Here is a 71936-nt window from a genome sequence, read left to right on the forward strand (position 1 = left end):
ACCACCCTGTCCCATCACGAGATTTACATGGAGAAGAAAATGAGTGGGAAGTTTGGCATCTCCCCATGTCTGTCTTCTCTAATTACTCTATTTGCCATTTACAGCATCCAGTACCTCTTTCAAAACCAGCTGCCTCAAGCTGACATCAGGAATAAATGAAACTGCATTGGCAAAATTCCGTCTGCTCCCTAAACCTGCTGTGGCACCATCAGCACCCCATTGCTCTGTCCCCTCTCCAAGCCACTCATGCTCATCGGGGTGGCCATTTCCACCTTTGCCCAGGCCACTTTGGCTCAGCTGTAGTAGCCATTGCCCAAAATCAGAATTTTGGGTGTGGTGATGCTTGCTGGTGCCCAGAGTGCCACAGGCAGCTGCAGTTCCACGGGGATGAGCACAAGGCAGATCCCCCAGCCCTGTGCAGAGCCCTCACCCCTGTGTGGAATTGGCATCTGTCACACCCCTGTGTCCACGGGATGGACAGAGGGATGGAGAGAGCCCTGAAGGATGAGCAGGAACCCCCTGAGGTTTCTCCTTTGTCAGCTGAAACACAAAAGCACAGGACTGTCATCATGATATTTTCTGAAAAATCCCTTCGCCAGGATTTTTTCTCCTGAGAAGTTGAGAAGGCTCAGAAAAGAAATGTAAACAATATTATCTCATTGCTTCTCCCTGTGTTTTGCTGCTTTGGAATGTGGCTGGTGCATCTTTGATTGATTCCATGTGAATTGTTTTTACTTAATGACCAATCCCAGTCCACCTGTGTCGGGCTCTCTGGTCAGTCACGGAATTTTATTATTCATTCTTGTTTATGCTTCTGATGTATTCCTTCTCTTTCTTTAGTAGAGTTTTAGAATATGATATGATATGATATGATATGATATGATATGATATGATATGATATGATATGATATGATATGATATGATATGATATGATATAATATAATATAATATAATATAATATAATATAATATAATATAATATAATATAATATAATATAATATAATATAATATAATATAATATAATATAATATAATATAATATAATATAATATATGATGTGATGTGATAGAATAGAATAGAATAGAATAGAATACATCAGCCTTCTGAGAACTTGGAGTCAGATTCTCATCTCTCACCTCGTCCTGGAGACCCTCACAACACCACAACACAGGGCAGCTGAAATCATGCAGGATCAGCAGGAGAACCAGGCTGTCCCCAAGGACAGGACCCTGAGCAGCCAGGGTCACTCTTGGCAGGTTTCACAGGCTGGGTCTAGCCACACCAAAATCCGTCTGGTGACTTTTCCACCTCACCTGTGCTTGCAGCCCTCAGGATGGGCCTCCTGCAGCAGCACCAGCTGGAGCATCCCTCCCACAGCCATCACACCCTGCCCATCCTGCTCCCTGCTGGCATTCCTCTCCAGGGGTTTCCACTGCTCCCAGTGCTGAACTCAGACCTGCTGCTCTGGTTTGTCCTTATTCTGGTGTCTGTCATACACAGAAGCTGACAGATGAGGCCAAACCATCCCTTCTGGCTCTTTTCTTTTCTTTTTTTCTTTTCTTTTCTTTTCTTTTCTTTTCTTTTCTTTTCTTTTCTTTTCTTTTCTTTTCTTTTTCTTTTTTTCTTTTTCTTCTTTTTTCTTTTTTTCTTTTCTCTTTTCTTTCTTTTCCTTTTTTTTCCTTTCCTTTTCCTTTCCTTTCCTTTCCTTTTTCCTTTTCCTTTCCTTTTTTTTTTTTTTTTTTTTTTTTTTTTTTTTTTTTTTTTTTTTTTTTTTTTTTTTTTTTTTTTTTCCTTTTCCTTTCCTTTCTCTTTCCTTTCCTTTCCTTTCCTTTCCTTTCCTTTCCTTTCCTTTTCCTCTTCCTTTCCTTCCTTTCTTTCCTTTCCTTTCCTTTCCTTTTCCTTTCCTTTCCTTTCCCTTTCCTTTCCTTTCCTTTCCCTTCCCTTTCCCTTTTTCCTTTCCCTTCCTTTTCCCTTCCTTTCCCTTCCTTCCTTCCTTTCCCTTCCTTCCCTTCCTTTCCTTTCCTTTCCTTTCCTTTCCTTTCCCTTCCCTTCCCTTTCCCTTTCCTTTCCTTTCCTTTCCTTTCCTTTCCCTTCCTTTTCCTTTCCTTTCCTCTCCTTTCCTTCCCCTTTCCTTCCCTTTCCCTTTCCTTTCCCTTCCTTTCCCTTCTCCTCTCCCTTCCTCCTCTCCTTCCCTTCCCTCTCCTCTCCTCTCCTCTCCTCTCCTCCTCCCTCTCCTCTCCTCTCTCCCTTCCCTTCCTCTTCCCTTCCCTTCCCTTCCCTTCCCTTCCTTCCTTTTTTCTTTTTTTTTTTTTTTTTCTTTTTTTTTTTTTTTTCTTGGCTTTCCTTTGCCCTGTAGAGATCTCTTGCAGGGATATGATGGGTTTACATGGCATGCCGGCCATGGGGAGCAGCCATGGCGTTCCCCTATCTCAGGCTCCTGCTGTGATGTTGAACCCCTGCTGTCACTGCTCACAGTCAACACTTAAAGAGCTTCTGATGGAGCCAGGGCAAAAAGTGTTTGCTGAGCTCCCTGTGCTGGGAGGGATGTGTGTGAAACCCTGTGCTACAAGGAAAGGAAGAGATCAAGACAAAGGCCAGCTGCCTGGGGAGACTCCAAATTGATCAGCTTTTAGCAGAGGACAATGAAGTGTCAGGGCCCCAGAGGCCTCTGTGTCACATCATCTCACTCCTGCTGCTTGTGGCACAAACAGCTCAGGGAGCAGCAGCTGCTGCTTGGGAGTGCTGAAAATGTAAGGGCTGCTCACTTAAAGGTCGTGATGATGATGATGGTGGTGAGGGGAGATCTCCCCAGGGTCTGCAGCTTCCCCCTGAGGGGCAGTGGAGGGAGAGCCCCAATCTCTGTGACAGTGACAGGGCATGGCTGGAGCTGTGCCAGGGAGGGTCAGGCTGGATACCAGGGAAAGGCTCTTCCCCAGAGGTGCTGGCACTGCCCAGGCTCCCCAGGGAATGGGCACGGCCCCGAGGCTGCCAGAGCTCCAGGAGCTGCCAGGGATGCCCAGGGTGGGGCTGTTGGGGTGTCTGGGCAGGGCTGGGGCTGCCCTGGGTGATCCTGGGGGTCCACCCAGCTCAGGGAGGGATATTCTTTAATTCTATGATATTCTCACTCACTGGTGCACAAACAGGCACTGGGGGCTTTGGGAGCTGTTGGGGAAGATGAAACAGGAAAGCCTTATAAATATGATTGCCTGGCAAAAGATTTTGAGAATATGGAAACTCTAAGTGAGATTGAAATGAAAGCAAGCTTTGAGATCCCTCAGTTACTGAACAACAGGAAAACAATGGCGTGGCCACTGAAGGTGATCCCCTTTTGATGGAACAACACCCTCTGCTTGCAGACAGCTCCAAGGGTCAGAGCAGACCCTACAGCTTGGCAGAAGGGGCCCAAAGAGGAGTTTTTAGGGTTTGAAATGGAACACAGTATGGTAATATAATTATTCGTATAGGCTGTATGGAAATGCTGTAGGATTTGTATCTTGTACTAGATTGGTTAGTGAGAATGAGAATGAGAATATTCAGCACAGAAGAAGATTTATGGTATTGGAACGGGAACCTCGCTCTCTTGCCCCTTTACGCTCTTTCCCTCTCATCCTCTCTGCCCCTCTCTTCTCTCAGCCTGCTCTGAGCTGTGGCTGGCAGCTCCCAGCAGGGCCCTGCACCCAGGCCCTTTGCAATAAACCCCAAGTTCCAGCCCTGGCTGCAGAAATCTCTTGTGTCCGTCTGTCCCCACTGTCCTACCCCCTGACACTCCTACAGGGAGCCCTCAGCACAAGAGCAAAATTTAAACCTGTCCACAGTTGCCTTTCTGCTGTTTACCCAGACATTGGAACTGTGAAATTGAGCAGAAAAGGAACATTCCTCAGTGCCCCAGAATGGGGAGCTCATCCCAAACCCTCCTCTCTGGACCCCCTCTTTGGCCACAGGGAGCCCTGGGTCAGTGCCCTGAGCAGTGGGTGCAGAGGTTATCACAGCCTTTCCCCGCCTCAGCCATGCTTGTCTGTGCTCCATGAGGGAAAAATCCTGTCCTGGGGCTCTTCATGTGTCACTAAACCCAAACACAACCTCAGTGTGAGCAGGATTTGCTGGGTGAGGACTCAGAAGAAGTGAGGCTGATAACCACAGGAACCCCAAGCTTTAGGGTCAGGGTGTGCATCACCAGAGTCTCCAGTGCCCATGATGGAAATGCTGGTTAAAGAAAGTAGAAACTGTGCAAAATTATTGTTAGCCCATTACAGCAGCCCCTGAGAAGCTGTGTCACTTGCTTTTGTGCATGGATTAAATATATTGTTAATTTAAAAAGGCAATTATCCTGAAAATACCAACTTGGAGCCATGCTCTGCTCTCCTCCACTTGGAATCCTGCACTTGCAGGGGAGGACTGGGCTAAGACACTCTCCAGAAATATTTAGCTCCAGAATCTGTTTTTGCAGCCACTTAAGATTCCATGAATTGTTAATGAGCATTTAAATGCAATAATAAAGGATGTATCTACACCATTACAGAGAAAAAAAAAAAGTGATTGGGCTCTGCAAAACTGGTGCCAGGAAATAGTTCAGGGCCTGGTTATTTTGTGGGCAAGTAAATGATAGTCAAGATGAGCTGGAAAGAGCAATTTCAAAGCAAATAAGAGAAATATACAGCAGCTCATGTACAGTAACTGTGGCATCAAAATTACAGCCATAAATAAGAGACAAAAGGAATAGCTGGGAGAGGCAGATGGATGGAACTGGGGAGAAAGCTCTGCAAATGGCATTTTCTGCTGCATGCAGAAAGCACTAAAGCTCCTGATGAGCTCCCCTCCTCCACAGGCTGGCACAGCTTTCTGAGGATCCCATTAAATATGGGAATAGGTTTTGGATAGATACCCTATCAATTAGAAAATATCAGGTGTGTCCTTTGTCCTGGCTGAGGCGTGGGGTGATAAATCCCTGCCAGGGTGGGTGGGGGAATGACACAGAGCTCCAGCTTTTACTGATGAGCTGCAGCCTTGCTCTGGCTCTGCCGAGGGACTTTTGTCTCCATGGGATCTTTGCTTCCCCAGGCAGCTCCAGGGCTTGGGGGTTAACAGCCCAATAAACTGGTTTTTAATCAGTGTAAAGTAAACAGGGTGTCAACTGGTGTTTTTATGTGCCCTCAGACAGCAGGTTGTGTGGGGAGGGGTGCAGTGAGGGATAATCCCAGCTGGAAGCAGAGAGCAGGGAATTCAGGGAATTCAGGCTGCTGGGGGGAGTGGGAGCTGGGCAGGGCAGAGGGGCATCACTGAAACCTCTGGAAACTCAGGGGGTCTTTGCACATGTCCCATCCCAGGGTCTCACCCCTCTCCTGGCATCCAAGTGGCATGGGAAGAGCTGGTATCTCAGTATTCTCCTCCTTACGGAGAGTGGAGACCAGTTAACATGGATACCAATCAAAGGGGTAAAAACAGAAAATAACTGAAAAAAAACCCCTGAAAATAACTGAAAAAAAAAAGCTCAAGTTGAGGGGGTTTCCACATAGATTATATAGAGGGATCTTTAAAAAATAAATAACCCAAAGTACCAAAAGCCTTTTGTCTCCCCTCCTTCCCCAAGTGCAGAGCAGGCTGTGACACTGCACCAGGATTTCCAGTTTTAGGAGCCCCTGGCAGCCCAGCTCAGTTCTGGTTTGAACAATCCCCACACACCACAGGCAGCCACAGCTCAGATTTTCAGGAACAGCTCCAGGAGCCTCTCTGCCATCCACCAGCAAACCAGATCACAGAACTACCAAATTTCAGGGAATTCTGCCCTTGTTTACCCGACCAGGTTTTTTCTAAACAGAAGCTTGGACATTTATTTTTGCATCAGCCTCTTTTCCTTCTGGAGACTTGGATAATGCTTCAGCTTCCCAGGTGTTGGCAGGTGTCATCAGCCAGGGGACATCAGCCAGGGGACACAAAGTGATGGGAGCTGATTGCTGCACCCTCCTCCCACCTGGGACATTTCCAGCTGGGAACTGGCAGCTCTCTTCAAAGGAAAGCAGCACTTGATACCTCCCCCAGAATAAACCCCTCTCCCCCTGGGAATAGCAGCTATTAACCCTTCCCTTCCCTTCCCTTCCCTTCCCTTCCCTTCCCTTCCCTTCCCTTCCCTTCCCTTCCCTTCCCTTCCCTTCCCTTCCCTTCCCTTCCCTTCCCTTCCCTTCCCTTCCCTCCCTTCCTTCCCTTCCCTTCCCCTCCCACCACACCTGGGGAGGGCCAGGCACACCAGAACAATCTGGATTTTCCAAATTGCCACATTCTGTGTAAACTGCTGATCATTTCAAAAAGCTGAAGTGCCTGAGTGCAGGTAGCCAGTGCAACAGGGATGGTTTCCAGAACAATTTCAACAAACCAAGGGCATTGTAGAAGAAACATAGTGAGGATGTTTTGCAAGCCTTTCAATGTTATCAGTCCTCAGGTGTTATCAGCAGAGTTCAGCTCTTGAAAGCTTTGCTGTGAGTCCACCATGGCCCAAGACACTGACAGAAAACACAGCCTAAATAGGTCATAAAAATAAAATTAAGGACTTTCTTAGGGAGCAAGGAGTAGTACTTTAATTAAAACTTTTTATGGCACATAAAGCCCTGGCACAGGGTGCCCAGAGCAGCTGTGGCTGCCGCTGGATCCCTGGCAGCGCCCAAGGCCAGGCTGGACAGGGCTGGGAGCACCTTGGGACAGTGGGAGGTGTCCCTGCCCATGGCAGGGATGGAATGAGGTGATCTTTAAGGTCCCTCCAACCCAAATCATTCTGTGATTCCATTATGTGAAAAACGCCAATCACTTGTTTTTAAAATGTTAGAAGTTTAATAGTAATAAAATGGTTATAAAAATAGTAATATAATTAGAGTAGAAAAAAAAATGGACAATTACGATTTAGGACAATATGAGACAATAGAAACAAAGAGTTATGGACAGTCCAAGTACCTTTTCTGGGCAGCACAAGCCCGAAAAAGGACCCACGTTAACAAAGGATTAACCTTTAAAAGCAACAGCCTGTTGCATATTCATACAGCTCATACATGATGCATAAATTCCATTCAAACACAGGATTCTGTCTGGTCAGTGTCAGCTTCTTCCTCTGAATCCTGACCGTGTCTTCAGGGCTGAGTGAGGTGGGAAGAACTCGATAAAAGAGCAAGAAATTCCTTTTCTCTGAAAGATTTAAGTGTCCTGTGGATGCTATCTGTGAGTCCTCTCTTAAAAAAAGTATCTTACATAGCATAGTTTCTATTTTAACCTTAAGTTATAACCTAAAACTATATTTAACACACTACTTAAGAGAATTAATACAGCATAACTTTCTAACATAACACATATAATATTCATTTTAATATTTGTGAAAAGCCAAACATAAAATATGCATTTTTCACGATTATACATTGAATTTCAGTTTGGGAGGTGCAGAAGTGACAATGAGGAAACATTTGTAGAAGTTTGGACCCCATGTTCTTGGAGGTCTTTTCCAACCTTGGTGAATTCTGTGACTCAGTTTCCACCAGGAGGGTCAGTGTGGTTTCAGAGCAGATCAGCCCAGAAGGAATATCCATCCTGGGAGGGCTGCAAGGTTTAGCTAAATAAAATCAGAGCCAATCTAACGCCGGTCAGGTCGGATGCCACAGGAGGTCGTGCTTAAAATGTGGCCGGAACATTTTCTTTTGTGTGTTTTCGGAAGTGCAGAAGGTCTCTCCCTCTGTGGTGGCTGAATTGCAGAGTTGAGCCCCTGCACAGGATTCACTCCAGCTTTATTCTTCCCATTTGTCAGCCACTTCTCACTTTGGTTCTTTCAGCTGGAGAGCTGGGGACTGCACAGCATAATCAGTGATCTTTAGCCTGTCAGCAGCAAACAAGGGCTCTGAAATCCTCGGGAAGCCTCTTTTGAAAGCCATGATTATGCACTGACCTCCTCATTTACTGCATGTGCCCTAATTCTCGGCAGTTTCTCCAAGTTTGTCAGGAAATCGATGATCATTTGCATTGAGAAACTCTTTCTCACAGCAAAGCTCGCCGTGGCTGCTGCCTGAGCTGTGGTTAGGGCTGACCTCGGGGTGTTTGCTGCTCAGAGCTCACAATGCTGCACCATCCTGGCATGTTCAGGGGGAATCTTCACTGATGTGGCAATTTCTAGTGCAGGTTCATTCTACAGGGTAGGAACCCATTGAGTGCCACCCCCTCCTGCCTCCAATTTCTCTGTAAGCTGGAGATGCTCCACTAATTCAGCCACATGTGGGGAAAGAGCTTTTCCTTTCCCCCCTTTTTTCCCTATTCCCCTTTTCCCCAATTTTTTCCTTTTTTTTCCATTTTTTCCTCTTTCTTTCCTTTTTCCCCCTTTTTTTTTCTTCTTTTTCATTCTGTGGGCTGATCAAAACCTCTGCACCCACTCAGGCACTGCTTGTTCTGCAGCATATTCAGATTCCATGCAAACATTGAGCCTTGTTGCTTTAATGGTGCTGTTAAACAGCACAGTGGGTTGTACTCCCCACTCCCCACCAGAATAAGGAAAAATGCCCTATTTTTATCCCTGTCCATTCCACCATTGGAACATGTTCTAATTTCCCTGTGCTGGTGGCCAGATTATTAGCATGTTATTAAACAGCCCATATTTGCCCCAGATTTCTGCAATATTCTGAAAGGGGGAAAAGAGAAGGTGCTGCATGGGACTGAGAGGAATGGTGGATTTGTCTTTCCAAACAAGCTGTGGGGCTGCTGGTAGATAAAACCAGCACTGGGAGATGAAAGAAACAATGGGAATGATTCCACTGATTGATGAATGGAAAAAGAGATTTGCCTTTACAAATAAACTGTGGGTTTGCTGATAAATGAAATTGGATATTGAAAAAGGAAAGAAACAATGGGGTAAAACCCTAAATTCCATAAGAATTAAAAATTAAAAGGGAGGGTTATACATGAGAGGGAAATCTCTGGTATCGGGCATCCTGGGAATTCTGAACCTCCCAAGTACCTCAGCCAAGGGGGAAAGAGAGAAGGGAATGTGGCTGGAAAATTGGGATAAAAAGGAGGCTGAGTCCTCCAAAAATTGGAGAGATCCCAGGGAAATGCCCCATGGCCTTTGCCTTGATTTGAACAAAGTAAAAGGACTCCTCTGTCTCCTTTTTGGACATAAACCTCTGATGTTTGTGGATTAATTTTCCTAACAGGACTGTGCTACAGAGGACCAGAGAATCATTGAGGCTGGAAAAGGAATCCAGTCATTAACTCAGCATTCCCCCTCTCAATTCCTGCCCCTCCCAGTGGCTTTGGAGCTCGCTGGCTCTGCACAGGGAAATTAGAGGAGGATGAGTGTGGGCTGGGAGGAGGCAGCACTGCAAAGACAGCAATCCTTAGGAGAACTGCTCCTTTTCCTGGCTGGGCTCCTGCTGGAAGCTCCCCCAGCCCCAGCAGCTTCCCCAGGGGTTCCTGCTGGTTTGGGCTCTGTTGGAAGAAGAAACATGACTTGCTAGAGAAGGTCCTTCCTCCTCATCCTCCTCCTCACCTGGCAGCCACCACAAACTCCTGATTATCCACAACCCAGAGAGCCTGCATCTCCATGGAGTTCCTCCACCTGCTTTATACTTCCAAGAAGCTCCTGCACTCCCTAAATGCCACCATCCATCCTGCTCCTTCTGAGATCACCAAGTTATCTTCCAGAAAAGTTTCATAACCACGTCCAAACAGAGCAAAAAACTCCTGGCATGACAACCTACCACCAAAAAAACCCTCAGGTTTTCCTGGGATCCTTCTCTTGTTCTTCTCCTGTCTGGTAGGAGAGGCACTGACAGCACACACAGCTGGGAATAAAGTTGTATTTTTATGAAGCAAAGTGCCTTTGAGTTTCTTTAAGCATCACAGGTGTTCCACAGGTTGCCAGTGAGCCCCTGGCTGTTGATTTCATGACTGGAATGATGTCTGGAACCACACATGAGCCTCCAAATGGAGCTTGCTGGCATTCTGTGCGTTGTTCCATGATGTTGGCTGGCAAGGCAATAGCTGTGGCTAGTGGAGTTTTTGCTGGAATGACAAGACTGAGGGTGTTTGGTGATTTTGGAAGCAAATGATTGCTCATATTCTGTTCTTTCACCCATTCTCTGTTTTGCACTCCCAGGCCTTTTCCAGCCTACAAAGAAGTTGCCAAGGTACCCTTGGGGAGTCAAGTCCATGGTCTCAAGCCATCAGTTTGCTCTGCCATCATTGATATTCTTCTCACCTGAATTTGGGATCAGCTTCATGAATTTGTTATCACACACCTACAGGATTAGGGAGACCTCTGGTCTCCTTTTGAATTCCCCACTCCACTTGCCTGTGTCTGTTGGATTAATGAAATGGACAGCGTTTTATGGATGAATTATCAGATCCAGCAATCTGGGAGCAAAGAGGGAGTGAAAAAAGAACAGATTAGTCAGTGAGCGATATTGGGCAAGGCAAATATTGAACCAATTTCCCCTTTATTACAGATACAGGGTAACAAGTTAATAAGAGAAGCAGCAGGATGTGGGTAATGGCCATCACACTGCTGGGATGAATTATATGGCAGTATAAAATCTTATAGGCACTGCATACATTTTTTAAAGTTACGATGAGCTGGACTGGAAAACATGGGGAAATGCCTGGTGGAATTTAAATATTAGGAGTCACTTTTGTCTTGTCTCTGCAGCTACCAGAACTGCTCTGCTCATTGGCTGGTGCAGGACAGTCCCTCTCTCCCCTAAAGGTGAAGCTCCCACCTCCAGGAGTCACAGCCCAAAACACAAGATGGGTTTTGGGAGCCCTTAGTGAATTTTGAGGGATAACCACCTGGAGCACCTGCACATCCCTCCTGCCATCTAGGGCCAGAATCAGAGAGCTCAGACCCCAGATGTGAAACACATGTGAGGATTTCTGCAAAAACATCTGGGTTTTCACCTCAAGGAGGGCAAAAACCAAAAATATTTTTACTGCACAGTACTGGAGAACACAGACTGATGCATTTTCATTACAGTCCTTGCTCTGAATTTAAGGCAGGGAGAAAGATGGGTTTGGTATCATTTGAATTCTCCTCTGTTTCTAAGTACTCCAGGCACTGATGAGACTTAATTATCTCCTGAACAATTTTAGTAAAAAAAAAAATTAAGACAACTAAAACTAATAAAATATTAATAACAGGTTTTTGCTCATAGGCTGGGTCTGACCTTTTGCTGACATCAGTTAATGTCTCACTGCTATTGAAATACCAGGTGAGTCTCATCCCTTTGAAGCTGGAGCTGCCTCGTGGGCAGTGCCAGCCTCAGTGGAGCAGCGAGCAGAGACTCTTGCTAACCCTCAATTATAAGATCTCCCATTGGCAAAAAACTGTCTGAATCGTTGGTGACAGGTTATAAAACACACTCCAGCTTCATGAGACACGCTGCAACTTTGATCTGCTTGCAGGTGGGCATTTGCATCTGAAATGTCCGTGGTGAATTTCACTCCCTTCTCCTCTCGCCCCTTGCCTGGCTGAGAGCAGCACTGACAACTCCAACCACTTGAAAATCAGGGTTCGGGTCTCAAAAGCACAAGCAGAGTGGCCGGGAAATCACGGTGCTTCTAAAAATAGGGCAGGTGGGGCTTGCTGGGTTTGCTGTGTGAGGCCCAGCAGGACGGAGGTGACTGATGGGCGCTCATTTGCATGGAGAGGCTCAAAGTTTGGCTTTAATCACATCAGTGATCACCTCCCCGGCTGCAGTCTGCTTTTCTGAGCAGCTCTGCACCCTGCCAGGGTGTGAAAACCACCAATCACTTGTTTTTAAAATGTCAGAAGTAATAAAATTGTTATAAAAATAGCAATATAATTAGAGTAATAATAATTTGGACAATTAGGATTTAGGACAATATGAGACAATAGAAACAAAGAGTTACGGACAGTCCAGGTACCTTTTTCTGGGCAAAATAAGCCTGAAAAAGGACCCATGTTACAGAGGATTAACCCTTAAAAACATCAGCCTGTTGCATATTCCTACACCTCATACATGATGCATAAATTCCATTCAAACACAGGATTCTGTCTGGTCAGTGTCAGCTTCTTCCTCTGAATCCTGACAGCATCTCCAGGACTGAGTGAGGCAGGAAGAAGTTCGTTTCTTCTGATAATGGGGCAATAAATTCTCTTTCTCTGAAAGATTTAGGTGTCCTGTGGCTGCTATCTCACTGTGAGTCCTTTCTGAAAGGGTGCTCAGGCACTGGCAGGGGCTGCCCAGGCAGGTCTGGAGTGCCCATCCCTGGACGTGTCCCAGGAAGGGCTGGAGGTGGCACTGAGTGCTCTGGGCTGGGGACACAGTGGGGATCAGGCACAGGTTGAACTCGATGGCCCTGGAGGTGCATCTGAGGGCTCTGTGCCATGTGAAGCTCTCAGTGAGCTCTCATGGCTCAGCCTGGTAGGCCTCGTCCTGGAGATACCCCAGGGGAGATGGGCAGTGGCCCCAGAGCTGCTGGGAAAACAAAGGGCACAGCCTTGACCAGATGAGCACAGGAAGACCCAGGGGTGGACGTGGCCAGGTTCTGTCTGGCCCTCAGAGCAGGACCCAAATCTCTGCCAGAGTCAGAGAAATGCCCTCAGTGGTTCTTTTACCAAGTGCAGAGAATTGCAGGACAGAAAAAACAAAAACATTGCACAAATTGTCCACAAACAACTCCAAAACCTCCAGCAGTGGCTGAGAGCAAATCCTTGATGCTCTCAGGGGCAAGACATTAAACACAGAGGTCAGGGGTGAGTGGCAGCAGTGCTGCTGTGGCTTTTCTCTCATCTCTGCCACCAGAGCCAGCCCAGGCAGCAGCCAGCTGTCCCCAGGGTCCCCACCAGCTGTCAGGGCTGAGGGAACACAGCACACTGTGTCCTGGTTTGGAAAGCCAGGTGTCTGCTAAGGAAGGCAGGAGCCTCACCTGAAATGGAAAATGCAAACCCCCTCCCTCTGAATTGCTATAAATTATAAATTAAGGGGCTCTCAGGCAAAAATATGGGAGCAGGAATAACAGTTCTTTACTAGGGAAGAAAATAAAAGGATAAAATAATCAATGCAGCAAACTAAACCAACACTGCCGGAGTCAGAACCCAACCTGACACCCTGTGGGTCAGGGTGCTGGCAGCAGTCCCATTGGAATTGTGGCTCAGCCCTCCTGCAGTGTCAGGGGTGGTTCTGCTGGAGCAGGGATCCTGGAGAAAGGTGCAGTCTCTGCCTCTGGAGATCCAGTGGCAGAGGCAGCTGCTGTTCCTCTGGGAAATCCAGTGGAGAAGCTGTGCTGGTGTTCCAGAATCTCCAGATTCTATCCAGGTAGGAATGCTTGGCTCCTCCCTCTGGGCTCACATCTCCCAATGGGATGCTGTAGTTCTTATCAGCCATGCAGGGACATTCAATAGCTGTTATCAGCAGGTGTCCCCCTGAGGGAGGAGTGGGTGTGGTCACTCAGAGAGAGATAAGGGAAGCTGCCCACTTGGCAAAAGCCCACTGCCATACAGATGGTAATGGAATACATCTTGCCTTGCAATCTGGAACACACTGACACACGTGCTACAAGAATTTTGCAAGCTCAGTCAGCTCCTGGCTGCACAGGACTCCTGGAAGACTTTGAGGAGGTTTTTCCAGGTCAGGTGCACAAGTGTGAAAGGCACTGCTGGTACAACCCCAGCACTTTGCAGCTCCCAAGGGGCTCAGGTGTGGATTCCTGCTGCCCATGGCTGTTGTACAGCTGGGAGCCAGGTCTCCTCCACCATCTCCAACACCTGGGACAGTGCAAATAGCTGAGACAGTGCTTTTGGGGTGTCCTGAGCAAGACTGAGATTCACCTTATGTTACATTGAATTAAATCCCATGTTCGTGCCTGGGATTGCTCCTCCTTAGGTACAGGACTTGGCACTTCTCACTGAGCTCCACAATGTTCCTGCCAGCCTCTTCCCAGCCTGCCCAGCTCCCTCTGGGTGGCAGCATGACCCTCTAAGGTAGCTGCCACTCCTCCCTGCCTATGTGATCTGCAAATTTGCTTTAATGAAGGTGTTAAAGAGGGCTGGACCCCGCATTGAGCCCTGGAGCCTCCTTCAGAGCCCATCCCACCTCACACCCTGCCTGTGACTGCTCCCAGCCCATCTCCTGTCTCCCTCTGAAAGGTGGGATGGATCCCCTGACAGCCCAAACACTCCATTCTGTCACTCTCAGGAACCTGGAGACAGCACTAATCTAAACAGTGGGTAGGTAACAAGCGCTGAAAGAGCAAACAAGCAAGAAAAAAAAAATCAAAAAGAAGTGAATTCAAACAAATATTGTCTGTGCTGCTTCAGGAGAGCACTGTCTGGAGTGTAATTCTGTCAGCATGCATCCAAATGAGGGAGGTGAATCATGGTCACAAAGAGACATTTAAGCCTGGCACAAAATCTCTGAGCCTGGCTTTCCACCTCCAGTAAAAGTGGCCTCACATGGGTTTTTTGTGTAGGTTTTCATTTCTCTGAAGCTTTTAAGGAGTGCAAAACAGACCCTTTGTTTTGTGCCATCAGCTTTGATCTTCTCAAGGCTCGTTCATGGGGCAGGGCTGGGGCCCTCCCCTGGGTATCTGCCCTGGGGGCTCTGGAGAACAGAATGACCAAGAGCAACAGCAGGGGCTCAGCCCTCTCTGCCTAAACGAGCCTGGGAAAACAATCCCTGTCCCCTTCTGCCCCCGGGGCAGCCCTGGGGATGAACAGGTTCAAGCTGTGGGATGTCTCTGCCCTGTTCTGCCTCTGCCATGCTGGGCTCTGCCTTTTGTAGTTTACAGAGAAACTTGGGTTAAAATGAACCTTTGGAGATCTCTGACCCCAAACTGAGCTGAAAAGGGATGAGGTAAGATCAGGTTGATGAAGGTCTTATTTTTGTCTCTCCATACTGAGGCCCTGCTCTAATATTTGACTGATCTCACAGGAGAACAGTTCTGGTGTTCAAAACCTTGTGCCTGTGGTTTAAACGTTGCTGAAGAACAACAAGTGATGAGCAGCGCATGGAATCAGAGCCAGGCTGTGCCTGATGTGTTGCAGAGGTGTCTGGAGGGGTCTGGCAGGGTTCAATGGTCACCTTTAATCCTGCCTGGCTGCAATCCCTGAGCACATTGTGCAGAAGGAGCTGCTGGCAGCAGCAGGAGGCAGATTCTTCCTGCCCAGTGAACAAATAACTCCCAGCAGGTCAAACTCTGAGCCTGAGCTGGGCCAGCTCTGTGTGCAGAGGAGGAGCTGCAGCATCCTGAGCTCCTGCCCCCATGGGACAGCAGGGACAGCAGCTCAGGCAGACATTTCCAGCCACCCCTGCTCTGCATTTCTACTCTGCAGGCACAGAGTGTCACCCCAGCCTGGCTCAGCTGCTTGTCCCTTCTTCACCTTTCCCCCACCCTGATCTGTTCCTCTGTGTGTGGGACACCTGGTCTGGCCTGGCCATGGCAGGGCACACCTGAGACAGGTGGGAGAGCCTGCAGGGAAAATCCCAGGTGCTGGGGAGGTGTTGGAGCCTTCAGCCCTGCCCACTCAGCCTTCCTCACTGCCACAGCACCTGCACTCACAGCCTGCCCTCTCCATCCTCCCCTGCAAACCAACCCCAGCCAAGGCCTCCTTCCCAGCATGCAGCCAGCTCCCAACCCTGCCTGGTCACTCTGCTGGAGTACCACTCTTGTATTTGCTGGGAATGAGCTGATGAAGGCAGGAATGATGAATCTGAATCCATGTTCTCAGAAGGCTCATTTATTACTTTATGATACTATATTATATTAAAGAACACTATACTATACTAAAGAATACAGAAAGGATACTTACTGAATGCTAAAAAAGATAATAATGAAAACTGGTGACTCTCTCCAGAGTCCTGACACAGCTTGGCCCTGATTGGCCAAAGAGTGAAAACAACTCACAGCAGAATGCAATGGAACAATCACCTGTGGGTAAACAATCTCCAAACACATTGCGCATGTGAGCACAACACAGGAGAAGCAAATGAGATAAGGATTGTTTCCCTTTTCTCTGAGGCTCCTCAGCTTCCCAGGAGAAAAATCCTGGGCAAAGGCATTTTTTCAGAGAATGTGAATGCGACATACCACAGCCTGGGAACAATTCCTGAGCTGTTTTTTTCTGATGGGCTCCTCAGGGTGAGGGGTGGGACTGCCAGCTGCCTGCCCCAGGGCTGGGTGTGCTGTGTAGCACAGGAACAGACCCCCTGAGCTGGCTCAGAACTGTCCCTCTGTGCCCTGCAGAACTTATCCAGAACTGCAGAGCCTAAAGAAACACGAGGAATGGATGTCTGATCGAATTAAATATCTGCCAGGTACCTTCCTACAACTTCCACTTTGCATTATCTGTAATGCAAGGTTCTGTTCCCTGAGATCCCAAGAGCAGCACGTCCATCCTTCATCATTACCCTGCCCACATTGTCCTGATGGGCTGAGAAGTGAATTATGGAGGAGACATTACCCTGGGAAGAGCTGACCTTGTCCTTAACCTCAGCACATTCTTCAATTAATGTCCCACAAGACAAATTAATTCTATTAATCCGTAGAGGCCTCTAAGCAGATGAATTGGGATTTCTGCCTTTCTCCCTAAACCCACTTCTTCCTTCCCCTCCCTAATGAACCTGTGCTTGCAATCAATAGTTAAAGGTTTGGCACTGTTTGAAAGCAAAAATAAGCAGAGCTGTGCTTACAGCCTGGCTGCCTCCTAAACCCTGCTGTGAAGGAGAAAGGATTCTGAAAGCTGATATATATTTCATTTTCCTGTCCCCAACAGGCTCAGCAGCTTTTCCTCACACGGTTCGTGCTGCAAAAGCCAACCTTAGCAGGAGGAAGAGTCATTTCCAGATCAGCTCAAATTTGCTCACTCTGCCTGCACTGCAAGCAACAGGCTCTGCTGAACATGAGGGTGTGAAAAACGCCAATCACTTGTTTTTAAAATGTTAGAAGTTTAATAGTAATAAAATTGTTATAAATTAGTAACATAAATAGAGAAATAATAATTTTGACAATTAGGATTAGGACAATATGAGACAATAGAAACAAAGAGTTATGGACAGTCCGAGTACCTTTTCTGGGCAGCACAAGCCCGAAAAAGGACCCACGTTAACAGAGGATTAACCCTTAAAAGCAACAGCCTGTTGCATATTCATACAGCTCATATATGATGCATAAATTCCATTCAAACACAGGATTCTGTCTGGTCAGTGTCAGCTTCTTCCTCTGAATCCTGACAGAATTTTCAGGGCTGAGAGAGGTGGGAAGAACTCGATAAGAGAGCAAGAAATTCTCTTTCTCTGAAAGATTTAGGTGTCCTGTGGCTGCTATCTTGGTGTGAGTCCTCTCTTAAAAAAAGTACCTTACATAGCATAGTTTCTATTTTAACCTTATGTTATAACCTAAAACCATATTTAATACATTACTCAAGAAAATTAACACAGCATAACTTTCTAACACAACACATATAATATTCATTTTACTATTTGTGAAAAGACAATCATAAAATACACATTTTTCACAAGGGAAAATGGAAAGGATGGTTCTGTTAAGATTTTGGGGCGGAAAAGGCCAAGATCCACGTTTTGGGGATTTCCCAGTGAGATTCTCCAGAGAAATTCCCTATAATCTCCATTCAGTGCAGGAGAACATCTGGGCACAGCTGTGTCTGTGTCTCTCTGGAGCATGTGGAGATAGCTTGGGATCTTGTCCTTGTTAGGAAAATTAATCCACGAAACATCAGAGGTTTATGTCCAAAAAGGAGACAGAGGAGTCCTTTTACTTTGCTCAAATCAAGGCAAAGGCCATGGGGCGTTCCCCTGGGGTCTCTCCAATTTTTGGAGAGGACCCAGCCTCCTTTTTATCCCAATTTCTCAGCCACATTCCCTTCTCTCTTTCCCCATTGGCTGAGGCACTTGAGAGGTTCAGACTTCCCTGAACACCTGATACCAGAGATTTCCCTGTAATGTACAACCCTCCCTTTTAATTTTTAATTCTTACGGAATTTAGGGTTTTTTCTTCCCCATTGTTTCTTTCATCTTTTAATGTCTAATTAAATTTATCAGCAAACCTAAAGCTTATTTGTAAAGGCAAATATCTTTTTCCATTCATCAATCAGTGGAATCCTTCCCATTGTTTCTTTTATCTCCCAGTGCTGGTTTTATCTACCAGCAGCCCCACAGCTTGTTTGGAAAGACAAATCCCTCATTCCTCTCATCCTAAAGATCCCAAATTACCAGGATGGTTGTGCTGGAGGGTCCTGGAGAGCCTGAGGGGGCCAAGCTGGAGGTGAAGAACTTCCAGTGCTCAAGGGAAAGGTTTAAGGGGTGAGAAAAGGGCTACAGGAGCTCCTCATGGTGCCAACAGCAGACAGCCCCATGCTGCCCCCTGACTCCTTCCTGGCTCCCAAACCTTCTGAAGCCCTCCTGGGCTCTTCCCAGAGCATTCCTGCAGGTACAGCCCATGCTGGGAATGCTGCTTCCCTCTGGCTGGCTGCTGGCACCCGAGCAGGGTCAGCAGGGCACTCACACAGGCAACAGGAACACCCAGCTTTGGGAGCAGCTTTGGGTGCTTCCTCAGACTGAGCCTGACCTCAAAACACACCAGAGGGAACCCAAACATCACCTGGAACCCTCTGAGCCCTGGTTTGTAGCCAAGCAAGTCCCTGCATTGTGCCTTGGTTCCTAAACCATCCTTTAGACAGTTGGCCCTTGGGAAAAGAGGGGTGTTTGGACATGGGGTGTCCAGCTGAGACCTCCTGGGCTGCACTTCCCAGTCCAGGGGCAGCATTCAAGGGACTGGTTTAAGGATCTTTTCAAAAGCTTTGCCTGACTGGCATAACCAGTAACACTCTGAGCACTTATCCACTTTGCAACCTCAGTATTTATTTTAATATTTTATTTTATTTTATTTTATTTTATTTTATTTTATTTTATTTTATTTTATTTTATTTTATTTTGTTAGACAGCTGTGAGTACTGTCAGTACCTAAGACATGCCCGTGGTAATGAGGGTGACCATTTCTTATGGCATTAATAACCATAATTAAGGATGGGATTTTTCAAAAGCAATCAGGGAAGTCAATAAGAGTCTGTAAGAAGTGGGTGCCTCATTTCCTTGAGGTACTTTTGCAAATCCTGCCCTAAAACATTGATATTTCATGCGGGCACATCTAAGTCTGTGTGGGAGCAGCCTCAAATCCTTTTTGAAAAGTGCTATGCATATTGTAATTGGAACAGATTAAAATGAATCTCTGTGGCTGCTTAACCTTTTATTCTCCTTATTTCAAAAATCACTGAGTATTTCAGTCACAAGCAACTCTATCCTGCAGTTAATGAGGGACCAGATCCAGCAGTGTCACTGCCCTGACTGCAGCAGAACAATCCTGATCCACCCCAGCCAGGGATCAGGGGCTAAGAAGCAACCAGAGTCATGTTATCAAGCTGCAAATATATGCAGAGAAGTGAGTGTTATCCAGTGCTCAGCATACTTAATGTCTCTGCAGGCAGCCAGCATCCAGCCTGGAAATGGGGCACACACTGACAGCCAGCCGGGGTAATTCCTGCTGGGGTAATTCCTGCTGGGGTAGTTCCAGCTGGGGTAATTCCTGCTGGGGCAGCTTCACCTGGGCGGGATCTTCTCCTCAGGGTGGAATTCCCAGGCAGGGCTGGAGATCCATTGGAAAGAGATGCTCCAGGGCACACAAACTGATGAGGTCTCTGGTGTGAGATGACCCTGAGGTGTTAGAAAGTCTCTTTTTCCCAGCAAAGAGACCGAAGAAGAAGGAGAAGAAGGGATTCCTTGGCTCTCATTCTCAAGGTTATTTATTTTTTATTATTTATAACATTCTTTCTCTGACCCACCGAGATCTGTCCAGCAGGTCATGTTGAGGCACACTGACCACCCTCAGGGTGGTGTGATCTTTTTATACTAAAAACTAGGTGTACTTTATTTACTATATGATTTTCCAATACCTATCACCTATGTGAGACAGCTTGTCTCAACTCTAAACCAATCCAGAAGTGCCACCATCAGAGCAGAAGATGGAGGACAAGAAGAAGAAGGAGAAGGACAGGACACACCCAGATTCCTCCATCTTACCTCTTGAACCCCCATTCTAAAAACCCCACAATTCTATATTTACACCCAGTGATAAATTCAGTGTCATTCTACTCAAACTCTCGTGGCTTGTACATCTTCGCACAAAGTTGGTAATTGTTTCCATGGGTTAAAATTGAAGGCACAGGTGTCTTTGACTCCATGCCAAGGTCTCTGAGCCCCTGCCAGGGTCTTGAGTCACCCAGGGCAGCCAGAGGAATGTCTTGGGTTCCAGCAACAAACAGGGTGCTGAGTGCAGGGATCACAAGGGGAAGCTGGGTTTGAGTAAAACAGGAGTTTGGAGCTGATTATCAAGGCAGGCTCACCATGGGAGCTGGATGTACCTGTTGGGTGTAAATGCTGCTGTTGCCCCCAGCAGCCCAACTGCCCGGGACTCTAAAGGACATTCCCTCTCCTCTGCAGGCACTCATCACATGCCTCACTTCATCTGATGCCTTTGAGCAAACTCTGAGTCCCAAAAAGCCCTGTTGCAGAAGGGCCACAGCTCACCTGGTGTCACACCAGGGCTGGGACACCATGCCCTGTTCATCTGCTCCCTGTTTAAGCTCATGGAATGGCTTGGGAGGGTTCACAACTGCCTCTCTCTACCCACATCATCAGTGAACCCCGGCTTGCACCAGAACCTCAGCCCAAATCCCTTTCCTATCAATGTTTGGGGGTATTTGACTCTTTCCCACCTCCAAAAGCAAAAACCCCTAACAAGCAAGTGCATCAGTAAAGAGGAGGAGGTGGGAAAGCACAGAGAAGAAGGGGGTGTTTGGGCTGATTAACGAACGCTGGGTGGTAATTAATTTCCATTTGAATGCTGACAGACAAGGATAACCTCTGCATTCCAGAGGGCAGCACCTCATCAGATGCTCCTCAGGTACTCCGGGCTGGATTTATGCAGCAGGCAGTAATCCAGCTCGAAATGGAAGTGAAACAGGGTGGAAAGTAAATCACCGACTTGCCCTGAGTAAATAGAAACTCTGTGTTATGGCTGGCACGTAAAAATGGGGAGGGCAGGGTGTGCAAGGGGTTGGCTGATCCCTGGGGCTGGGGGGCTGGAGCAGAGCAGGGTCACCCTGTGGAGTGAGAGGGAGAGGAGGCAGCAGGAATGTTCAGGTATTGTCAGGCACAGCTCCCTGAGGGGTTCCAGCCCCTCTCATGGGTGGTGGGACATGGCCAAGTGTTGTCCTCTGGGGCACTGTGTGGGCTGGGTCACCCCGAGCCACAGTCCTGTCCCTGCTGGTGGCCCCTGTCCCACTGGGCAGCTCCCAGAGCTGGGCAGGCACTGGGTGATGCTGCACCAAACAATTCTGGGGCTCACTCTGCAGCAGGGCCGGTCTCTCCAGGCTGTCACTCCTTCCCAGGCCCCAGGAAAAGCAAAGTGTTCCCCCTTCATCACCCTGTGCTCAGCTGAGCTCCTCCTGAGGCACTGAACACTGATCCACCTTGGAGCTGCACCCGCTGGTGGTCCTGCTGGGAGAAATGATACTCACTTAAAAATTTAAAAGGTTTAGTAAAACCTTATCAAAAAGAAGATTGAATACAGAAAATATTACCACACTGGGTACATTTTCCCCACCATGTGCTCACCCACACTATGGAGGTTTCACATTTTAACCCTTTAGCCCCTCCCAAAGCTCTGTCCATCAGCTCCTCCTCTGCTGTCCAGGGCTGGAGTTCACTGCCTTAATCTTGATTGGAGATCAGGTGCTGCCATAGTGACAAATTGACCCTCCCAAATGTCCCAAACCCAGACCAGCCCTGAAAACAACACAAGGGGGTAAAACATAACTATAAATCTATAAAACTCCTATATATGTATAAAATCTATAAAACTCGTACACATATATATATACATAGACACACACACACATATATATAATATATATATATGATATTTACCTTTTAATTGTGAGAGCCAACCATCTCATTACTCGTTTATAACACTGGTGTGGCTCAGCTTTGCTCCTTTCCTTGCCTGGGCCTCCCTGCACAGCCAAGCTCCCCCAAGCCCCACTGTGCCCAAAGACCCTCAGGATCAAACCTGCCAGCTGCAGCTTCCCTCTGTGCCAAACCTTCCTCCTCCCCACACCTCTGAGCCAGCTGCCTGGCCCTGGATCCCTCATGAGAGGAATGGTGGATTTGTCTTTCCAAATCAGCTGTGGGGCTGCTGGTAGATAAAACCAGCACTGGGAGATAAAAGAAACAATGGGAAGGATTCCGCTGATTGATGAATGGAAAAGATATTTGCCTTTACAAATAAACTGTAAGTTTGCTGATAAATTTAATTAGACATTAAAAGATGAAAGAAATGGTGAGGAAGAAAAACTCCTAAATTCCGTAAGAATTAAAAATTAAAAGGGAGGGTTATACATTAGAGGGGAATCTCTGGGATCAGGTGTTCTGGGAAGTCTGAACCTCTCAAGTGCCTCAGCCAATGGGGAAAGAGAGAAGGGAATGTGGCTGGGAAATTGGGATAAAAAGGAGGCTGAGTCCTCCAAAAATTGGAGAGACCCCAGGGCAATGTCCCATGGCCTCTCCCTTTATTGGAATAAAGTAAAAGCACCCCTCTGTCTCCTTCTTGGACATAAACCTCTGATGTTTGTGGCTTAATTTTCCTGACACCCACAGGGTCCGTCCCTCTCCTTCTCCCTCTTCCAGGTGTGTTTTTCTACACATCCCAAACATTCTGAGCTGGGCTACACCTCCTGACCAGGCTCCTGCTGCCACCAGCCCCAGGTTAGAGCCACCAGGACTCTGGGGACAGACAGGTCCAGTGGAACACCATCCATGGATTCCATTCCTCTGCAGCACAGCACAGACCTGGATGGGAAACTGCTGGAGCAAAAGCTTTGACATCTACTGAGAAGGAAAAAATGAGTTAAAAAACATGTCCTGGACTGTACAGGGCCAGAAATGGAATGTGTTGGTGACCCACCCTCTGCAAGCACCATGAGAGACAGCAGAGAGTCAGGTGTCACCTGAGTTAAGTCTCAGCAATCTTGCAGGAAAAAATAAGACTGATCTTTCTTCTGCTTTTGGATCAGGCTGAGCTCTGGGTCATGATTTGCTCCAGCGTGAGGGAGAACAGAGCTGGGCCAAGAGCTTCGTGTCTTCTGGTTTTGTCTCCCTGTCGTCTCCTGGCTTTGTCATCCTTTGAAATATTTGGGGGCTGTGAGAACAGCTCCCATTAAGTGTATCACTGGCTTTTCCTCTTGGTATTTATGATTTAATAATTCCTCAATCTGTCACAATCAGTATTGAAGAGCGTGGCTGGGTATAATGGAATAATTTGAAAGGGAATGCTGGAGTGCAGGAACAGCCTGAGCTCTTTTCAGCAGATGCAAAAGTGAATAATATTTAGGGAGGTGTTTATAAATCAGCACACCCTTTAATTAAGCAAAACATTTTGCTAAGGAAGAATCAATTAGCAATTCATGGCACTAGGCCTGGCCTATTATCAAAGAGCTTGTACATGATAAAGCACAACTGCTTGTGTGTCTTTCCAGCTAATTATCAGTAACTTGTTTCAGTTGTCTTTCAAAGCTCCGTGTTAAGAGACAAGATAAAGATCTACATGGGCAGGGGGGGCTGGTGCTTTGCCTTTCCCTCCAATCTCTGTGTTTGTATTAATTGCCAGGAGTGGAAAGGAGCAGTGGATGATGAGGAGTCCTGGGTTGGAAGGGTAGGGTGTGGAATGTCACTCTAGTCCAGCAACGGGAAAGATGGGATCAGGTTCATCCCTGATCCCCTCCCATTAATTTGAATGTCTCATTTTCTCATCTTTACAGCCTCAGGGGTTTGCTGAGGGGGAACAGGTGAGATTGGAGGAGGGACAGGACCATGGGATGGTCCCTGCTATGGATCAGTAGGTGGGAGACAGTAAGAAGAGTCTGGGGGTTCTCAGTGTGGCTCCCCAGCCTGCAGAGCATAAAGCACAGGAGGGGCTCACTCTGGGCTTGTTCCTTCAGAAATCCATGGAAATGGCAAAGAGGGCTCAGATCCTGTCTGGGATTGGGGAACATTGCGGCAAAACCTACACATTTCTGTGTCTCTTGGGCACGTGCCAACTCAAGAGTTTAAACACACCATGCTGGCACAAGTGACAGGATTATGAGCAGTTTCAATCTGATGCAGATGGTCTTCCCATTTGCTTCCTTGTTTAAACAGCAATTTGGCAAGTTTGTCATTCATAAAGCTTTTATAGCGCTCCATCCGCTCCTCCCCGGGGCACAGGGATGTTTGTGGCTGCCTGCAGCACATGTTCCTCTGTGAGGAGGGTGTGTTGGTACACCCTTGCCTCTCCTTCAGTCACAGGAGCCTTGGGAATTCCACTCTTGTCCAAATGTGAAAAGCCAGGTGTCTGCTAAGGAAGGCAGGAGCCTCCATTGAAATGGAAAATGCAAACCCCCTCCCTCTGAATTGTTATAATTTTGAAATTAAGGGGCTCTCAGGCAAAGATATGGGAGCAGGAATAACAGTTCTTTATTGGGAAAATTAAAAATACAAATGCAATAGTACAAACCAACCGTGCCAGAGTGAGAGCAGGCCCTGCCCCCTGTGTGTCAGGGGGTGGCACAGCCCCATCCCATGGGGGCTCAGCCCTCCTGCAGTGCCAGCTGTGCTGCTGCTGGAGCAGGGATCCTGCACAAGGGGGGAGTTTTCCTCTGCAGCTCCAGGGCTGCTGCAGATGGGCCTGGGCTCCCTCTGGCAATGCAGGGCAGCAGAAAGCTGCTCCTCTGGCAATGCAGTGGGCAAAGGCTGCTGTGCTGCTCCAGGCTCAGATGGGATCCAGGTAGGAATGCTTGGCTCCTCCCCTGGGCGCAGCATCTCCCCATGGGATGCTGGAATTGGATCAGCCCTGCAGGGACACTCAGTGGCCATGGAGAGCAGAGATCTCCTGGAGGGAGGATTGGCTGTGGCAGAGATAAAGAACACTGCCCCATGAACAGCAGAGAGCTGCCCCAGCTCTGACAGATGGGGACAGAACACACAGCCCCATTTCTAACCTACGACAAAACTCTATAGAACAAATTTCCACTTAAAAACTCCCTCAGCCAAGCCAGGTGTCATAACCACCCCACAGGAGGAAGGAGTGCCCTGAGCTGGGCCAGGGGCTGAGGAAAAGCCACAGGTTGCTGCTCAGATCCAAGTGGGAGGTGGGCAGGGGCAGGGCCAGGAGGCTGGTCTGCGATGAGCCTGCAGGGAAGGAGAGGTTGGAAAGTGTCACCTTTCGAGGTGATCAGGGATCTGGGTCATCTCTCGAGGGTGCTGGGAGAGCTGGGGGCGTCCAGCCAGGAGAAGAGAAGGGTCCAGGGAGACCTTAGAGCCCCTTCCAGTACCTAAAGGGGCTCCAAAAGAGCTGGAGAGGTACTTTGGACAAAGGATAGAAGGACAGACCAAGGGAAATGGCTTCAAACTGCTAGAGGGCAGGGTTAGATGGGATATTGGGAAAGAATTGTTCCTTGTGAGGGTGGGCAGGCCCTGGCACAGGGTGCCCAGAGCAGCTGTGGCTGCCCCTGGATCCCTGGCAGTGTCGGCCAGGCTGGACAGGGCTTGGAGCAGCCTGGGACAGTTTAAGGTGTCCCTGCCATGGCAGGGGTGGCACTGGACAGGCTTTTAAGTCCCTTCCAACCTAAACCATTCTGGGATTCTGTGATTTGAGGAGGGGTTGAGAAGCCACATCTGGGCATCATGTGGTCCAGCTTCTCAAACCTTGGATAAAACACCCTGTAGTGAACCAGGCAGATGGACTGTAGGAGTAGAAAGGGCTTTGTTTGCCCACAAGTATCCAAGCAAAGCACAATGAAAGTTTAATCAATTAACAGCTTCCATGTGGTTTTGTTGAGTCTAAAACAAGGAGGCATCATGGCTTGCATTGGCATGAGCTGCTCACATCTTAAGACAAGTAAATATTTAGCCAATAATTCTGATATTTTTTTGGCAACACAAGGCATCTTTGTTCTTCATCTGTTTACTTGTGGTTTATTTGTGGTTTTATTGTGGCTAATAACAGCAGGGTATTGGATTTTAACTCAATCTCCTCTCTAATGGGATATCCAGACTCTTTGGAGGAGCTGAGGAGAGAGTTTGGGGTGCTCTCAGGTTCCTGGGCAGTGATTAATTAGTGTGTAATTATCACCCCTAGAGCTACCTGGGCTCATACACACTCATGGTCCTTATTGCTGTGAGCAGCACCTGCTGCCACAGGCAGGTTTATGGACAAGGACTCCTCATTTCTTCTTCAGCCCCCTCAGAGGAAGCCCACCCTGTTCCACTCTAGTTCAGGGCTATCTCCAGGCTTCACTCCATGATAAACATGGAAATTTTAACCCTTTTCTTATCTGAATGCTCTTATTTAAAAAGATTATTTCATGGGGCTTGCAAGAAGTGTGAAATGAAAGAAGCAGTGTGGGGAGGCAGCTGAGGACAGGACAGACTGAACTGGCTGTGGGACCTCAGACAGCTCATTTAACCCTTCTGACTCTGCCAGTGTGCAGTGAGACAACAAAACAGCCCAGCCAGGAGCGGGGTAGGAGGCCTGAGAGCACTTAGCTGATGACACCCAGGGGATGAGGTGCACTGAGTGAGGATGGTGGCATTAACCCGGGTTCAGGACAGGGGGACTTGAGCCAAGCTTTGCCTCTGGACTCTGTTTGGGAAGGAAGCACCAGGCAGGCCATGGGGAGGCTCTGCAAGGAGATGAGAAGTGCTGTGAGTGGCCAAAGATTCCTCTGGTGTCCTGGTGACTGTCAGGACCCAGGACATCCCTCTGGCTGTCCTGAGCAGCCAGGACCCCTGCCAGGGGGCTCAGAGACCCTGGCACACAGCCCAGAACACCTGTGGGTTTGATTATGACCCATGGAGCAAATTACCAACCTTAGATGAAGATCAGCAAGCCACAACAATTTAGGTAGAATAATAGTGAAGTTATCACGGGGTGGAAAAGTAGATTTTGGGGTTTTTAGAATGGGGGTTCAAGGGGCAAGATGGAGGGATCTGGGTGTGTCCAGCCTTTCTCCTTCTTCTTCTTGGCCTCCATCTTCTGCTGTGATGGTGGCACTTTTGGATTGGTTTAGAGTAGAAGTTCACTGTCTAACATAGGTGATAGGTATTGGGAAGTCATTGTAAATATTGTACACGTTGTTTTAAGCATAAAGACATAACACAGCCCTGGGGGTAGGCAGAGTGCTTGGACTGTCTTGCTGAGCTGACCTCGGCAGGGCAGGAGAAAATTTTTTATAGATAAGATACAATAAACAACTTCAGATCGAGAAATGAAGAGTCCTGACTGCTTCTTCAAGCACCGGGCTGGGAAAAGAGACTTTCCAACTTTTCTCAGGGTCACTCTGAGCAGCGAGAGATCCCGACAGGTGACCAGAGGAAGGACATGGGGACAAGGGTGGGACACTGTACTCCCAAGCAGTTTCAGGCCAGGGTCTGCCTGAGCTGGGGCTGGGGAAGCTCCTGGGCCCGCTGAGCACGAGGCAGAGGTAATTCCATTGTGCCCAGCCTGAGAGCTGGGACAAGCAGAGTGTGGTGTCCTGGTGTGGGGGCAGGTGCCCAGGACAGGGGTGCAGCCCCGAGGGATGGGCAGAGCCTGGCAGAGGCACTGCTTGTACTCAGGAGCAGCAGCTCTGCCCTGAGTGGTTTCTGCAATGAGAGGATATAAATAATTGGGAAAGAAACTTTTTCCCCCTGGCATACACAGCTCCTCCTGAATTCCTGTTGAGGCTCTGGGTGCTGCTGCCATACAAATGCCTCTCTTTCTCTGCTCTTTGTGCAGCTCCCGGGGAATGCATTATCAGGAGGATGAATTGTGACATTTCTGCAATCCTGTCCTCTGTACCCTATTCCAGGAGCATGTCCCTGACAATGGATTTCCCTCACGTGCAGCTCCTGTTATTAGTGCCTTTCCCAGGGAGATGTTCTCAGGAGTGATGGCTTTGAAAAGCAGTGACAACATTTGGGTTATAAAAGGGGACAAGGGGTTATGCAGGAGTCCTAATGGATTTCAGTGGAGACAGGGTTGAAAGCACCACACGTCTCCATTATTGGGAAAGCACAGCCTCAGAATTCAGACTTGGTCTGGGCACTTTCAGGTTATTTATTTATTTTTTAACATGCTGTTTCTTCTCTGCCTTTTACTCTGAAAGCAGATTTAGTTACAAGGTAGAATTGGTCAGGATCTTTCTGTTTGTCTCTATTTCATGTTTGATTTTCTCCTAAATAAAAGGAATCAATTTCATTTCTGAAAAGTATCATAGGAAAGTCATACACACACCAACTCTGCAAGGAAAGCTGCTACAAATGCCTTGATTGTACTCCTTGATTGCAAGTACAAATAGAGATGGAAAATATCTTTACTTTCATGCAATTCTGATCAAATTTCCCATTAGAACTTGGCTTGGGACATTGCCTTGTGTTGCTGGGCATCAGGATGTGTTTTTACAAGTGCTTTAAGGCACAAAGAAAAAATCATCTTAAACATGCGTGGAAAATTGGATTATTGAGCCTAGTGTGGCTCAGAAAATGCAGCTCCCTTTGGCTGGAGCTCACCCACAAGGCAGGAGCTGATTTGGTTCTTTGTGTTGACTGCAGCACCCTGGCTCCTGGTTTGGAGGGTAAAAGGATTGAATGGTGCCTGTATTTACCATCCACCCCTGCAAGGGTTCTTAAAAATGCTGGGCTCCAGCTTTTCAGGTGGTTGGCTGTACCTGCAGAGGTGTTTGAGCTGGGCAGGTGAAGACTTCCCAAAACTGAAGGCTAAAAAATAGTAGTTCCAAAAGTTTAGGGCTGCTGGAAAACCATGATGTTCAAGTGGTTTGGCATTTGAATTTCTTAATTATTAATTTCAAAGGTGATTGTGGAAAAGCAATGATCAATGACTGAGGCAAGGGAGGAGACAGGAAAGAGCTCCTTGGGATCATTTAGAGGGACGAGGGCCCAGACTGCTGAGTGGGAGCAGAGGGAACACAGGACAAAGGCTGGACACTATTCCAGCCTTGCTGCATTTTCTCTACAACCACCACAGCCACAAGCTCCTTATTGCTAATTGAAATATAAGATGCAAGCAGGGAGAAAATTTAAAAAATAATGGGAAAAAAGGCAGATAAAAGCAAAGCCAAGAGCTGAGGATTCTGAAAATCACCCAGTAATGAGAGACAAAGCAAATACATCCAGGATGAGGGAGGGAAAGCATCTGCAGCACTGCTCAGGAGAGCCAGGCTCCCTGCCCTGCCCCATTCAGTGCTGAACACCTGGTTTTTGTCAGGGCTGCCTGTTTGTCCCACCTTGGGGACAATGGCTGGGTGAAGAGAGGAGGGATTTTGTCATATTGGAATTCAGTTTCCTTTGCATTGCCATGGCAATGCAGGCAAGATTTTGATCACTGGCTGAGACACTTCAGTAGATATTAATACAGCTTTTGCCAAGGAGGGAGCTGAATGACAGCTCTGTTTGTAAGGCTGATTTGAACCTTCTGCTTTTTAGGCTGGATCAAAAACCATGCACCCAGAGAAAGTGGAAAGGGGGGGTAAAAAGTGATCTTACTTAGGGCAACTTATGAAAAACGCCTGAAGTTGAGAGAATACATTTAATTCCTACTAAATTGGCATCAACATCTTTGGCTGACTGCAAGGCAAGAAAGTGCAAACTCCCTTGAGGCAGCAAGTTCTAAAATAACCTTCTACTGCAGCACTCTGCTGTCAGAAGTTCTAACTCGTGTTTCCACTCCTCTGTCTCCTGAACGTCTCCTTGCTCACAGAGCTGCTATTTTATCCCTTATTTGTATAAGGTGTGACATAATAAGAACACCAGACTCATGTCTGAGACCCCTCAGGTCAGGAGAAGCACTCACAGCCCCAATTTGTGCTTCTGAAGGAATTAATTTTCCCTATTCCTACTCTTTCATAACTATGAGAATGTTAATTATGTCCCTAATGAATGTTTGAAGCCCGAGCAGAGGATGCCCAGCAGCAGCCAGGGGAGGGTGGCAGGAAATCAGGTGAGGTGGCTCCTCTGAGCACTAGACTCAGAAATAAAGGGGCAAAACCCACTCCCTGCATGGGCAAACTCAGTTTCCAGCTGCCTCCTACAAGCACTGGTGACCACCACGAGCAGCCAAGGGGCTCCAGGTGCCTCCCAATCCCAGCTGGAGCTGAGGAAAGCTCCCACCACAACACAGGGGTTTGTTGCTCTGGTTGTTTTTCTGGAATAATTAAAGCTGGCTCAATCACTGGAGGCAAACCTCCTCTGAGGGTGAAATAATGGCTCCTGAAAGGTTTGGAAAGCTCCAGAGCAGGCTGAGCCCAGCCATGCAGGCTGACAGCAGTGTGGGATACAAGGTCCATCCCCGTGGAGCTTTCCCTTTGGTAGGAGAGCCCCGGCTGACACGGCAGCTGTGACAGAGCTTCTGCCAAAAGTCTCTAAATGCTGGGAATTGGAGCCTTTTGAAGGAGCTCCTGCCATGGAAATGTGCTCCCTGTTCCCTGTCAGATCCCATTGCTCACCACCCCACCTCTGCTGACACTTTGGGCTCTCAAGGCAGGGCTCCTCACGAGGAACACGCCTGGTCTGCAGCCTGGATCTCTCAGCTGGAACAAAGCCACAGCCTGTCCAGCCCATGGCTCAGAGCTGTGACAGAGCCTGAGAGCCAGAGTGACATCCCTCCCACTCAGATACACATCCCTGTCAGCTCGGGGAACCTCGGCATGCTGGGGATCTTTGCACCGCTGATCTGCTGCCTGCAGACTGCCCAGCATTTCTGCACAAGCGCATTTTGTTCTCCAAATCATTCTTTTTCCCCCACTTAGCACTTTATCCCAACAGGAAATGTTCTGTAAGGCCACCAGCCTAATTAAAAAGTTCTCATGTCGAGGCTGTTCTGAAATGTGCACATTTAGAGCTCGCTGCACATGCAGAACAGGAACGTATGCATATGGATATCTGCAACCATCTTCCTATTTTTGGCTGAGTGAGCATATTTTCTGGGATCACATTCTGATCTCTGACTAATTAGTGTGCAGGATTAATATTTTTCAAGGGTGTTTAGCTGTGAAAAAACACGTGTTTGGCTGCATGTTCAGTTTGCAAGCGTGCTCCCTGCACTGCCACAGACTGATCAGGAATTGTGTGGGGAAAAACAAAGTCTTTGTCCATTTGCATCAGTGGTTTTTGCTTTACCAGCACAAGGAGACAGGTGGTTGAATTTAGATTTTTGTGAATGCTTGTGCATAGCCAAATCCCTTGGAAAATCTAGGTCAAACCCTGCAGACAACATTTGGGCTGACTTCTGTTTCCACACATTCTTTGCTCTGCAAGGAATCGATTCTAAGCACATCACAGAAGTGACAGCAGAAAGTTCTGCTCAAGCCACACAGATTTGAATCACCCAGTCTCCCCCAAACACAGGTATTGAGACTTCCTCAGATCTTCCCATTTTGTTCCAATCCGTTGAAATGGAATCCAGCAGTGCCACCACTGTGCTCACTAACACAGCCCTGCAATCTGACCACGTCCTGCTGCTTCCCTTGGAGTTTAGACTGGGTACTGAGCTTCCCTGGGGGTTCAGCCAATCCCTGGGTACCAATTCCTTCAATTCCAGCTTGCTCCTACCCTTCATTCTCTAGAAAGCCCCTTAGATTTACCTGGTGGGAAAACAAACAGACTTGGTGGAGCTGATGCATCACCTTGTGATCTCAACCTGAGCCATCCCCAAAACCTTCTTTTTTTTTTTTTTTTTTTTTTTTTTTTTTTTTTTTTTTTTTTTTTTTTTTTTTTTTTTTTTTTTTTTTTTTTTTTTTTTTTTTTTTTTTTTTTTTTTTTTTTTTTTTTTTTTTTTTTTTTTTTTTTTTTTTCCTCTCCTCTCCTCTCCTCTCCTTTTTTCTCCTCTCCTCTCCTCTCTCCTCTCCCTCTCCTCTCCTCTCCTCTCCTCTCCTCTCCTCTCCTCTCCTCTCCTCTCCTCTCTCTCCTCTCCTCTCCTCTCCTCTCCTCTCCTCTCCTCCCCTCTCCCCTCCCCTCCCCTCCCTCCCTCCCTCCCCTCCCCTCCCTCCCTCCCCTCCCTCCTCCCCTCTCCCTCCCCCCTCCCCTCCCCTCCCCCTCCCTCTCCCCTCCCTCCCCTCCCCCCTCCCTCCCCTCCCTCCCCTCCCCCCCCCTCCCTCCCCTCCCCTCCTCCCCTGCCTGTCACAGTTTGGGGCCTGATAAAATGACACCTCCAAACATTTCATTTTGCTGAGCCCATCACACACCTCAGCATCATCCCAGCAATTTGCGAGGCAATTTGATGAACATACAGGCAGAAGTTGTTTGAAACAGGGAGATGGTTCACAGACAGCTCTGGCTTAGGGTAAGTGGGTGATGTCTAGAAGAGAAACAATGTTCTCCAGCCTTCATGTTCGTGTGACAGTGATCACTGTCAATCACAGTTAAAATGACTTCAGCTTCACAGTGACAGGACCCTGCTGTCACTGCACTTATCTCTGAATAATGTAAAGAAAGCAGAGAACCACAAACAGAAAGATTGAGCCTGTGGAGACAGGGATTGACAGGTTTGCAAAGAGCCACCAGGGTAGAGCAATCCCAGGCAGTCATGGCATTGACCACCACTCCCATGGGATCCAGGAGTGTTTCCCTCTGAACATTCCCACCAGGCTATAAAACATCCTTCAGGAATCTCAGGGGTGTCACTGAACAGAGCAGTGACAGAAACAAAGAGCTCTGAGCTCATCTCACCCCGTGTGGAGGACACAGAGAGCTTCTTGCTGTCTGTGCTTCCGGTGTCCCACAGTCCCTGCAAGTGCCAGGAACGAGCAGGAATGAGCAGGACTGGGATGGGTTTGTCCAGTGTGGGAACTCAGCACATCACTTCAGATGTGAGGAGCCTCCCAAGGCCACGTTGAGAGCCGAGACCCCATCAGGGGGCTCGGAGATCTTGGCATGATGCCTGGAACACTTGGTGGCTGGACTTTGATTCTGTAAATGAATTGCCAGTTTGGTATGAGGGCTGGAAGGTCACACAGGTTTAATGGATGTATTTACAGGGTGCACACAGGGTGAAAATAGGAGTTTTAAAATTTTTGGTATAAGGGTAATGGGGACAAGATGGAGGGAACAGGGCGTGTCTCGTCCTTCTTCTTTCTTCTTGTTCTTCATCTTCTGCTGTGATGTTGGCACTTGGAGATTGGTGTAAAGTAGAAAAGCACTGTTTAACATCGGTGATAGGTATTGGAAAATAAAGGTAAATATGATATACGTAATTTGTAGTATAAAAAACGATGCAGCCTCGGGAGCAGTTGGAGAGCGTCGTGGCTGCCTTGCTGGTCAGACCTCTGTCTGGCAGGGAGAAAATTTTATAGATAAGATACAATAAACAATCTGAAGATCGAACTCCAGAGAGTCCAGTCTCATTCTTCAGAGCCTGGGGCCATTCCCTGGACCACCCAACTCACCTCGGGGGCAGAGAACAAACAGCCGGCCCTGAGAGTCCAGTGGTCATTTCTGATGGCACAGGGGACGTTATCTCGCTGTCAGTGAGAAGGGCACTGGTGAACACATCACAGAAGTTCTGAACCCTGCATTTTCTTGGGCTGTATTTCCATGAAAGCACAGGAAAGATGTGGCTGTCCAATGGGAAGAGCAGTCAGAAATGGGAATTTTCAGCACCTCCTTGAAGGTGTCCCTGCCTTGAGTTCACCGGTGCAAAGCTGGTGCGTGAAAGGTCACTGAGCACAGCAGGAGAGCCAGGAGCTGTGGGGAGGGCAGGAGCCAGCAGAGGTAAGGAAAGAGCAGGGGGAAGAGCTGGTTCTGTGGCACAGGAGAAGGGCTCCTCTCACAGAAATGCCAGCTCTGAAGTGTCCTGAAGGGACATGCTGAGTGACAGCTGAGCCCTGAGCAAAATTGCACGTAGGTATTAATGGTGAGGTTGATTATTGGACTCAAGTGTTCAAAAAAGGATTCCAAAAGGAATCTTGTTTCTTTCTTCCCAGCTGTCTTAGGTTAGAAATGCAAGATGTGGCTGGGCTGTGTATTCTGTCCCCATCTGTCAGAGCTGGGGCAGTTCTCTGCTGTTCATGGGGCAGTTTTCTTTATCTCTCCCACAGCCAATCCTCCCTCCAGGAGATCTCTGCTGTCCATGGCCACTGAGTGTCCCTGCAGGGCTGATCCAATTCCAGCATCCCATGGGGAGATGCTGCGCCCAGGGGAGGAGCCAAGCATTCCTACCTGGATCCAATCTGAGCCTGGCACAGCACAGCAGCCTTTGCCCACTGCATTGCCAGAGGAGCAGCTTTCTGCTGCCCTGCATTGCCAGAGGGAGCCCAGGCCCATCTGCAGCAGCCCTGGAGCTGCAGAGGAAAACTCCCCCTTGTGCAGGATCCCTGCTCCAGCAGCAGCACAGCTGGCACTGCAGGAGGGCTGAGCCCCCATGGGATGGGGCTGTGCCACCCCCTGACACACAGGGGGCAGGGGCTGCTCTGAGCCTGACAGGGTTGGTTTGTATTACTGCATTGTTTATTTTATTTTTACTTTCTTCCCTAATAAAGAACTGTTATGCCTATTCTCATATCTCTGCCTGCAAGCCCCTTAATTTCAAAATTATAATAATTTGGTGGGAGGGGGTTTACATTTTCCATTTCAATGGAGGCTCCTGCCTTCCTTAGCAGACACCTGTCTGTTCAAACCAAGATGCCAGTCTGATCCAGCCAGGAGGAATTTGGGGTCTGCATGCAGCCACAGAGCTGTGATCTCAGAGATGAGAGGGACCTGGTGGGGTGGCTCCCAGGAGGGATGTGCTGCCAGGGATGGACACAGGTTGGGTAGAAATCACAGTTGGAAGACAAGGTGAGACAGGGACAGAGTCCTGCTGGTGGCAGGGGGACAGTCTGGCCTCCAGACCTGAGCTACAGAGGTTTGGAGAAATCCCTGCAACCACACCGAGATTCTCAGGTGAACATCCCATGGGTCACACCATCCGGCCTGTACAATGCCCACAGTTTCCATCAAAAAGTTCCCCTTGAAGCCACTCACAGTCACCCTGTGCAATACCTCAAAGAGCCCAAGAAATGAGGTAGCAGACCCAATATTTACTCAAAGACTGGTCCTTGCCTTGTCCCAGCCCCAGATCCAGCCCAAGGCAGGGCAGGAGCCTGCAGGGATAACTCACAGACCTCTGGCTGCAAGTCTCTCATTCCTGCAATAAACCTACACTGGCAATAAATCAGGCAGCAAGCAAATGTGATAGCAGGCAAACAGATCCTGCCAAGTCATTTTAAACTGCAATTGCTGGGGCTTTTTTGTAACATTCTGATGTACATATTTGGCCCATTAGAAAAACAACTTCATTTTCAGCTACAGTTTCTGTAATGGAGCAATTCCCTGCTTCAGTGCAGATCTCTCCAGAAAGTCAGGGTGAAAAGCACACGGCTCTTGGCTCAGGGTGGAGGTGTGAACCAGCTGGCGGGGCACAAAATCCATTTCTCAGGAGCCTGGCCAGACAGTTCAGTCCCCTCTGAAGGGCAGCAGTAGTGAGAGCTGGGAAGCAGAGACAGCAAATGCAGCAGCATCATCAGCCCTGACCTCCTGGAGTGTGGATCCAGGTTCCTGGGGGAGCAGAGCCAGCCCAAGCAGGCAGGGATGGGGCAGAGGGATGCAGGACACACACACAGCAGCTCCAGTCAGCTCCCCTGAGGTGCTCACTGGGATTCTGTGCTGGAGCAATCTCCAGAAGGATGTTACAGCTGCATTCACCCTGTGACAACCCCCCAGCACAGGCAGCTCTGTGGATAAAGCTCCAAGCACACTCTGCAAGACCATGGATACACCAGCAGGCCTTGGGGCTGTATGAGCAAACAAACTCTCCCCTGGAAGGAAATCTGCTGGCAGAGTCAGGGGTGAGCCCTGCCCTGCCTCTGAGGATTGTCCTTCCCCAGCTCAGGGGGCCAGACCCAGCCCTGGAACTGTGGATGGCCCTTCTGGGGGCCTGCAGGGCCTGGCTGACCCTGTGGAGAGGGTGAACCACACAACCATGGAATGGTTTGGATTGGAGGGACCTTAAATTCCATCCCATCCCACCCTTGCCATGGGCAGGGACACCTTCCACTGTCCCAGGCTGCTCCAAGCCCTGTCCAGCCTGGCCTTGGGCACTGCCAGTGATCCAGGGGCAGCCACAGCTGCTCTGGGCACCCTGTGCCAGGGCCTCAGCACCCTCCCAGGGAACAATTCCTTCCCAATATCCCATCTATTCCTGCCCTTCTTCACCCTAAGGCCATTCCCCCTGTCCATTCACTCCATGGCCCTGTGGAAAGTCCAACATGTCACCCCAGCACCCCTGAGCCCAGCGTCCTCCCAGCATAACCACCCACCTCACAAGAGCAACATGGACATAAAACTAGGAGTAATACCAAAAAATTCATAGGCAAAACTGAACTTCAAGGCAAGAATGGAGAGCAGGAAATGTGCCAGCAGTGATCCCAGGCACAGCCCCTGGGGCTGGGAGCCCCCTCAGTGAAATGCAGTCGCTTCCCTTCCCTTCCAGTCTCTCCAGCATGGCCTTGGGAGATGCTGCTTAACATTTTTCAAGCCTAGGACAAGGCAAAGAATCATTTGGTTGAAAAATGGCCTTTAGTAGAACATGAAAGATTTTATGAAAAACTATTGGCTTTTTAGAAGTGTTTCCCCCTTTTTGATTTTTTTTGGTGACATCCTCTATTCGTCTTTTTTACTGCAGCCTGCAATGTAAACCAGCCTTTGCTTTCTCTTCTGGAATTAGTCTATGTTAAGATACTTTTTCAATCAAAAAAACTATCAAAATAATTCATGTACAGAAAATCTGCTGTGGGGAAGAAGCAGCAGTTTGAATTTTCTGGAGGGTGACCCATGGAGGACAGGCATGGAATGCTGGAGAAATTCCAGGAATCGTTCCCTCTTGGAGCAGAGGAGCAGGTCAGGCTGCTCCCACCCTGCCCCTGAACAGCCCTACCCAGACCCTCATTTTCCTGCTGCCCATTGCAAACTTCCCTTCTGATTTCCCCAGCCAAATTCCCTGTTCTTGCTCTGCTTTATGAATTCCTGATGCAGAAGCAGGAGCCTGCTCTCCTCCAATTGCTCCCCTTGCCCCAAACCTCCCTTTCCCCAGAGCTTTGGGGAAAGCAAAGCCAGTGTAGGGCAGAGAGCTGCAGTACAAAAGGGCTCTTTGTGCTCATTTCACCAAGTGCTGCGAGCTGAGATTTTGGGAGCAATATCTGAACAGAGATTTGAAGAAGTGCTTATGTGATGGTTTTGTTAACAGCACTGAGAACATGCACAGGGCAGCTGATTGATCCCTTTATTGGGCAAAATTTGCTACCTAGAATTCCGAGCTGGAGACGGGGTGTGACTGAAATGCCAAACTGCTGGGAGGTGCCTGTGTGGGGGAGCCAGCCCCATCCCTCTGCTGAGGCACAGGTGCCCCCTTGTTGCGTTGTGATTTCATGGTTTACCCCAGAACCTCGGGTCCCTCCCCTGATAATTCCCTGCCCGGTGTGTCAGTCACCTCTCCTTTCCCCTCCCAGCACTGTCTGTCAGTCCTGGCATTCCAGAAGGGCTCGAGTGATTGGCAGATTCACAGGATGCCCTCTACCCCTGGGGGCATTGGGCCATCCAGGTGTCCTTTGTCCCTTTGTCCCTCCCCTCCTGTCCCTGCTTGGTGGCTCCCGACCCCTTCCCTGCCCCTCTCCCCGGGGTTAAAGGAGCAGCAACCACGGGCTCAGGGAGTTCTGTTGGAGCTGGTGCTGCATTCAGAGGCCTGTGGGCCAGAATAAAGCTCTGGATCCAAACCCTCCATCAGAACCGACTCCTTTCCTTCACCATCGCCTTAAAGCTTCTCTGCCAGAGGGAAACCTGAGGAGCAGCCCCTGTTATGGGGGGAAGCTCCATCCCAGCACCACCAGAGCTCCTGCAGGCCTGGACTTGTCTGCAGTGCCCAGCTGCAGCACCCAGCCAGCCAAAAGTGTCTGTGGGGTGAAACACCACACACCAGCCAGCCAAAAGTGTCTGTGGGGTGAAACACCACACACCAGCCAGCCAAAAGTGTCTCTGGGGCTAAACACCATGCACCCAGCCAGCCAAAAGTGTCTGTGGGGTGAAACACCACACACCAGCCAGCCCAAAGTGTCTGAGGGTGAAACACCACACACCAGCCAGCCAAAAGTGTCTGTGTGGTGAAACACCACACACCCAGCCAGCCAAAAGTGTCTGTGGGGTGAAACACCACACACCAGCCAGCCAAAAGTGTCTGTGGGGTGAAACACCACAGTGCTGCTATTTAATTCAGCAGCAAGGGCCAGACAAGCTCAGGCACGTCCTGTCTGGCTATAATATTGGTAATTATTCCAGTACACCCTGACCCTTCCCAAGGGTCGAGAGAGGAGCAGGGGGGGAAGAAAACCAAAAGGAGAGCAGCAGGAGGTTTGTGGCAGATGTCTGTGGCATTCTCTGGATGGGAAGACCCACTTTGGGAAAGCTGCCCTGCTGTCCCAGTGACCCTGGGAGAGCTGCTGCTGCTGGGGGCACCCCTCAGATGGATCTGCAGTGCTCCATGGAGACAGGGAATGCTGGGCCCGAAGCAAGGCATTTTCAGGCACACACAACCCTTTCCCACCCTAACCCCTCCTTTTAAACTTAGATCAGCTGAGAAAACTGATGTGCAGCTTCTGGTCCAGCAGGTTTGGAACTCTCAGTGCTCAGCAGACAGGAGCTGCCCTTGGGTGGGACGAGATACCCTCCCATCAGCCTGCTCAGAGGTGCCTAAATAAAAACTGGGAATTGTGGGGGCTGGTGTAATGACACAGACAAGAAGGGAAATGGGGTATGTGGAAGGGATGGGTGAAGAATGAACGAGGCTCTTGGAGCTGAGTCAGCAGCAAGTCTGGAGGGAAGAGGGGGAGAATCACAGTCAGCCCTTGGAGTTATCCACAGAAACCACAAAACTCCTCATCTCCCATTCCTGGAAGTGTTCCAGGCCAGGTTGGATGGGGCTTGCAGCAACCTGGTCTGGTAGAAGGTGTCCCTGCCCATGGCAGGGGCTGCAACTGGGCAATCTTTAAGGTCCTTTCCAACCCAGCCATTCTGTAATTCTGTGACCTTCATAGACTCATGTTAAAAATCTCTCAAAATCTGCTGTTTTCTCATCCTGCAGATCCCACACAAATCCCTGGGTCTGTGGTTTAGGGGTCTCTAGCCCCCTGCCCCACTCTTCCAGGAGCTCAGCACGGGGTTACACAGCTGGGATCACCCCGTGGTCCCTGCTCCAGCACAAACATGGGTGAATCCTCTGTTGGGGGTTTTAGGCTGTTTTCCCCATATTTTGCAGCTCCTGGCCCCTCACAGAAGAGGATTTTAAGCGCCCCAAAAGTGAGAAAGGGGAGGATCCTGCATCCTCCCTTCCTGCTGGCTCCAAAGCACATTCCCACATGGCTCAGCCCCACACACTGCTGCACCCTGCACCTGGACAGGTGTAGCCCAGGCTGTGCCTCCCTTTCCCTTTCCCAGCAGCTCATCCGTGCTTCTCAGGACACCCCTGTGTCCCTTGTGCTGCTCTGCTCCATGGCCAAGGATAAGCTTGTTCTGCAGGAGGGATAAGGATATCTCCTCCCAAGTTCCCACTCCCCTCCCGCAGCCAGGGCTGGAATTTCTGTGAATTTACACATCTTTCTGTTAACTCCTTGATGAGTGAGCATCCTGGGATAACATGGTTGGGGACCTGAAAAATTGGATCATTTGGTAATAGCCTCTCAGTGGTGCTGCTTCCCCAGCTGTCCTGCATGGGAAATCTCACCAGCACCTTAAAACTCATTCAGTGGGTTTTTTTAATTTATTAACACCCCTTATTCCCAGAATGATTTGCATTCAGCAGAAGCTGATCAGTTACCAACCCTGTGTCCTCCCAGAGCCATCGTGTCCTTTGGGAGCAGCATGGGAAGGACAATTGATGATGTTGAGGGGGAATTGTTGGTGTTGAGGGGGAAATATTGGTGTTGAGGAGGAATCGATGGTGTTGAAGGGCAATTGGTGGTGTTGAGGGGGAATTGATGATGTTGAGGGAGAATTGTTGGTGTTGAGGAGGAATTGATGATGTTGAGGGGGAATTGTTGGTGTTGAGGAGGAATTGATGATGTTGAGGGGGAATTGTTGGTGTTGAAGGGGAATTGGTGGTTTTGAGGGGAATTGTCAGTGTTGAGGGGAAAGTGGTGGTGTTGAAGGGGAATTGTTGGTGTTGAAGGGCAATTGGTGGTGTTGAGGGGAAATTGAAGGTGTTGAGGGGAAATTGATGGTGTTCAGGGGGAATTGTTGGTGTTGAGGGGGAAGTGTTGGTGTTGAGGAGGAATTGACAATGTTGAAGGGGAATTGGTGTTGAAGAGCAATTGGTAGTGTTGGAGGGGAATTGGTGTTGGAGGGCAATTTGGTGTTGGAAGGCATTTTGGTGTTGAAGGGCAATTGGGTGTTGAAGGGCAATTGGTGGTGTTGAGGAGGAATTGTTGGTGTTGAAGGGCAATTGGTGGTGCCAAAGGCTCACCCCAGCCCATCCCAGCACCTGGAGCAGAGGGAAATGCTCTGAAAAAGGATATTTGATCGCCATATTTTCTCTGGAAAGGTGAATGTTCAGCAAAACTCAAAAATCTCCCCAAAGCAATTCCACATGATAAACCCAAAAGGGAAGTGTGTGTTTGTGTGTTTCTATGCAATACTTAATTTGTTTGCTCCAGCTTCTCTCTGTTCCTCCACAGCAGAGTAAAACATCTAGATAACACTGTAGAAGCAAAATAATTTTTAAAGAAGAAAATTCAATTATAAAATTTAATTTAATAACATAAAACATCTCACCATGATATTATAGGCGTGCTCTGACTTTACATTTCTTGCACAGTACTTCTAATTTAATCCTTTCAAAGTTAGTTAAAACTGTGTTAATTTTTAACTGATCCATTTCAAGGTAAGAATTATTTCTGAGCTTGTAAACATCCCCCAGGCAAGGGGTGGAAAGCCAAGGAACACAAGGCCAAGAATGAAAACTGAACTCATGGGTTTGCTCCTCTCTGCATTCTCAGTGTCTGTGCTCCCAGCAGCCAAGAGTAAATTAGTGAAACGTGAAAATAGAAACAAAACTCGCTGTGACTTCTTGAAAACTCTCTTTGCTTAATCTGTAGGAATAAATATCAGCATGATTCTGTGCCCCAATAAAGGGAACCTACTCAGGACTTACAGTTCTTAAAAATCTGGATGTGACATATTTATCTATTTTCCTTGCACTTAAATTAAATTAATTCCTGAGTTTCTGATGCTTATTTAATGGAATCTCAGAATGGATTGGGTTGGAGGGACTTTAAAGCCCATCCAGTTCCAACCCCAAAGCTTCCACTGTCCCAGGCTGCTCCAAGCCCTGTCCAGCCTGGCCTTGGGCACTGCCAGGGATCCAGGGGCAGCCACAGCTGCTCTGGGCACCCTGTGCCAGGGCCTGCCCACCCTCACAGGGAACAATTCCTTCTAAACATCAGATTCTCTTTTAGTTTAAGAACCCTTTCCCCTTGTCCTATTGCTGTCTGCCCATCTAAGAAGTTCATGGAATCATGGAATGGTTTGAATTGGAAGGGACCTTAAAGCCCATTTTATTCCAAGCCCCGAAGTTGCTCCATTTCTCTACTGCCTGGGGTGCTTTAACTTGAGTTACAGATCTAAGTTTCCATCCTTCTCTGCCCCATGTGGTGTTTGTGCAGAAACAAACCCAGCTCTTGGCCCAGCACTGTCCTGGCCCTGCCAGCTCCCTTTGCACAGATGCTCTGCACTCTCACTCTGCTGCCTCATCAGCACTGCAGTAACTCCAAATGCTTTCCTGCTGGGGCTTACATCTTTTAGGGAGATAATATCTCAGAGGAAAATATGAATTTAGCACCTTTTTTTGCTCCTGAAGGAGTCACATCAACGCCCCTTTGTGGTTTTGTGTCCCCACAAAGAGGGCAGGGCCCCAGCCCTCACCCTCCTCCTGCTGCAGAGGGACATCAGACCCAGGGTGTTACAAACAAGAATTTGTCATCAAGCATTGCCCAGCTGTCACTGGGATGCTGTCACAGGGGAGGCCACACAGCTCTAATGGCACCTCAGCTGGCATTGATCTGCCTCCAGCACAGGCTCAGCAGCTTTGCTTTCTCCTGGACATCTGGATGGAGACATTTGAAGCACAGGTACCAATGTCCCAAACACAGAGCATCTGAAAGTGCAGCTATCACCACACACCCCCTGCTGCAATCTGATCCCACAGGCCACACTCCTGATGGAATTCTGGATAACCTGCAGTGGCCCCAGGCCCATCTGCAACAGCAGCAAATGAATGTTAGGCACTATTTCATTATAATTCCTCAGAATGCTCAGTTTGTGTTGTGTCTGGACCATGCCAGGCACTGAGCCACAGGAGAGGGACATTTCCACAAACTCTGTGGAGGGAAAAGCCAGCAGCTGCCAGGCACTGCAGCAGGAGCTGTCACCAGAATGTTCCTGCTGTGCTGCAGACACGAATCTTTCCATCAGATCCACCTCCAGAGCTCACACTCCATCCTTCAGGGTCACCCTGTGCCCCCCAGCACTGTAAAGCAGCAGTTACCAGGGTATGAAATATTTGCTGCTCTGGATAAAAGGACACCAGAGCCCTGGGAAGGTCCAGGCTGTAAAGGGAGCAGTGCAGAGCTGCCAGCTGAGAGCTGTGGTGTGGAACACCATGAGAAAACACCTTGGAGTTAGCTTTCTCCAGATGTGCTCCTCGGGGTGTTTGAGTTTTGATGATTTTTAATCAGTCAGCAGCTGCTGAGGTTCCTCCAGTGAAAGCAGACACAGGAACCACAATTGTGTGATGTGATTCCTTGCAATAATATTGCCTCCTTTTCTCCAGCTGAGCCCCCAGCATGGAGCTGGGGAAGGCTCTGGAGCACAGGTCTGCTGAGGAGTGGCTGAGAAAGCTGTGGATTTTTAGCACTTCAAAACCAACACTTGAACACTTCCTTAAAAAAGAAAAAAAATATCCCCCTATTCCTATTTTTTCTGACAGCGAAAACAAGACACTTTCAGCCACATGGGAAATGTTCTCATTTGGGTCAGGCTGCTATTTTGAGTGCAGGAGTGCCAGCCCTCTGCAATTATCCTGCCCAGACAATGGGATGGATGTTCTTGTGCAGCCAGAAAGGGCAGGACACTCCAACAGCTCCCACTCATTAAAAGGAAGGAACAGCACTAGGATGTGACACCAGTACCTCCAGCAGGATTGGCTCAATGGGCCCTGCTCACACTGGGCTGTGCAGGGAGGGGTTTCTGTCAAAGGGGAGGAGGGATAATCCCCAATCCTATCTCCACCCCATAAATCCTGGGGGTCTGGGCTGTGGATGCAGCAGCACATGGAGCACTGCAGGGCTCAGTGCTGTGTGCACAGCAGCCCCTGCTCCCACAGCCACGGCCCTGTGGGGCTGATGCCTTAGGATTTGAGCTTTTCTATTTTCCATGTATTTGTAACCCTGCAGTTCTTTAGTGCATAAGTCTAAACCCCACACACAGTGTGAGCTGCTGCTTTCCCAGTTTGGGCAGACACAGCAATTCCTCTCCAGGCCTGGCAATCAAGGACACCTCCCTGCCTCAGGGCCCAGAGATGGAAACAAAAGTGAGTTGGGGGAGAAAACGTGGGGTCAATGACTTCATTACCTGAAGCTGTAATTGGAATTAATACACAAATGGACCAAAATTATTAACGTGTGAAAACCCATGACCTGTTGTCCATTTTGGGTGTAGTCCTTGGGGGGTTTCATCTGCCTGAAATGTATCTGAAGGCCCTTCAACAAATGTAACTGCTTTTATTCTCCTAATTTTGTTTAGCCTCTGTTTTTAGGTAGCCCCAAAAGGCATCATGGGTGCAGGACACCTCGGAGCAGGACCCAGTTCTCCTGGGTGAGGACATTTGAGTTCCCTGAGTTTTCCTGCCTGTCCAATGGACAGGGTATTGCAGTGTTTCCTTGTGCACACACAGCCCCAAAACACTGCCTTGTTTTCTGGGAAATCACAGGAGCCATATGGCCCTGTCCCACTGCGGTGACAGGGACGCTGCCAGCAGCACAGATGGGCACAGGAGGGAGCAGGGACTGGGGTGTGTGCCTTGGAGACTCCCTGTGCCCAGAAACACGGAACTGATGGGGATCATACTGAGCTGCCAAGCCTGGAAAACGTGTCCCAGCTCAAGGCAAAGGAAATTCCTTCTATTTTCCACATCTTCAAGGAACACTGCTGGGAATGGACTTCCATGGTCCATCATTCCTATCTCAGGATCCACAGTTATATACACTCATATAGACACACATCACAGAGTCACAGAATGTCCTGAGCTGGGAGGGACCCCCAGGATCACCCAGGGCAGCCCCAGCCCTGCACAGACACCCAACAACCCCACCCTGGGCATCCCTGGCAGCTCCTGGAGCTCTGGCAGCCTCAGGGCTGTGCCCATTCCCAAATAAATAAATCCCAAAATACTAGTATCCAACCCCCCAAATAAATAAATACTGTTAATAATAATAATACTTTTAATAAATACAAAATTATAAAAATATAGAAATATAAAACGAGAAAAATAGAAACATAGAAAGATACAAAAAATTTAAAATACAAACTCACATATCTATGCTCAACCCATATCCATATTTTTATTTCTCCTTGTGCTCAGAAATTACCATCAGCCTCTTCACAGCACAATTTTATTCCTTTAGGATCCCACCAGCTCCCAAACACTGCGGGTAGAGCTGCCCCTGACGTGTCCAGGTGGGCTGCACATGAAGATGCAGAGCTGAGCTGAAGTGTGCACTGTCCCCTTGTCTCAGTCTGAACAGCCAGGTGTCTGCTAAGAAAGGCAGGAGCCTCCCTCGAAATGGAAAATGTAAACCCTCTCCCACCAAATTATTATAATTTTGAAATTAAGGCAAATATATGGGAGTAGGAATAACAGTTCTTTACTAGGGAAGAAAATTAAAAATTAAAAGAAAATATAAAAATAAAACTGTAGTAATACAAACCAACCCTGCCAGAGTGAGAGCAGGCCCTGCCCCCTGTGTGTCAGGGGGTGGGGCACAGCCCCATCCCATGGGGGCTCAGCCCTCCTGCAGTGCCAGCTGTGCTGCTGCTGGAGCAGGGATCCTGCACAGGGGGGAGTTTTTCCTCTGCAGCTCAGGGCTGCTGCAGATGGGCCTGGGCTCCCTCTGGCAATGCAGGGCAGCAGAAAGCTGCTCCTCTGGCAATGCAGTGGGCAAAGGCTGCTGTGCTGTTCCAGGCTCAGATTGGATCCAGGTAGGAATGCTTGGCTCCTCCCCTGGGCGCAGCATCTCCCCATGGGATGCTGGAATTGGATCAGCCCTGCAGGGACACTCAGTGGCCATGGACAGCAGAGATCTCCTGGAGGGAGGATTGGCTGTGGGAGAGATAAGAAAACTGCCCCATGAACAGCAGAGAACTGCCCCAGCTCTGACAGATGGCAAACAGAACACACATCTTGCATTTCCCACCTAGGATACGCTTTAACTGCATGTGCAGGGCTTGCAGCCACAGCTGCAGCTCCTGCCCACTCTCCCCATCCATTCCAGCTGCTCACGGCCCCAAGGCCAAGCACAGAGCCCTCAATTTATGTCGGGCTGTTAAAATTTTTAAACCTCTGTAAATGACGAGCAGTTTATCAATGGAACTGCTTTTGTCAGCCTTGGCTGGGGAGGGCAGGGAAATATTGGCAATTTTCCAATCACCATTCATATTATGTCGGTTTTCTTCCCATTTAAAGCAGGAGTTGGGTAGAAACAATATCCATTATTAATATATAAATGTTTTATTAACGATATAAAGACCACAAAGATTTGTAACTTTAATAATAGTTTTGTGTTTTAAAATTCTGTGGCGTTATTATTTATTGAGCAGCTGGGGCTGTTTTCTTGCAGGGCCACAGTTAGGCAGAACCACAGGAAAACAGATATCTTGGGAGTTATCAGGGGAGAAATATTCCAGCTGACTTAAGTGATTCTTGGCAGGACTTCTTTTTTTTCATAATTTTTAAAATAAATTTGTCACTCGCTGTTTACAATAAGCCCTATAAAATCTCAAAGGAAAATCATTTTTCCTGAATTTCATTTCTGGTGCTGCCCATGCTGGAGCCTCCTCAGAGCCCTGCTCTCATATTCTGGAAATTATTCAGGTTTCTGTGTTAAACCACTTTGGTTTTAGCTGTTGCTCTGCCAGAGCAGAGTGATAACTGCATTTCCTTCTCCCTGCAGGGGGATCTGTGGCTCTCAGGTGACTGAGGGAATTGAGAGGGGAAAAGGAACATCATTTTTGAGCTTTATTTTGTCCTCCTTCCTTGGATTTCACTTCATGGGCTTTTTTTCTCCCCCATCATCTTCTTCTCTTAGTAGATATTTCAAGGGCTGTGTGGATTTCCAAGAGTTAGGTGTTGTAGTTCAGAAAATACAAAATATGAAATGAAATAATTTGAATGACCTGACACTTTATTTTAGTGTTAATTTCAGAATAAAAAAATAATGCTTGTGTTTGAGATCTCTAAAACAGCAGAAGGGTTTTGCAAATAAATGAAGAAAAAATAGATAATAATAATAATAATAATAATAATAATAATAATAATAATAACAACAACAGCCATGCTCAGCTGTAGTTTGCAAGAAATAATTTTGCTACAAAAAATCTAAAAACTTGCAGTTTTTGTCTCCAGTGGAAATTGTGAGGCTTTTTCAAAAAGCAAAGTTTCTGTTTTTTAGAAATAAACTTTCTGCCTTTATCTAAATTCTTTTAAGCCTGGACAAAATCAAAGTATCAACCTGCATTAGTCAGGGTTCAGCTGGTGACCAAACATCATCAAAGGCGCAAAACTTAAAAGATTTAAACTCTTTAGCTCTGTTCAGCCCAGAAAACTGAATAATAAGTCTCTAAATCCCACATTAAAGCTCTTAGCACAAAACACTCAGCAATTTTAGGCTCTTCCTCTCCTTGTTCATTTTGGATGTGAAATATTCCTGCCGAGGTGAGCAGCTTTCAGAGAGAATATTCTGTCTGCTGGGGTCTGTGCATTCCATACACACTTTTCTGAATCTGGAGAGGAGCTACATTCAAAACTCAGATCACTGAGAAATTACTGTTTAAAAAATAGCAAGTTTCGCTTGCCCCTTTCTTGTAGAAATCTGACTGGATCCCCCTGAAGCATTTCCATGAAGTCTTTTCCACAGAGTAAATACCAGTTACTGAAACCAAAACTGTTGAGGATCTCTGTCTACCACCACTGCTACCAGTAAATGTTGAACATGCCACTGGTAAGTTCAGCCACGCTATCAAGTGGTGTCCAAGTGGGAATGCCTTGGGTCAGGAGCTGCAGGATCCCACATCATTCTGGGATTTCACTCTGAGATTCCTAATTGTCTCTAAAAGCACTGGGAAAGCTGGTCAGGGAAACCTTGGAGGTAAAAAGCACCGAGGTGTGCTGAAGATGCAGCAGGTTTGTGCAGCATGTTCATAACCACAGAGAGTTATCTCATCATCTAAATAGGGCTCTGCAGAGAACCCTAGAAGGATTTAACTCTATTGACAATGAAGGAGTCTTTCAAAATCTCAGGAGATGCTCCCAGTAATCCTAGCAAAGTTCAGGTACTGGGACACCTCAAACAAATACTTCCTGCACCAAGCCAGCAAGCAAAGGAAGGCGGCAGAAAACAAAGGTGAGGTCAGGGAAGAGTTTCTGGGGCTGCTGTGAAGACCAGCCAGGCTGCAGCAGGGAATCCCCCCAGGCCAGCCCTGCTGGTCACTGAGGTCTGTCACAGGGTGGGAGTCACTCAGTACTGCAAGTGCTGAAGTTTTCCTGCCCAAGCAAGCCCCCAGTACAAGAAAAATCCCACTTTTCCACATGATCTGCAGAGGAAAGATGGAGAAACAAACACACAAAAGAAGGATGGAGTGGGTAAAACTTGTTTAGGTGCCGTGAAGCAGAAGGAATGAGAGCCAGGAGTGAAAACAGGATGGTGCCAGGTCGGTGCTGGCTGTGTGATTTATTCCTCCCTCCCTCCATCCTTGCACCCCACAGCTGCTGTGAGGGGGAGGGATGCTCCAGTTCCCAGGTGCTGCCAGCCCCCGTGTCCTCAGGGAAAGCTGTCCCTCCTCAGCAGCCCCAGTGCAAAGCCCTTGCTGGGGCATGGGGATGAAGAGCTGCGGTCCTCGGAGTCCTCACCGGGAGTCTGAGGAGGAAACTACCAAAACAAACCTGAAAATCCACCTTAATATCTCACCCTTGCCCAAGGAATCCAACAGCCTGAAAACAGCAGAAGGCCCATGTCACATTCATATTTTCTGAAAAATCCCTTTGCCCAGGATTTTTCTCCTGGGAAGCTGAGAAGCCCCAGAGAAAAAGGAAAACAATAATTATCCGATTTGCTTCTCCTGTGTTTTGCTCATTTGGAATGTGTTTGGACATTGTTTACCCACAGGTGGTTGTTTCATTAGTTTCATGTGAATTGTTTTGACTTATTGGCCAATCAGGGCCAAGCTGTGTCGGGACTCTGGAGAGAGTCATCAGTTTTCATTATTATGTTTTTAGCCTTGTTAAGTATCCTTTCTGTATTCTTTAGTATAGTATAGTATAGTATAGTGTTCTTTAATATAATACAGTATTATAGAGTAATAAATCAACCTTTTGACAACATAGAGTCAGATGCATCATTCTTCCTGCCCTGGGGCACCCTGCAAATACAATAAGCCCATGGGTGGCAGGAGAATACTCCAAGACTCATGGGCTGTCTGGGATCCTGGGCTGCCAGGCATTGTTCCCTTCAGGGGCACCTCTCTAAGGTCCCTTTGTCCCTTGCTGTGCTTGTTTCCAAAGCCAGATGCCATGGGAGTTGTGGTCCCACAGGACTCAGGAGAACTCCAGGGTAACCCTCAGGTTTCCAGCTGCTGACGTGGCTAAGAGTCTTCCAGGTGATTCTGCAAGTTTATAGCACTGGTAGTGTTGGAAATGTTATAACATCCCTAATTAACTTCTAATTTGTTGTTTTAATTAATTGTAAGAATTACTCACTTTTAGCCAGCACTATTTAAATTTTTTCACAGACTCTTATTGATACTTTGATCATTAAATCATCAAAACCTTAAAGGTGTTAAAACTAACCCTGACAAACTTCAATAAACAAAGCCAAAGGGATTTGAAGATTGGGTGTCTGGAATCTTAAATTTACAGCCCTTCAAAGCAGTTGGAGTAACCAGAAGATACAGAGGAGAAAAGTTGGAGCCTCCCCATGTGAGAAAAAGATAACAAAAGGACCACAGAATGTGGACCAGACTAGCATAAAGAGCGAGAATCACGGATCAGCAGAGAATGGAATGCTAATTAACGAAGAGGATTGTGTAATTTAGAACCAATGAACATGAAGTTGTTTGTTTGTTAAAGATGTATAAATAAGTGAAATGTTTTGTATTGGTGTGGAGGCCAGAACTTTGTCAGCCATACACACAAACCTTGGTCAAGAATAATGGAATTCCTGACTCTGTAACACTAAAAAGAGAGTTAGAGGAGTCCTATTTATCCCCATGATTTTGGTGACAGCAGCACCAGTCAGAAATTTCCTCCTGTTGAATTCTATTGGCAGATTCTTTGCATCCTGGAGATACAAGAATTTACATCCCCTCATCCTGGCACACCCTTTTATTCCTTTTTCTGCTAATATCAGCAGGGTGGGATTCCAGCTGGTAACAGCCATGGAGGACGAAGCAGGAAATCAGTATTTCAAGCTGAAACTTTGGGAAAAACTTGGTCCATCCTTAAGGCACCCTCTTGGTGGTCATCAGATTCATTTCCATTTCAGCCCAAAGCAGAACTGCTTAGAGCCAAATCTTCCCCATTTCTGGATCTACAGACCACCAGGGAGAAGGAAGGAGTAGTGGTTCTGCTGGGAGTGAGACACCCAGGATGAGGCAGTGACACTTCATCCCCAAGAGCCCATCAGCAGGGCTGGAGTGACTGGCACAGCCCCATGGGGCAGAGAACATAAAGGGCATGAGCAGGGTTTGTCATGCTGAGCAAGTGCTGTAAAGGGTTTTACTGCCTCTTGTGGGGGAAGTGCCTCGCACCTGACAGTGATGGAGTCCTAAGCTGAAGTTATTTATCCACAGGGATAAATCAGGACTTGTTTCACTGAAGAACTGATCTCAGAGCACAAAGGCACTGAGTGCTCCCAGGGCTCCTCTCATGTCAGCCCTAAAGCCCCCCAGCACAAAGTGGGCAGCACAGTGGGGCAAGTGCTGTGCTTGCAGGGGCTGCACGTCTGGGAGGGACAAAGGCACCTCACTTTACTCACTGCTAATACAAACACCCAGGAGCCCTGCCCTGGCCAAGAGGAACAGCTGCCCCTTACACACAGAGCTCAGAAATCACACCATCACTACTTTGGGGTGCATTAAAGACCATCGGGTTCCAGCCCTCCTCCATGGGCAGGGAGGAGGCGTTTGGCTGGTCCCTGGTCAGTCCAAGTAAGCCAAGCTGGTCCCATCAAGTCTGGTCAGTCCCAAGGAGCCAGAATGGTCCCACCAAGCCTTGCACAGTCTGACGGGGGCAGGCTGGTCCCACAGAAATCCCTCTGCTCTTTGGGCAAAGCTGCTTTAGGAACAAGATGGGAAATCAGGGAAGAGTGGAATCTGAGGCTGCTTTTAGCCCAGTTACTCATTACATACCCTCAGTGCAGGCCAGAGCAGGATCAGGCCCAGAGGAGCTCTGCCCTCCTCCTCCTCCTCCCTCCCTTCCCCATTTTGGGGCTGACACCTAACTTGCTGAAAGGCAAGTGGAAAAAGCTGAAGTGCTGAGTTGCAGCTTGAAAAACGACAGAGAGTGATTATTGCTGTCCAGGAGACAAGGATTAATATATCAGCCCAACGTGGAACTCATATTTCGGGCAAAGTATTTTTATACAGGCAAAAATCTACATCATTTTCCTCAGCTGTTTGATTCACGGGAAAACAGTGCTGAAGAATCAAGGGGGAAAAAAAGGAAAATAAAGGCTCAGAGCACAGTTAATCAATTCTTGTATTAATGTACAGCAAGGCACCATTGGCAGGAAGAAGCTGATTTTCAGGGCATGTTAACAAAAAGCATCAAGCTGATGCAGGGGATCTGTTGCTTATTTTGTGCCTCTGCTCAGAGTGTCAGGAGAGGGGAGGGAGCCAGGCCAGCACTTTGCCTAACAGGAACAGGGGAGGAAAGGTCTGTTAAAGGCTGGCTGCTGTGTTCTCCTCAGGCAGAGTGAGGGTGATGGATGGGGAGGTTGCTCAGCATCAGGCAGGGTGCAAAAGGGCCTCAGTAACATCTATTAAAGCCATCCATTTTCCCAGGCTCATCTGGCACTCACTCTTTGTCACCACACTTGTTACCTTTCCCTGACGGTAAGTGCCGGGGAACTTCAAGGTATTTGAACAGTCAGAGACGACAAATCCCTGCGAAGAAGAAAGTGTAAAACAGCAGGAGAAACATGTTGGCTTCATCCTGAGCGAGCATTAAATACACTTCCCATTTGTCTGAGGAGACACTTAATGGGAAAACGGGCTCTTTAATTGAACAGCCCGAGAGCCTCACGCAGCTCAGATAACAAACGCTCAGCAGAAAGCCATTTTTCCAGGCAGGGATCCCGGCCTGGGTGAGGCAGGAGGAGCATTTTTCCCAGAGAAATGGCACCACACGCCTTGGCTGCTGAGGACAATGCGACATGAGGCTGCTCCCAGTGCTATGGAAGGGAGCAGAGGGAGGCTCGGGCCGGGCCTGCAGCCTGGGGCTGGCGCTGAGGGGCTGGGCCGAGGTGATGGGGCTGGGCTGAGGGGATGGGGCTGAGGGATGGGCTGAGGGGATGGGGATGAGGGGCTGGGCTGAGGGGATGGGCTGAGGGCTCTGGGGGTGAGGGGATGGGGATGAGGGGATGGGGCTGGGCTGAGGGGATGGGGCTGAGGGGATGGGGCTGAGGGGATGGGCTGAGGGGATGGGGCTGGGCTGAGGGGATGGGGGGCTGGGCTGGGGGACGGGCGAGAGGCTCTGGGGGTGGGGGATGGGGATGAGGGGATGGGGCGGGCTGGGGATGGGCTGAAGGGCTGAGGGATGGTGGAATGGGGCTGGGCTGAGGGGATGGGGTGGAGGGGCTGTGCTAGCGGGGATGGGGCTGAGGGGATGGGGCTGTCTGACTATCCCTGTGTCACTGTCACTGCTGTGTCACTGGCCCTGCTCTGCTGTGTCGCTGGCACTTCTCTGTCACTGTCCCCGCTCTGGCAGCACTGCTGTGTCACTGTCACTGCTGTGTCACTACCCTGCTCTGGTGGCACTGCTGTGTCATTGCCCCCACTCTTCTGGCACTGCTGTGTCCCTGCCTCTACTGTGTCACTGCCCCCGCTCTGGTGGCACTGCTGCACCTTCTGTCAGGCCCAGCATGCCAGGCAAGAGGCCTCTCTGGATTTCATGATCCCTCTCACGCAGAGCTCAGGATTGCAGGGCACCTCTGTGGCCCCTCCTTGCTGGCAGCTGGGCCCTGCAGGGACAGCACTGGGAATCCCAGAATCCCAGACTGGGTTGGGTTGGAAGGACCTTAAAGCCCATCCAGTCGCACCCCCTGCCATGGGCAGGGACACCTTCCACTGTCCCAGGCTGCTCCAAGCCCTGTCCAGCCTGGCCCTGGGCACTGCCAGGATCCACAGCTTCTCTGGGCACCCTGTGCCAGGGCCTCACCACCCTCACAGCACAGAAGTTCCCCCGCCATATCCCACCTAACCCCACTCTCTTTCACTTTGAAGCCATTCCTCCTTGTCCTGGAGAGACAGGACAAGGAAATAATAATTTGTAAATAATTCCTCTCCATCTTTCTTGTCAGCTCCCCTCAGGTATTTCCCACCAATGTCCATGGTATGAGGTACCAACAACAGGTGCCAGGCAGAGTAGCCCAAAATTTACTCAAATCGGTTAATGAGCCTTTTAAAATGAACATTCCCTGACACAGGATGCCTGCTGCACATGTCCATCTGCCGTATATCAACCTTCCATCTCCCCTCAAATCTTCCCTCCCTGTGCACGATCCTTCAAACTCCTCCTGCTGCAGCACAGCCCCTTCCCAGTCTAAAGCATGTCTGAGATCCTGGGATTGGCCTGAGCATCATCTTTCTTTATTTACTTGAAGTGTTTTTCAGCCACGGAATTGAGCAATCCCTGGCCTCTGCAGGGTGTGCAGCAGAGGGTGGTGGGGCACAGCCAGGGCAGGCACCTGCTTCCACTGTCATCCTGCTAATTAATAACATGCTAATTAAATGAAGAAAGCTGTTAGCGGAGTATCAAGGGGAAGGCAGAGATAAGAATGTGGTAAGAGAGGGGCTGAAGGAGTCTCCTCTATTGTCAAGTCCTCTTCCCTGTGATTCCCATCACACCAGCTTATTAAACCCTGCCTTGAAAGCAGTGGCTTTTCCTGAGCTCCCCAGGGGAGGCCGTTAAAGAACTTCCCTTATCATGTATCAAGGAATCTCCTCACTCGCAATTAAAACCTACACTTAACCAGTTTGTTCTTGATCTGTGGTTTAAAGCACCTCTCCTCCACGGGGTTTATCTGCCCCCTGAACAGCAGCCTCTCCTCTTCTCCACAATTTATGGCTCAACAGGCTGCATGAGCATCTCTTCTTTTTCCTCATATCCTTGTTTCTCTTCTCCTGTGAACCCAGCTCTCCTCAGTCTGTGCAGAATCCAGCAGTGACAGGCATTTTCCCAGGTGGTGAGGACAGGAGGCACTACTCGGGACAGCCAGGGGTTGGTGGGGTGTAGGAAATAGATTTGTAGAGAATTTTTAGATAAGATTTTAAGGTTTTAAGATAAACCAATGGACACTTATAATATATTGTAATTATGGATTAATTAGCTTCTAATTCTAATAGCGTAAATTATAACGTCTGTATTATCTCACCCTTCACATGAAACTAAAATAGAATAAAAGTTTATAGAACACCTCTCAGTTACCTCATCTTTCAGTCAGAAAAAACCTTAATCCAGCAGGGGGGCTTATCCTGCCCAGGATGCTGGAAGGAGCTGGGGCCAGCAGGGTTCAAACAGCCCCTCCAGGCCCTTTGTCTTAAGGTGAGGTTTTTTGGAGCTCCCTGCCTGTGGACAGGAGGCAGGAGGCAGCTCCACACCTGAGTGCCAAAGTGACACTGTGGTCACTCTGACAGGATTTAGGAGCCTTCTCCACACCAAGCCCTGCTCAGCTCCTTTGTGCCAGGCAGGACAGCCTTGCAGGAGCAGTATCTCCTACGGTGGTGGCACAGGCCTTTTGTCCATCTCTTCTTCTATTTTTTTTTCCTTTTCCCCACCTCCTTCTTTCCCTTTGGTTTACACGGAACCCAGGCACATCCTCAGCTGCCCCCATCCAGCAGCAGGAAAGCAGCTGAAGGGTTTTCTTTCACCTCAGGGGTCTGCATCACTGATTTCCAGAGCAGCAGCACAAGCAAGAACCCTCATCAATACCAGGACACTCTCACTGTGTGTTAATTAAGTGCATTTAATTACCAAAAGAGTGGACAAATGCAGCAGGGCTGAGGCCTGAAAAGTCACACACAGGGAGCTCCCCTCCTGGCTTGCCTGGCTGTTATAGATACATATTATAATATTGGCTTTTTGCAAATATTAAAATGGATTTTATATGTGTGGTGTTAAAGTAACTTTGTTATAAAGATATAGTTTTTACTTCTATTGTTAATTAAGCTTAGACATAGTAGTGAAATAGCTGATATAGGGATGCTTGTGTTAAACTGCCTGCTTGGATGGGATAACATTTAATGAACATATGATGAGGACACCTGCTACAGATCTGCCAACTATCAGCACACACCATCTGAAGACAGTGTGGACCAAGGCCCAAAAACTGGAGGTTATAATAAGAACGGACTGAAACCACAACCACGAAATGCACATGCTCTGAAAAGGTGGATCCGAGGAGGAGCCATGCTAAACAATTCTTGGCACATGTAAACTAGTTTGGGGAAAAGTTTACTATGCGTAATTGTTTATGAATATATAACAGGCTGATGCAATAGAAATGGTATATAAAGGGTGTTTCCAAAATAGCAGATGTGCTCCTGGCTGAGTACCAAGATGCACCCGGCCATAATCTTTGCTTTATTGTTTTTGTCTCCTATTGTCCTTTATTAAACTTTTAAATTTTCACAGGAGAGTGAAGATGTTTTTCACACTGGCCCTGTTCACTGTGTCATCCCAACAACTGCTGAACCTACAGAGGTTCCATGGCTGTCCCAGTTTGAACCAGTGCTGCCCCAGTGCCAGGCTGCCAGCAGGACCTCATGGGAAAACCCTGGGTTGGCAGACTAGGGGCATGGATGTGCTCAGAGGAGCCCTGACTCCTCACAGATCAAACATCTTCAGGCTTCTTAACATTCCTTTCTTATCCCAGAACTGAATTGGAAAATCAATTCCAGCCACAGACCATGAATGACTAAGGACCAGGCCTCCCAGGCTTCCAAGGAGAAGGCTCAAGCTGCTGGCCTGGAATGAGGGGAATTCTTTGGTACTGAAGTAGAAAAATAGTCATTGCCATGAGGAAAGAGGAGCTGGTGCTTTAATCCCTGCTGTGATTCCACTCTGGCTGACCCAGAGCAGCTCAGATTTTCCCAGTGGCGTCTGAGGAGTTTTCTGGGAGTCTATGAAACTCCAGGCAGGACCAGCCTGGGGAAGGGCTGTGTCTGTCAGGGACATGCCCACAGCCCGCTGGCCACATCTGTGTAAGGACAGACAGATGTGCTCACAAAATGTGCTCTCTCATGTCCTGCCTCAAGGACTGCAGGCTCTTAATTCCCATCAAAGGCAGAAAAATGACAGAGCACTTGACATAGGGATTCAATAAATCTGTTCTGCTTCTTTAACATAAGGCTGGGCACATTGTTCCCACTAACAGAGGAAGAACAATTAGCCTCAGAGAGCATTACCAGTGCACTGTAATAGGGATTTGTAGGGCAAATCGCCTTAGGAGACTCCAGTGAAGTGAGACTGGGTTTTCCAAGGAATTTGCAATGCTAATCCTGGCAGTGCCAGGTCTCCAGTGATGCTGCATGGCAAGGAGGGCTGTGGGTGCCATGTAAACCAGAGCAGGGAGAGTTATTAAACATGCTATCAGCCACACAGCAAATGAGTCACTCACAATTGTGAGGTAAAGGCTGAGGAAATGAAGAAAAGGGTTTCTTAAAGGGTGATCTGCTCTCCTGGGCACACAGCCCTGACCTCTCTGACTTATCTTGTTTCTGCTCAGTCAGAGGAGCTGTGAGTTTGATAATAAGCTGACAGGATTTGCCTGTTAGAAGATGTGATATTAATAAGAAGGAATATTAAATGTGTGTCGTGTTGCTTTTGCTGTTGAGGGAATAAAATCCTTCCCTAAGAAGCATCCTGTGCCTGTTTGGAAGGATGGACCTGGTTAAGGAACAAGTATTTAAATATCTCATCTTTACTCACCAGGTAAAGATGAGATATTTAAGATGAGATATCCTCTACCACTGCCAAACCATGGGGCCAACAACTCCAAAATTCACTGGTTTCAGTGTTTAGGGATTTAGGTGCAACCTGCCAGAGCTGTGTCCACATCACACAGTTCCCAACAAACCCCAGCAGTGGAGATGGAGCCAGAGGTCAGGGAAGGAGTTCCTTGGGGAAGCTCCATAGTGCTGCTCGTGGTGAGCAGAATTTGGGAATTTCTGAGCTAGATGGGAATTCTCCAGCAGACCAGATCTTCAGCAGAAAAAACCCAATACTTCAGCACTAAAGGAGATGATCAAATTCTCATGGAAAACTGCCAGATTATCTGTTTTGGAGACCTGGAGGGGAGCACACACTGCCCTTAAAAAACCCCTAATTTTCCAGTGACACAGAGGTTCAGATCTCCTTGGCAGACCATGTTCATCCTTGAAAGTCTGTGGGCCCTGGGATGCCTGGCTCCAAGCACCAATTTCTGGACCCAGACCTCCACTTTGTCCAGCACTGGGCAGTCTCAGGAGAATCCAGTCCTAGGGCTGTGTTGGAACCCTGGATGCTGAGAATTTCAGACTTTCTGACAGGTCCTGACCCCCAAGAGAACACTGCATTTGACCTCAGGCCAAAAATGGAATGATGGAACTGGGATTGTGGGTGTGGAGTTTGAATAGAAGTGTGTGATATCACATGGTGGAAAACTCAGAGTTTAAGGGTTTAGAATATAAAGGATATAAAGCAAGTTGGAGATTTTAGGGGGAGGTGGAAGGTCCTTCTTCTTGATCTTCTCTGCGGGTTTGGGTGTTTATCTGTAATTGGATAAAAAAGTCCCCATTGTGGGGCATGGGTAGTTGGTTATTGGGTTAAAAGTGAAAATAATTTAGGTGTCATTTCTTAATTGGAAAGTTTGTTCTTAAAAGACCTTGTAGAGAGAGAGACGGCTCCATTTTTAGTTTGTTAGAGAGAAGTGCTGTAGAACTCATGGTTTGTGAGACTGTGACATAGATAAGAACTAATAAACATCTGAGTCAACAACAAGAAATACTGTCCCATGCATTTAATCCCAACCTTGGCAAAATCAAGGGCAAAGAATCAACAGAGCTGGAGTTAATACATCCTTTAGGTCCAGCAGGATGTCAGAAACTCTGGATGTCAGAACCTCTGGATGTCAGAACCCCGGTTTCCCCTCCCAGATCACCTCCTCCACTCCCCTCATAAGAGCTTGAGCTCCAGGAATGTTTGGGATCCTTGAGAAAGGGTTTTAAAACATAAAAGAATGAAATGGTTGGTTTAATATTTATAAAGCCACCTTACAAGAGGTTTGTCCCTCCTTAGGAAGCAGCAGTTTTCTTTCCATTTTATAGTACAGAAATATTTTAAGTTATTTCCAGAAAGGAGTTCCCATCTCTGGTCAGCCATAGTGGCTGTAAAAATGTCAATTATGAAATGTGTAATTTTGATCTTTGGGGATGTGGTTTACTGACACTGATGAAATGGGGAAAACTTTCCAAATGAAAATGATTTTAAAAATGCAAAGACGTCGGTCTTGATGGGCTTTCCCTGGCAATTTGAACCAGCAATAGTTTCCAGAAATCAATTCAAACTCCTTTGAAATCAACTGGCGTTCACTTTAATGTCATTTTGATTCTTCCTTAAAGAGCAAATTAAGTTTTACAATTACAAGGAAAAGCTGTCCTCTACCACCCCACTGTTTGCTTCCCTCTTGTCCTTCCACGCACAGAACTGGAGCCATCCAGGCAGTGTTAATTATTTGGTTTATGTATTCGCTAATTATTTGGTTTATGTATTCCCCCATCCCTCCCCTGCGTTAGCTGGGAATTGTATTTAAATGGCATTTGCTGCAGCACTGTTATCACAACTGTGCTGGGAAGCAATTTGGCTTCCAGAGGTGTCCTGAGAAGCAATTTCTGGCTCCACACCAGTGGCTGGTGCCTTGGCTCTGCTTGTGTTTTACCCCACTAATGTCTGCAGCTGAAATAGGAACAATCCTGAGCCCACAGACATCCCCAGCTGCTCACTGGAGATTCATGAACCAGGAAATGCTCCCAGTTTGCCGAGCAGATGAATTGGAATGGGCACACAGGAGCTCACCCCATAAACTGGGTAATAACTGAGCTGGTAATTGTGCTCCCTGCAGTAAATGCCCCGTGTTTGCTGCCACATGGAAACAGCTGCAGCCTCACAGAGTGGGGTGAGCTCCAGGCACTGGGGACACAGGAGGGTTGGTCTGGGTGGCAGCTCCAATGGCCGCTTGTGCTGGTCCCTTCAAAGCCCTGTTGTGTGGCATTCGTATTCTCTGAAAAATTCCTTTACCCAGGGTTTTTCTCCTGGGAAGCTGAGAAGCCTCAGAGAAAAGGAAAACAATTCTTATCTCATTTGCTTCTCCTGTGTTGTGCTCACATGTGCAATGTGTTTGGAGATTGTTTACCCACAAGTGATTGTTCCATTGCATTCTGCTGTGAGTTGTTTTCACTCTTTGGCCAATCAGGGCCAAGCTGTGTCAAGACTCTGGAGAGAGTCAGGAGTTGGCATTATTATCTTTTTAGCATTCAGTAAGTATCCTTTCTGTATTCTTTAGTATAGTATAGTATTCTTTAATATAATATAGTATTATAGAGTAATAAATGAGCCTTCTGAGAACATGGAGTCAGATTCATCTTTCCTGCCTTCATCAGGGCATCCCCTGCAAATACAACACCCTGTCTTTTGTGGGGGCTCTTTAATCAGAGCAGCAGCTCAACCTCCTCTGGGCCACCCCCAGTTCCCACCCACCCAGGATCTCCAGTTGAGATAAAAATATGGATAATGATGCTCACAATTTCAGTTCACATCATTTTTGGAAGTCTTCTCCTTGTGTGGGATGTCAAATCAGAAAATTGGGCTCTCTGAGTGTCCTTCTCCACAAAGGAGCACTGCGGACAGTGTCTGAGCACAGCTGATAACCTTGTGATCCTTCCTCTCCTTTTAGAACAGAAAATATTTGTAGATCCCAAACCACTGCGTAGGAAGGCAGAATAGAGCTAAGAGCTGTAATTTTCAAGGACGTGCTCTCGAAAGCTGTGCAATGCAGCCACCCATCAGAATCTCCCTGGGACGAAGGAGGCACCAAAACTCGTGGCTTTTTTCCTGTTTTCCTCCAGCTTGCAGTGGAGCATCACACAGCTGAGAACAGTGGGTAGCACTGGCCTGGCCTCACATCTCAGGCTTGGCAGTGTGTCCTAGATGAGCTCCATGCAGAAATGTGGCCAGACACCACTTGGAATCAGGAAAAAAATAGTCCATGAAATTGCCTTTGAAATGGTCTTCAGTGCTGCAGAATTTCAGCTCCCCCTGATTCATGAAGCAACCCTGGCTCGGTGCTGTCTCCCCATTAAAACCTGGCTGGGTTCAGGCAGCTGTGGGGCAGGAGAAACACAAAGCAAAGCACAGAAGAGGGAAATAAATCCAGGCAGATTCACCTTAGCCCTGCTCTCAGCTTTGCTCGCTCTCATCCATCACATGCTGAACCAGGCAGACTGGACTGTAGAGCACTGAGCCAAAGCCATGTTTCACTGGGAATCCCTGCTCCTAAAATCTGGGAGGAGAGAGATAAATACTGGTCATTGGAAAGCCAAGGCAGAGACACAGCAGGAAGGAGTGGGGGAGAGCGTGGCTTGGGGTGTGAGGGAAAAATGGGTGAACAAAAAGTTTTCTTTCCCCAAATAAGAAGTGGTGGAGTTTTGAACTAGTAATTTTCTTCTTCTCACTGGTAACTCTGCTTCATTTCCTGACTACTGATGTGGTTTCTCACATCAGTAGAAGTTGGGCTGAGGGCGCCAAGAAAGAAAATCAGGAATAGGGCGGTGCTGAAAGGAGCGCTCACACTGAGGGCAGGTTGTGTGCATCATATTGTCACTGATCACCCCTGAGCTGCTCCTCCTGAATCAAGGGTTTAAAGAAACTGAAAGAGTTAAAAGTGTGGCTAGATTTAGTTTGGGGGATAGAAACAATTAAGAGTATAGCAAGAAGAGAAGAGATAATAAGGGAGAGTTAATTATTAGCAGATGGAATAGTTAAGGCTAAGATAGAAATCAGGTATTTGTCTTTACTGTGTTTAAAGAAGCAGGGTGAGATGTGGATCTGATTGTGGAAAAGAAGAGGCCGTGGCTGCACCTGGGCCCTGAACCTTGAGCTACAGCCAAGGGGTCCAAAGCCTGGCAGCAAGGCAAAGGTGAAGGGTCACTGTGAGCTCAGGAGACCAAAGACCCATTTCAGACCTATTGTAGTTGCAGGGTGCTCCAACAAAGGCAGGAATGATGCACCTGACTCCATCTATTATCCATCCACTCTAGAAGGCTAATTTATTACTTTATTATACTATACTATACTAAAGAATACAGAAAGGATATTTACTGAATGCTAAAAAGATAATAATGAAAACTGGTGACTCTCTCCAGAGTCCTGACACAGCTTGGCCCTGACTGGCCAGAGAGTGAAAACAACTCACAGCAGAATGCAATGAAACAATCACCTGTGGGTAAACAATCTCCAAACACATTGCACATGTGAGCACAATGCAGGAGAAGCAAATGAGATAAGAATTGTTTTCCTTTTCTCTGAGGTTTCTCACTGCCTTTCAGCTTCCCAGGAGAAAAACCCTGGGTGAAGGAATTTTTCCAGAGAATGTGAATGCCACACAAACTCACGGACCCATTTCAAACCCACTGAACCATTTGAGGTGAAGGACTGCACAAGTGTGAAGGAACTTTGGACTCATTTAAATACATTTGAATATGAAACAGGGGTAGGTGGGGTTAGGTAATGAATATGTATTAAGTGGTTTGGGACCTATATGAATATGTAAAACATTTTTAGATAAATAAAGGGCCAGAGCCTGTGATTCTTCACACAAGCCTTTGGAAATGATTCTGCTTGTTTCCAGCCCTGCCAATGAACATACCCCTTTCTAACTTCATACCCCTTTCTAGCTTTAACTAGTTGGAGAGATCTGTTCTGTGCCACACTCCTACCTTGGCAGCCACTCAAAGGTGGGCAAGATCCCACAAGGGCCTTCCTAAACTTACCAGGGAGATGGGTTTTCCAGATCAGCTGGATAAGGACAGGATAGGGGTGCACAGCTTTCCATGGATGCACAGCAAACATCAACCTCTGCCCTGTCCTGAGGGCACCTCAGGGACCCAAAGGGTCAGAACAGGTCCTAAATGACCCTGCTGTGCTCTGGACATGCCAGGTGCCTGAGCAGGGCTGTGAGGGACACCAGCAGAGCTCTCTGCTTGAGCTGCTTTCCACGGCTCTGTCCAACAAACTTTATTTGAATAATGTTTCATTTAATCTGCAAAGAAATGTGTGATTTTGATGTGGGGTACTGACACTGATGAAATGGGGGAAACTTTCCAAATGCAAATGATTTTAAAAATGCAAAATCTCCAGTCTTTGAACAGACAAGAATGACATTGTCACCCTGGGAGATTTCCTTTGTCCCACTTTATTTTCCTGCCAGTACTCCTCTTATAAAGCCAGGACTTAGATCACAGAATATTTCAGTATTGCCAAATTTGAATTCTTTGTCAGGAAAAGGTTTTTAATCAAGAAGGAGTGGCTCTTCAGGTGGGACATCCTGCTCTCCTGCAATGTTTCCTGGCAAAGCAGCTCCCTTGCTCCTGCTGAACACACTTCTGACTGCAACATATGCTGAAAACCTCCCCCCTCAAGCTCCTGGAATGTCACCACCTCCAGACAGTGTGAGGTGATGTTGGAGGTGAAATCCTGGTTCCCTGCACTCAGTGAGAAGCAAGCTCGGTAATACATCCACGCTTTCACTATTTCTCCCACCACAAAGGCACACAAGAATCACAGCTTTCCTTTTAAAACTAAATAGTTAAATAAAAATATGTTTCTAGGCCAGATGAGAGGCTCTAAAGAACATTTTTCAACAAAACAAGCGTTGTGTCATCTAACACCAAGGCCATGTATTTTTTACAGGGCCTCTCAGGAATTTTTCCAAGGTTGGCTCAGTATCCTCTTTGCACAAAAGAACAGGAGCAGCCCCCTGCAGCTCATCCCTAGGAAATGAGGGCAGTGGTAATAAATGAGGGAAATAGCTGAAAAGCCAGGGGGAAATGTAGTGACAGGCTGGTGACTTTGAAACTGAGCTTTCCCTTCTGGAAAATCTTTCTCATGGTGTACCCTGCACATTAATAGTGCATTAGTCCTTTAGGGATGACTTGATTATTTGCCATCAGATTTCAGCCTGGTGGCTCCAAAGGGCTCTGCACATCATCTGCACAGTGACCTTTATAATGAGCTTCAAATCTTGGTATTTCAAACCTCTAGCACCAAAAAAAACCCAACCCTGAACACACAGATTCATAAAATGGTTTGGGTTGGGAGGGACCTTAAAGCTCATCCCGTTCCACCCCTGCCAAGGGCAGAGACACCTTCCACTATCCCAGGTTGCTCCAACCCCATCCAGCTTGGCTTGGGACAGTGCTTAGAGCTGGTGCAGCCTCACCTTGAGTCTGGGAAGTAGTTTTGGATGCCACAATATTAAAAAAAAAAGATCTAAAGGCATTAGAGTGTGTCCAAAGGGAGGACATGAAGATGAGGAAGGGTCTGGAGGGGAAGTCCAGGAAGAACAGCTGAGGACACTTGGTCTGTTCAGCTGGAGGAGACCGAGGGGAGAGCTCATTGCAGTTACAGCACAGAATAGTGGATGGGTGTTGGAAGATGCTTTGCTCTGTGCAGAGTAATATTCCAGGTAAACTGTATCACCTGCTACTGGCATTGTGCCCACCACAGGACACCCAAGGTGACTTTGAACCACATCCCCCAGCAGCTGCTTCATCCCATTTCAGTGGCTGCTGGACCTTTGTTTTGTGAGGGGAGGAGAAGAGGAAGAGACTGATCTTTTCTCTGTGACACTGATAGAACCCAGGGAATGGCTGGAGCTGTGCCAGGGAGGGTCAGGCTGGATACCAGGGAAAGGCTCTTCCCCAGAGGTGCTGGCACTGCCCAGGCTCCCCAGGGAATGGGCACGGCCCCGAGGCTGCCAGAGCTCCAGGAGCTGCCAGGGATGCCCAGGGTGGGGCTGTTGGGGTGTCTGTGCAGGGCTGGGGCTGCCCTGGGTGATCCTGGGGGTCCCTTCCAGCCCAGGACATTCTGTGATTCTACTTCCCAGGCATGGGGCATCCACAGTTTCCCTGGACACCTACAATGATCTCCCTGCTGCACTGCAGGCCCATCATGCCACCCTGAACCCCACTTTAATTTGTCTATTAGAAGGTTACACATGCAAATTCCTGTCCTGGGCTGGACCCTTGGCAAATGTTTCATTATACTCCAAGTCCTGCCCCTTGTGTAATCCTGATGGTCACAGTGATTTGGTACAGCTTCCTTTCCTGTTTTCAGCCCATGGGAAGAACTCTCCCAAAGGAGAACCTGTTCCCTTTCCAAGCAGAATGCTGCCTTTGTACAGCAGGTACATTTTCACTATTATCCATCATTTGCAGCAAACATCATTATTATAAAAGCTCAGCAACAATATAAATTGTGCAGGGGACACAAATACAGATGCACCATTATTGAAATTGTTCCTCCTTGCAGTTCTTGTGCCTGCCCAGTTCCATTTCTAAACTTGCTATTTGCTTTCTTTTCTTGGCATATTTTCCAACCATGCCAGCTTGAACCCAGAACCTCAAAAATAGCCAAAAAGATGATCAATAATTTTGGATGAGAAAGGGAAAGAAAAATAAACCACACAGAAAGTTCCAAGTTTGAACTTTGGTGAAAATGCAGGGTTTTCCTTGTTCTACGAAAATCATTTTTGACATGGCTAATTTAAAGGAATTTGATATTCAGGCTTCAAAGGCTTTTCATGGAATCACAGAATAGTGGGTGGGAGTTTTTTGGAAGATGCTTTGCTCTGTGCAGAGTAATATTCCAGGTAAACTGTATCACCTGCTACTGGCATTGTGCCCACCACGGGACACCTGAGGTGACTTTGAACCACATCCCCCGGCAGCTGCTTCATCCCATTTCAGTGGCGGCTGGGCCTCTGTTGAAAATCCATGGAAGTAACAGCACGAGTGTTCCTGCACAGATAAGGCTGATTTATTCTCCCTGAAATGAACACCTGGATCCCTCTCCCACATTTTCTCTGCCTGGAGCTCCCTTTTTTCCAGCTGCTCCTGGCACAGCTGGATCTGAGAGCAAGCAAGAGCTGGGCACTCCAGCAGATCCAGGTGTGTGTTCCACCACCCCTGTCTGCCCCAGCCATGACCATCAGCACCTCATGGAATCACAGCAGCAGCCATCCTCAGGCTCTAAAATGTACCCATAAGAATAAATTCATAGTAAGAATAAATCCATAATAAGGATAAATGCATTTTTCTCCAGAAAATGGCAGCAGAGCTGGGCATTGCCAGGGGCAAACATCCCAGTCCCAGCTACACACACAGGTTTGGGTGTCCTTAGAGTGATCCATGTGCCAGCCTGAGACTGTTGGAAGGCATCACCTGGCTTCTGCAAAGGAATATCAACCCTCACTCTGACCACCATCACTGAAATCCAACCTAAAGAAAACCCTTCCCTAATAAATAAATAAATAAATAAAATAAAGGGTGTACACCAAGTGCTTTCAGTTAAACAGGAAAAAAACCAAATTGTGATTATAAAAAACACACACAGAAAAAAACCAAAACAAAACAGAAAAACCCCACAAAAACAAACAAAAAAAACCCCCAAAAAACAACAACAATACAAAACCAGTTAAAAAGCAGCAAAATGCACCATGGCCTGAAGTTGCCAAGTGGCCACAGCCATCATTCCAGGCCCCAGGGGCTGGCTGGGGAGCAGGGAAATTCAAATTCAGCTAGGCCTGAATTCCCCTGGCTGGGTGAGGGGACAGCACAGCCACACGTGCCACCTGTGCTGCTGTACCTGTGTGCACACCTGGGTGAGATCCCCCTGCAGCTCAGATCAAACAGCTCTGCAAAATCAGCAGGGCGCCTGTTTTGGAGGGGAGATCTTGGAACAGAAGGGGTGTGTGACCCCAGCAGTGTGTCCATTCCACAGGGAGAACCAAGCTGCAATGGCTCTGCAGGGATGGATCCAGGGCTGGAAAGCACTGGATTGTTGGATTACAGCAGGAGGAATTTGGGAAGCAAATCATTATTGTAAATTCACAGTGAGCCTTTTGGCAGGGAAGAATGATGCATCTGACTCTATCTTGTCAAAAGGTTGATTTATTACTCTATAATACTATGTTATATTAAAGAATACTATACTATACTAAAGAATACAGAAAGGATACTTACTGAATGCTGAAAAGATAATAATGAAAACTGGTGACTCTCTCCAGAGCCCTGACACAGCTTGGCCCTGATTGGCCAAAGAGTGAAAACAACTCCCAGCAGAATGCAATGGAACAATCACCTGTGGGTAAACAATCTCGAAACCCATTGCACATGTGAGCACAACACAGGAGAAGCAAATGAGATAAGAATTGTTTTCCTTTTCTTTGAGGCCTCTTGCTGCCTTCCAGCTTCCCAGGAGAAAAACCCTGGGCAAAGGAATCATGTTCAGAGAATGTGAATGCCACAAATCAGCATCCACCTGCTGATCTTACTGCCTGATCTTATCTCAGAGGCCTTTCTGGTTCCATCTGAGGGCTGCAGGCTCAGAAATCAGACATTGTGCCACACATACCTCCTTGCCACTCAACTGTTATGAATGGATGTGGCGGTTTGGGTAAGTCCTTGCCTTTTGCCAGGCCTCTGGCAGCAGGCAGGAGCTTTATTGAGGTGGCCAGCACCCAAAACCCACTCTGGTTCACAAGTTCTTTAATAATGGCTGATTTGGTCTATTAGAGAACGAACTATTTTTCTAATAGACACAAAACTAACAAACATAAGACTTAAAACAAACTAATACTACACAGGAATAAGGACAAAATGAAACTCCTAATAGGTAAACACAGTGCAAGGTTAAAAGTACAATTATTTTTACAGCTAGGGAAGATATAATATAGCTTAGGATCCAGGGTTTCTTACCAACCAATTTGTGTTGGAGCACACATGAGATCCTCTCCCTCAGTCCCCAGAGAAGTAACCATGGGTTTGTGGCCATACTCTGGGGAGAAGTCTCAAACATTTTCAGGGTGTAAGAGGCTTCTACCTCCATGCTAACTTGTGTGTCTTTTATAGTTTGTAAAACAGTGTCTCTCAGTCAGGAATATTTCTTTTCTCTCTTCCCACATCTGCTCTCCAGACTAAGATGTTGATTCTTAGCTGGGGCCTGAGCCCATTTGACACCAGAGATCTCAGGTTTTGTGTTGCTGGAATGGCTCCCGAGGTATTAAAGATTCTTTTTCCCAGCCCCACGACTGAAGAAGTCGGGGTTCCTTGACTCTGATTTTCAAGGTTGTTTATTTTCTCCTATCTATTCCATTCTTTCTCTGAGCTGCTGAGATCTGTTTGGCAGGTCAGTTCATGGCACAGTGACTGCCCTTGGGGTGGTGTTGGCTTTTTATGTAAAACTAGGTGTACTTTATTTACTATATTTTTCCAATACCTATCACCCATGTTAGACAGTTTGTCTCTACTCTAAACCAATCCAAAAGTGCCACCATCACAGCAAAAGATGGAGGACAAGAAGAAGGAGAAAGAACACGCCCAGATTCCTCCATCTTGCCTCTTGAACCCCAATTCTAAAACGCCAAAATTCTACATTTTCACCTGGTGATAAATTCACTAACATTCTACTCAAAACCTTGTGGCTTGTAAATCTTCGCATAAAGTTGGTAATTGTTTCCATGGACTGAAATCAAAGGCACAGGTGGTTTTGACTCTGTGCCAAGGTCTCTGAGCCCCCTGCCAGGGTCTCAAGTCCTCTAGGGCAGCCAGAGGAATGTCCTGGTTCCTGACACAGAGATGACCCTGCTGGGCCTTTAACCCTGAGTTATCTCCTTCATACCTGCACCAACATCTGTCCTTCAGCCTGCCTGGGCACAGAGCTGGCAGAGTGCCCCCCACAAGGCTCGGGGACCCTGGAAGATGTTTGCTCCAACTTCCTCCAAGCTGCTGTTTCCTGGCCCCCCAGACTCATGGAGTGTCACAGTGGGTGGCATCCAGAGTGCCATGACCTTCCCAAAAAAGCATCTTGGAAAAAGACACCGCAGGGGCACAGGCACATCTGTGCTCATGCTGGGTGATTTCAGCTTTTCTGGGATCTTGGTGTCTTCATGTGGGGTTCTAAGGAGAGGCTTTACTGAGCTTCTTCCTCAAAAGGATCCAGAAACAAAGAGCCACACAACAGGGAAAGCAGGGTTTATATAGGGATTGTGAGGGGTGGGGCAGAACACCAGGGCCAATGGGATGAGGGCATAGGGGTGGAGTGATGGGGAAGGGCCAATGGGATACATTGAATCTGCATGTCACAGCAAGGCATGCTGGGAGAAGCCTTTCTCCTCATCCTAAAAAGGGTGGTTATGGCCTGAGGGGTTTTCCTCCAGGGGAGGGTTTTGGACCTTTCCCCGTTGGCCTCTGCAGTGGAGCAGCCTCTGAGCATGCCCCAGGAAAACCTGAGTGCCAGGGGCCACTTGAGGCATTCAAATGCCTCATGAACAACCATTTCAGGGCTCTCTGTGCACCAGTGTTTCGTTTTATGTTGCTTGAACATAATTGAATTATTGAGTTCATAATCCAAGTCACCCACAAGCCAAGTAACCTCAGTGAGTGGCACAAAACCAACACTGAACTGAGCAGCTGTGCTGAATTCCCTTGGTAGCAAGATATTGCAGGGAAAAAAAAAATCACCAGAGCTTTAGCAAGGTGACATTAGGATAATAGGAAATTCTTCCGTTACATTAGCAAATTATTGTAATTGTGCCTGGCATGCCTTTAAATAAAGCTTGTACAGCAGCTTTATATATCAATAAATAATAATAAGCATCTTCAGGCATTAATGGACACAGCCCACTTTATTGAAAAGTGGCAATAGCTGCCTAATTTAACCCTAATAATCTCTCATTTTACAGCAGAAAAATCAGCATCAAGAGCAGCCAGTCACACTTGGCCTGTCACGGGGATTTTTCTTTGTTTCATAATAAGGGTTTCTTCCATCTTATCTGCCTTCCTCAGTTTTTTGCCTCTCTTTTCTCCATTGGACACTTGCAGAAGCTTCAGTCCATGAAGGGACTCCTACCAGGGCTTTTTACAGTTAATGAAGACAAACTGGTAATTTAGTGTAGGAACCTGGGCCTTCTGTCCCACCCTCCAGAGCAGCCCATGCTCTCCAGCCCCTGAGGTGAGCCTGAGCTGCTGGAACTGCATTTCCCAGGAGCTGGGCTGAAGAACTGAGTGGGGACAGCTGTGGAAAAACCCTCCTGGCTTGCACAGGAGCCACAGGCTGGAGCAGTGGGCAGGAGCTGAGGTCCAGCAACAAGGGACTCTGGGGTGAAGCTCTGAAACCTCGGGAAACAAGCAATAGGATGAGAGGAAATTGCCCCAAGTTGCACCAGGGAAGGTTTAGGTTGGATATTAGGGAGAACTTCTTCACTGAAAGGGTTGTCCAACTCTGGCACAGGTGCCCAGGGCAGTGGTGGAACTCCTATCTCTGGAGGGATTTAAAAGGAGAATGTATGAGACACCTTTGGGACATGGGTCAGTGGTGAACAGGTTGGAGGTGCTGGTTGATGGTTGAACTTGATGACCAGAGAGGCCTTTTCCAGCCCTGAGGACTCTATTCCATGGATTCATTCCCCTGCAGGTGTCCTGGTCAGCCTCAGGAGCTGTTGGTTTCTGTTCTCACATTTCACAAGACACAGGTGAGACCAGGGCTGTGTTCTCCCCCTAGCCCCCAAGGCCAACCAGAACCACGGAGTCATTTAGGCTGGAAAAGAGCTCCGAGACCATCATTTCCATCCATAACCCCTGAGGTGGGCACTGCAGTGAGCAGGTGCAGCCCTGGCACCTCACCCATCCCCTGAGGGCCGCAGGCTCGTTCCCTGCCCAGTGCCCACAGCTCCTTCCCTCTCTGGCCTTTCTGCCCAGGTGACACCGCTCTCCATGTCCCCAGCTCCCTCCACCCAGACCCCCAAACAGCTGGCAGAGGGTCTGGGGGGGGCTTCAGACCCTGCTGAGCAGAGTTCCAGCTCCATCCATCACCAGCATCCCACAAGCACCATGGTGGGGACACCTCACCAGCCTGAGGACAGCCAAAACAACCTCTGGAAGCTGTGCAGGACACCGGGTGGGAAAACACAGCCAAGAAGGGGAAATCTCAGCAAAAACCTGGCAGAGCAAATAAAATAGAGCATTTCTGCTAAGTAAATGTTCTGCTTCTCTTTATCAGCCCCTTAAAATAGGCATCAGTGTTGTTCAGCTTTGGGGTTGGGTTGTTGGGGTTTTTAAAGGATGCAATCAGCCTTATTTAAATTGGTTTGGTCTTTTGCCTCGTGGCATCACCTGGAAACTTGTTCTGTAATGTGGGGGATGATTTTATGGGAGATGTATGGGCAGACACCTTGGATTCTTTTGGTTTTCATTAATTTGATCCCTTCCAGGCAAGAAAAGGCTGTAATAATGTGATAAAACGAGAAAACTGGTGACATTTAATATAATAAAAGAGCACAGAGGGGAGCTTGGCGTTTTTAAGTGTCACCAGCACATTTTCAGAGATGGCCCAGCCCTGAGAATCAGGGCTCTGAAATAATTTAATCCATTCATGATAAAAGAAACTGCTAGAAATAATTCACTCCTTGTCTTATTGCGTATAGACTGGTTTGGGAGCTCATTATTTATTTGGCAAGTATTTAGCATAACAAATCAATTTCTAGTGACACCTCAGATGAGGTAATTTATACTGAAAGTCAAATGAAGATGAAAAAAAGGAAGATTGAACTTTGTTATTTTAGAAGGAGCCTGGGTCCTGGTGTCTATCCAGGCAGGACAGGGGGTGGCAATGTCCCTGCCCAGCCCTGCCTGCCCTCACAAGAACAGGGACAAGCAGCCCAGCTGTGCTCCAGGGGGCTGGGGAGAGGTCTGGATGGCAGAAACAGCAATGAGAGGAGCTGTACATCCCCATGAGAACCCTGGGCTCCTGTTTGGACAGCCTCTGGACCCACCTACCAGGGAAGGAGTAGAAACATCAGCTGGGAAGATGAACATTCCCTCAACCTGCAGCATTTGCCAGGTCCTGTCCTGCTCCTGGTGCTTGGAATTCAGATGAACAAAAATGCCCTTCTGTGACCGTGTTCACAGGGGTCCCAGGATGAGGGAAAAGATGAGGATCTGACTCCATGTTTCAGAAGGTTTGATTTATTATTTTATGATATATATTATATTAAAACTATACTAAATGAATAGAAGAAAGGATTTCATCACAAGGCTAGCTAAGAATAGAAAAAGAAGGAATGATAACAAAGGCTTGTGTCTTGGACACTGAGTCTGAGCCAGCTGGGCTGTGATTGGCCATTAATTAGAAACAACCACATGAGACCAATCACAGATGCACCTGTTGCATTCCACAGCAGCAGATAATCATTGTTTCTATTTTGTTCCTGAGGCCTCTCAGCTTCTCAGGAGGAAAAATCCTAAGGAAAGGATTTTTCAGAAAATATCATGGCTACACCCTTCCACAAGCCTAACGTCAGTTCCAGAAAAGTTTATAAGAGACTAAAAGGCTCAGCACAAAGCAAAATTCAGATGTTGCCTGTGTTTGGCTCAGCAGGGCAGGACAGGCATCATTTCTCAAGCACGGATCCCAAGCAGACTATTGCATAGGCTTGTGCAGAGCCATGGCACAGGGAGGTGAGAGGAGAGGCCAGAGACTGTCAGTGTCATATTTTCTGGAAAAACCCCTTCACCAGGATTTTACTCCTGGGAAGCTGAGAAGCCTCAGAGAAAAATGAAAACAATATTATCTCATTTGCTTCTCCTGTGTTTTGCTGCTTTGGAATGTGGTTTGGAGATTGTTTATCCAACATGTGAATGGTTTTGACTCAATGGCCAATCACAGTCAGGCTGTGTAGGACTCTGAGGAGAGAGTCGTGAGTTTTTCATTTTTATCTTTTAGCCTTCTGTCTGTATCCTTTCTCTATTATTTAGTATAGTTTTAGTATAACATTCTTTAATATAATAACATAATATATTAGCCTTCTAAGAACATGGAGTCAGATTCCTTCCTTCCTCCTTCATCCAGGGGACTCTGAAAAAACCACAAGACACTTCCCTGGAGGGCTCAGCCTGGAGAAAAGGAGGCTCAGGGGGGCCCTTG

The sequence above is a fragment of the Camarhynchus parvulus genome, chromosome 20, assembly GCF_901933205.1.
Source record: "Camarhynchus parvulus chromosome 20, STF_HiC, whole genome shotgun sequence".
NCBI classification, from domain to species: domain Eukaryota; kingdom Metazoa; phylum Chordata; class Aves; order Passeriformes; family Thraupidae; genus Camarhynchus; species Camarhynchus parvulus.